Genomic DNA, 71884 nt, shown 5'->3' on the forward strand with positions numbered 1-71884 from the left:
CAGCGACGTCGGCAATGACGACGAGTCCTTCCACACCAAGACTCGTCACGTCCTCAGGAGGCTGCAGTCCGGCCATTACGATGGCCCTTTTGCTCGAGGCATTTACAAGTGCCCCTTCTGCAACAGGAAGCTCCGCGCCACCGACTTCAACTCCCTGGTGAACCATGCTGAATCCATTGGCAGATGTGGCGCTAGAGTTGGAAGGACCGTGAACGTGCATGCGTACATGGCCAAACACAAAGCACTTGGGATTCACCTGCGCAACCTCCAAGCGAGTCACACGCGCTACCTGGAGGCGTTGAACGTGCCTACTGCACTCTCTGTATGTGACTGCTCTATCTGTAGAGCAGCTTAATTTCATGTAAAATGTAGCTTATGTTGGATCTATCGGTACTACTTTTGGATCTGTCCTGAATATATCTATGCTATGTTGGTTGCTGTATGCAGCTTATCCTATATTTTTTCTCTGGATTTGTGCCCTAGATTTCCTACCTTATTGGGTAAAAACGAAGGCATAAAGAAATGAATGGCGTTAAAAAACAGAAGGAGAAGCTGCTCTAGATTTGCTACCAATTTGGGCTATCAAATATGAATGAGATCGAGCGATAGAGAGGAAAAAGGTACATTGAAAACTGCTAATCTGGGCGAAAGAGACAGAAACCACTCGTGCCCCCGTCCCGGACCCACACGGCTCCACACGCTACGGCCCCACACGCTACGGCCACACCAACACGGCCTCGTCCTGTCCCACGCGGTCCCTTCCTACCAGCCCCACACGACGCGGTCCCACACGACGCGACCCCACAAACGACACGACCCCACTCGTCAGCACGGAACGGTCAACTTAACGGATTCCTTCCGTCCGAGCTCCTTCTGCGGTTCAGACAAGGGCTTGGGGAAAACTGAGGAAAAACTAAGGAGCTGGGGAAAACTGAGTACAACTAAGGACCTGAGGGCATGAAAATAGAAATCCCTAAGATTTATAATAACTTATCCATCGTACATGGAGTAATGTCATAATTTAAACAACTCATTGTTTTCATTTGACCAGAGCAAAATAACAATTATTAAGTTCTTTATTATAAATTCTAAGGACTAGATAGAATGCCAACAATGAACATAATAACACTTTATTTTTGTTCCAGGCGTGCATTCCTATCATATTCCTTGTCAGTCACTTAGGCCATTGAATTCTTGTATTGCGTTGTTTTTGTATGACACTTCATACCAACCAATATAGTACTAATACCCAAGAATTTCATAGTGTGACCTAACTAGGAATACAATCATAACATGTATATCATTTATATACACCTGAGCTAGACTTTCTAGTCTTTTCTTCTCTTTTTGCCAAAATATCTTTTGCAGTTTCTCTTTTAGCTTTCCTCATTATTCAGAAAAACACTTCAACATCAATAACTTCTAGGTTTGTTGGTCTAATACCAATAACCTTGAGGTTCTTATTTTGAAGTTAATCATCATATGACAAGTGTTCCAGATTTCACTATTAGTAACTTTGTAATACGATGAACAATTTCACTCATAATTTTATCCATTAATTCATGACAACTTTCTGAGACCATGTCTGTACATGCTAGGCTCATAAAGTTTAAACCTTGGTATTTGCATGTGCAAATCTAGCTTGCACCCGTTGTATGCACACGTAGAATCTATCACACCCGATCATCACATGATGCTTCGAAACGACGAGTCTTAGCAACGGTGCATATTAAGGATGGTCACTTCATGGATATGCGAATATCGTTAGTGCCCCAATAGTTGGAGGATTGTGACGCCTTGCGTCTTCAACCTTCGTACATTCCCATAAAACTTATGAGTTCATGTAGTCTCACCAAATTATATTCTATCATCTTGCAATAAGGTCTTAGATATCTCATATATCTCATACCTTGATTATTTCTGAAAACTAAATTTTCAGCTCCTTACTTTTCAAACAAATTTGAACTTCAAGTTTGACGGAGACAAGATAACTTTAGGTACTAATTGAAACCATAGCTCTTTGAATCAACAATGTGAGGTTTACTAAAAGTTTGCAATAGGACTTAATCAATTCTTGATTCTTTAACAATACGGTACCAATCCGTAAAGTTTCTTGTCAGATTTTAACAGTATTTCTATCTCAATTACAAGACTAGCGCATGGTAGAAAACGGATGCCAATACTACAAAATTAATTCAAAATACTACTCAGACTATGTTTATGATAATTAGTTCATGTTTTAATCTAATTACTAATGAACTCCCACTTAATACAACATCCCCCATAGTTGTTAAGTGGTACACGATCCAAATCCACTACACCAAAACCGATCATCACGTGAGATGATGTAGCTTCAATAGTGAACATCAAAATGTTGATCATATCATCCATATGACTCGTGTTCAACCTTTCGGTTTCCGTTGTCCCGAGGCCATGTCTGTACATGCTAGGCTCGTCAAGCAAACCCAAGTATTCCGCGTGTGCAACATGGCTTACACCCGTTGTATGTGAACGTTGAGTCTATCACATCCGATCATCACGAGATGCTTCGAAACGACGAACTGTACAACGGTGCATACTAGGGGAGAACACTTCATTATCTTGATATTAATGTGAGGGATCATCTTATAATGCTACCGTCGCGATCTAAGCAAAATAAGATGCTTAAAAGGATTAACATCACATGCAGTTCATATGTGATATGATATGGCCCTTTTGTCTTTGCGCCTTCGATCTTCATCTCTAAAGCACGGACATGATCTCCATCATCAACGGGCATGATCTCCATCATCGTCGGCGTAGCGTCAAGGTTCATGGCGCCGTCTTCATGGTTGTTCACCTCATGTAGCAACTATTACAACTACTTTGAAATACTACTCAACATGAAATTAAAGACAACCATAAGGCTCCTGCCGGTTGCCACAATACAATAATGATCATCTCATACATATTTATCATCACATTATGGCCATATCACATCACCAAACCCTGCAAAAACAAGTTAGACGTCTCTAATTTGGTTTGCATATTTTACGTGGTTTAGTGTTTTCGAGTAAGATCTAATCTACCTATGAACATGAACCACAACGGTGATACTAGTGTTGTCAATAGAAGAGTAAATTGAATCTTCACTATAGTAGGAGAGACAGACACCCGCAAAGCCTCTTATGCAATACAAGTTGCATGTCGAACGAGGAACAAGTCTCATGAACGCGGTCATGTAAAGTTAGTCCGAGCCGCTTCATCCTACTATGCCACAAAGATGCAAAGTACTCAAACTAAAGATAACAAGAGCATCAACGCCCACAAAACCATTGTGTTCTACTCGTGCAACCATCTATGCATAGACACGGCTCTGATACCACTGTAGGATAACGTTGCATAGAAAACAAAAATTTTCCTACCGCGAACACGCAATCCAAGCCAAGATGCAATCTAGAAGATGGTAGCAACGAGGGGGGTATCGAGTCTCACCCTTGAAGAGATTCCAAAGCCTACAAGATGAGGCTCTTGTTGCTGCGGTAGACGTTCACTTGCCGCTTGCAAAAGCGCGTAGAAGATCTTGATCACGATCGCTTCCGGCGCCACGAACGGGCAGCACCTCCGTACTCGGTCACACGTTCGGTTGTTGATGAAGACGACGTCCACCTCCCCGTTCCAGCGGGCAGCGGAAGTAGTAGCTCCTCTTGAATCCGACAGCACGACGGCGTGGTGTCGGTGGTGGTGGAGAAATCCGGCGGAGCTTCGCTTAAGCGTGCGGGATGTGGTGGAGGAGAGAGACCGCTAGGGTTTGGGGAGAGAGGGGGGGTTGGGCGCCGGCCCTCTAAGGGGTGCGGCCAAGGCTGAGGCTTGAAGTGATCAGCCCCCCTCTCCTATGCCCCTCATTTTATAGGTGGAAGCACCAAGAGTTCTAGTCCAAATCTTCGAATAAGACCCCAACACTAAAACCTCCCATATGTGGGAAACCTACTCAAGGAGGGAGTCCTACCCAAGGTGGGACTCCCACCTTTCCTTGAGGTGGGTTGGCCGGCCACCCTAGGGGAGTCCACCTTGGACTCCTCCCCTTTAGGGTTGGCTGGTCATGCAAGGTGGAGTCCCTCCGGGACTCTACTTTCCATGGTGATTTCTTCCGGACTTTTCTAGAACCTTCTAGAACCTGCCATAAATGCACCGGATCATTTCCAAACTTGGAATATGACTTCCTATATATGAACCTTATTCTCCGGACCATTCCGGAACTCCTCGTGATGTCCAGGATCTCATCCGGGACTCCGAACAAATATTCGAACTCCATTCCATATTCAAGTTCTACCATTTCAACATCCAACTTTAAGTGTGTCACCCTACGGTTCGTGAACTATGCGGACATGGTTGAGTACTCACTCCGACCAATAACCAATAGCGGGATCTGGAGATCCATAATGGCTCCCACATATTCAACGATGACTTTAGTGATCGAATGAACCATTCACATACGATACCAATTCCCTTTGTCACGCGATATTTTACTTGTCTGAGGTTTGATCTTCGGTATCACTCTATACCTTGTTCAACCTCGTCTCCTGACAAGTACTCTTTACTCGTACCGTGGTATGTGGTCTCTTATGAACTTATTCATATGCTTGCAAGACATTAGACGACATTCCACCGAGAGGGCCCAGAGTATATCTATCCGTCATCGGGATGGACAAATCCCACTGTTGATCCATATGCCTCAACTCATACTTTTCGGATACTTAATCCCACCTTTATAACCACCCATTTACGCACTGGCGTTTGATGTAATCAAAGTACCTTTCCGGTATAAGTGATTTACATGATCTCATGGTCATAAGGACTAGGTAACTATGTATCGAAAGCTTATAGCAAATAACTTAATGACGAGATCTTATGCTATGCTTAATTGGGTGTGTCCATTACATCATTCATACAATGATATAACCTTGTTATTAATAACATCCAATGTTCATGATTATGAAACTAATCATCCATTAATGAACAAGCTAGTTAAGAGGCATACTAGGGACTCTTTGTTTGTCTACATATCACACATGTACTAATGTTTCGATTAATACAATTATAGCATGATATATAAACATTTATCATAAACATAAAGATATAAATAATAACCACTTTATTATTGCCTCTAGGGCATATCTCCTTCAATGATAACTAGGACCACTCCTGACGTCAAGCGTTGGCCTGTGGATTAGATAGTCCAATACTACTACGCTTCCGCTGTGTAATGTGTTCGTTGATCATTAGATCAACTATTTGTGTAATATTGGATCATGTGATCTATATTTGTAAGACGACTATGGTTTGTAATGAATGATGACTTATGATATCAACTGTTATGTCTCGCAACAACAATCTTCCTGGGATTGCGGTGTATGGCATAATAGGCATCTGGACTTAAGAATCCGGGTGTTGACACACCCCTAGTGCTTATATGAGGGTGGGGAACCGGGATATCGGGAGAGCGGAAAGGTGGAGGAACGGAAGAGTAGCTAACACCTTAACTTGCTCTAGGAGAGACCTTGGGAGTGTTAACTTGTTTAAGTGATCACCATCCAATAGGTTAGCTAGAAGAGGGTAAGCCCGAATCATCTCCCTTTTCTAACACACCCTTGTCCCTTTCCTCTATGACCGGGATGACGGGAGGAACCGACGGCATAAGCCAGGAAAGAATTAACTTTATACTTTCCATTTGAGCTTCCATGGAGGACCTCAAAGATGTTTCCATCGACTTGAGATCTTCCATAGAGACCGGCTTCACGGCCCCTTCCGTACCATCATCGTCTGGCATACTCTTAGGCGGTTAAGCCCGAAATAAGAGCCGAGGCTCTGATACCAATTGAAAGGATCGTATGCCGCACCTAGAGGGGGGGTTGAATAGGTGCTAACCAATTTTTTAGTTCTTTTTCAATTTAGGATTGACACAAAGGTAAATTCTCTAGATATGCAACTATGTGAATTTACCTATATCACAATGTCAACTACTAAGCAATATATAGCTAGACAATATATAGGGGAGATAATATGGATAGAGGTAACCGGGAGTGGAGCACGCGGAGACACATAGATGATTCCCGTAGTTCCTTCCTTTTGAGGGGAAGTACGTCTACGTTTGGAGGAGTGTGGTCGCCACGAAGGCCAGACCAACGCCACGAAGGCTTCACTCAGGTCTCCTCTGAGCAACGCCACAAAGTCCTAGCCCACTTCCACTAAGGGATTTCCTCGAGGTGGAAATCGGGCCTTTACAAGGTTCTTGGGACACACATCCACAACCGAATTGGAGGCTCCCAATATGTGTAACAACACAAGAACAACAAGAACAAATCAACCACAAACAACTAGGGTTTCCAAAGAGGAACACTAGCAAAGGGGCCCTCAAGCATATGAGGGGGAAATACAAATCGCTTCGATGAAGATGTAGATCGGGATCTTCTGGTTCGATTCTCCAAAGATCAAGAGCTTTGGATGGTTGGAGGAGGAGATCTTGTGATTCTTGTGTTTCTTGAGGTGGCTCCAATGGTGGATGAACTTGGCAGGATTTGAGCAACTTGAGGAAGAGGAAGAAGGGGGAATAAATACGAGAATTGCGATGGAGCACACAGGGACTCAGCCCCCCCCGAATCTCACCCTCCCCACACCATCAAGAGCCGTCCATTACTTGTATCCCAACGTAATTATGGCTGTGTATTTGTAGCACAAAAATCATTTTTTAATTGTATTTCAAGAGCCATTAATACCATTTAAGGTCCAACAATCAATGGGCATTTATGATGAATTAAGTGTTATAAATGTTGCACCGTCCATTTGTGGTGTCATCAAGAATTAATTAGTTGTAATTTTATTATCCTACTAATCCATCTTATTTATTATTAGATCTCATACATGGAAAACAGAGTATTTTTTGCGTAAATCTAGACACCCTTAGAATAAATTTTAGTTGTAATCTTGTTAACTTAGTAATACATCTTGTTCGATCATTTGCTTTTAAGTCTGGGAAGGGAAAAGAAAATCTTTTCGATTATTTCAAACGTCTTGTGAATGTAAAACCGATAAATTTATAATGACTTTGTTCAATCATATCAGCATTTTGAAATCACAAACCGGTAATTAAGAATGACACTGTGAGAAGACACAATAAAACCGTGCTGCTGTCTACTTCACAAAAGTCAAAGTGTCAGAGGACCATAAAATTTTTAAATGCTAGTTATTGTTCTAGCATTTATTCTCCTCTTAGCTTGCAATTTATTCCCTCCATTAAATGCGTACAGCTCCCGTATTTCCTTTGTATAGCTGTGTTTTTAAATTAATTAACTTATTTTCCACTACTTTGTCCACGGATCTTAATGCTCCAACCAACGGTCAAGATACGCGGGGCGCTGGCGGCTATGAGCCAAAAATTCACGTCCGAATAAATACCCCCTTCCAAAATGAGCCGTTGGAGGATATTTGGGGGAGGATAATCCGACCTAAGTAAGGGCCGGATTATCCGTCCACCCCGGATTATCCGGCCCTCTAGAAAAGTCCGGCCAAATATCCGTCATGGATCAAGGGGAGTACTGAGAGCCTCGCCGAAAAGTCCTGGCCTGGTAATATTTTCCTCCTTCCTTTTCTCATGTTTCTCCACTCAAATTCAACCACATATATATATATATATATATATATATATATATATATATATATATATATATATATAGAGCCCAACTATTCTCGAACCCCCCTTAAGAGTGGTTCTAGAATAGTTATTCTCGAACCCCTAGTTTCTAACCCGAATCAACTCGTGCATCTCCTTCCTTGTGAACTCCCCACGACCCCAACCATCTTCTCTATCTGCTGGCACCGCGCCGGTCCCCAATTCCCGCCCCGCCTTCTTCCCGGCGGCAGGGCCGAATCCCCGCCCAGCCTTCTTCCCCGCCCAGCCTTCTTCCCGGCGGCAGGGCCGAATCCCCGCCCAGCCTTCTTCCCGGCGGCTGGGCCAAATCCCCGCCTAGCCTTCTTCCCGGCCGCCGCGCGCCGCCGCCCACCTTCCACCCCTCGCGCGGCCTCCGGCCATGTCCGCGGTACTCCACCGGCGTCCAACCAGCCTCGATTGCCTCCTAGTCCTCGCTATCCCCAAGTTCATGCGAGGTCGAGACGCATCAACGGCGTAGCCTTCCATCCCTCGCCGCTGGCTGCCCCCTGCACGCGACCCTGGTGTCGGCCGCCGGCTCGCGGGTGTGCCTCAGCACAGAGAGGCTCCTCTTCGCGCCCCTCCCCGCTGCCGGATCTTATGCTTGGCGCACCGCCGGTCGACGCCCCTCCTTTGCCTAGATCCGCCCTGGGCTGGGCGGCGCACCATGGGGAACTCTGCTTAAGTATCAGCCACGCTCGGTGGTCAGCGAGTGAGCACATGCTCACGTTTCTAGCCCGGCCGTCAGGCACCACCGCTCCCGCACTTGCCGCCCGTCAACCAATCTCGTGGATACTACCTCCTACGCCTATTGTGTCTGTCGCTGCTGCGCTGACCTTCCACTCCCGGCCGCACGCGCATGGATTGTGGAGAGCCACGATGCTGCTTGGCTCTAACTGCACTACAGCGGCCGCTGATGCGAGCTGCAGTTTCCATTCATGTAAGTGCAGTCATGCTATTTACCATTACGCAATATCTCTCACTTTTTTTTTTGTAAAAAAGGTTGTCTCCAGGACCATCGACAATAACACTTGTAGATTCAGAGAAGTGCATAATAGCACAGTTGAAAGTTCATAAAAAAATGTGACAGGTTCAGCTAAGAGAGACTGCACTTGTAGATTCAGAGAGACTGCACTTGTAGATTCAGAGAGACTGCACTTACGTAGTTTTCTCTATTTTTTTAGTCTTGTCTTGGTTTGGAAATGCGCTTGGATCGTGTGAGTTTCCAGGGAGTTTCAGCTTGTATTTGTCTTCTGAATATAACTGTGTTTGTGAAACAACAAAGAATTACTCTACTATACAGCTTTCCTTGTTGGCCGATGGCTTTTCTAAATCCAAGCTAGTTTGCTGCAGGCTCATGCTTGCTTGCTTGTTGGTCAGCTCAGGCCATGGGTTATAAACAAAAGATCGAAGAGCTGCTCAAGTTTAGTTCATTTTATAGTGTAGTTCACTTCTCATGCGGACCATGTGGTTGAACCATGTGCACCTTTATTCTGACAAATTGTTGGTTATGTGAACAAGTTTTATTGGTCGGTTCAGACATTTCGTTTTGGTTAACACAGAAGTGCACTTCGTCTCACACATAAAAAGCACTTTTTTCTGGACGTTTATCAACTGTTGCCGGAATATATATTTTTTGAGAAGCTCGCTGAAACTCAACTGGAAGTTTGATTTAGCCACACGGGATGTTAATTTTTTTCTTGCAGTTCATTCGAAAAAAGAAATACAAATAACCAAAAATGGTTCCAAATCATGAGGTTCTGGAAGTTTGGTTTCTTTTGTTTATTAAAGTCTGGGTTTAAATTTGTCGAGAAGTGCACTACGTCTGTCGTTGGAGTTCATTTTTATTAGGAGTGTATTTGTTTGGCAAGTTAATTTGTGTTTCAAAAAATATGTTTATCTTGGGATGTGCACTTTGTTTGTCACTGAGATTTCATATACTTTTACATATGAGTTCATTTTATTAGACGAATTCGGGTTGTACACTTTATTTATTTCAGAGAATTCTTAAACTTTGATTTCAGGGAAGTTCTATTTGTACATATGTGAGCTCCAATTTTTATGGCCAAGATAATTTGAAAGTTCACCTCAACTTCTTTCGGAAGCTCACTTGGTTCACAATATCCGCTGCTGGAGTTTAGCGGAGCCTGCTGCTGGCGATGGAGTGAACTTCACAAGTTCATCTCTCAACGGTGCTTGTCTGCTTGTTGCTGGTAAGAGGCCCTCCTCCTAGGCTTAGCGGGACGGGCGTAGGATGGGTGAAGTTCACTTCTTCTAATCCTTATAGTTCACTTCTCCTTAGTATCGTTTGTGACCAAGTGGCCATGGCGCAGCTCACTCTAGACCATGGCAGCAGTTCACAATCTGTGAATTTGTTCCCTACAAGTGTTTCCTTCTATGTCTACAAAAACGAATTATGCTTGAAAAAATAAATTCCACCAAAATTTTCTCCTAATTTACAAAAAATGGCTTTGCAATAACGCCGGAAGTTCACTCTTTGATTAAAACTGGTTCAATACCAGCATAACAAAAGTTCCTGCGCGGAAAAATAACCTTTATAAAATTGCATGTCCGGAGGTCCACTTGTTTACGACCTGGAAGCTCACACAATTCACTCTCCACTTTGCTTCTTGTTCTGCACCTAAGAAACACTCTTCATGGTGATCGTTTATTCGTTTGCACTTTAGGCATGACTGGAAGCTTAATCTTTTCTTATCTGAAGTTCACTTTCTCCCTACCGCGAAGTTTGGTACATGTACATGGGAATTACAGCTAATTAAAAAGCAATGTGGTTCGGAGGTTCACCTTTTTATTTTCTAAAAGTTCAATTCCTTCATTAGGGGAAGCTCACTTGTTTTCATCATGTGTTGAAACTCAAAAATATCTCGTTAATCAACTTTTATAACAATGCTGCTCTGCGATTGTATATCTAGCATTTATGCTATTCCATTTTTTTTATATATCACTACAATGAGCTCTAGGTGATGAACTATATCTTTTGTATGGCAGGACCTTTGAGGCTCCTGATGGCAAGCATGTTTGGAACTTACCAGTAAAAAAATGTATGAAAATGAAGACACTTGCATTTGGTATGCACTCCCAAACAATTACCTATGATATTTCCTTTTAAATGATCTATGCTGATGCTGCAGTCCGTTCTAGTTTATTTCCTTGTATTACTCCCACGTTGTGGTACAATTCATCATTGTTCATTTTATTCGGTTGGATGCTGCTGCTGATGTGTTGGTGACACTTAGTAAATGTACGTTGCACAATTTCCACAATTTCACTACATGTTTCGACATCAAAATCATACTCATACATTGATATTGCTGATTTGTGAGTGGAACACGTATCAAATGAGAGTATATTACTTTATCTTAAAGATGTGACTGAATTGTAATTTGGAGAGGTAGCAGTCTTGTTTAATTAAGCTGTACTCTTTTGTCATACACATGCAGCTTGAAGGCAAAGAAATGGGATGCAAGAAAGTTTCTTGCTTTTTCTGTAGCCAGCGTGAATGTTCAGTTCACCTAATTCGGTGAAGTTCACTCCTCCCAAGTGCTTCAGTTCAGATTTTTCCAGCTAGATGGGGCTTGTGAAGTATGTGCACGAGCAGGGACTTGTGAAGTATATGTGCACGAGCAGATGGTGGTGATGCTGTTGTATTCATAGTACACCTTCGATTGCTTAGAGGATAGGTAATACATATATGTTCTCGATGTGTGGGTGATAGAAAAATAGTAGTTCACTTCACCAGATTGTAAGTTAATGCTTTATTTTGGGGAAGTCGCCCCAAAATCTACTGGCAGTTCACTTTGTGTAATTGGCCAAAAGTTAACTGTATAGCCGCCTACAGCAGTTCACAGTGTAAACTTTAAATCGTGTGAATTGCACTGATGTTTCTGTTGGTGTGTACTTTCTATTAATTTTTAGAATGTAAGTTCGCTTGTCTAACTCATGCACATAAACATAAAATTGTGAAGTTCACTTTTTACTTAAAATGTAAGTTCGCTTGTCCACAGATGCACATAAGCATAAAATAGTGAAGTTCACCATCAACCGCGTGAGAAGTTAATATTTAATATGCGGTGAACTTTTACACAGCGACTCGAAGTTCACTAACAAAACTTCATGAAGTTCACTTCTATGAACCGGGACATTTTAAGTACTTTGTTTTTCTGGGCGGAAATCATACACATAGAAATCGTTGGTAAGGCCTTTCGTTGCACAAATCGACCAGCACCACATGGAATTAGCAGTGATATAACTCTATTAATACTCCAACATGCGGCTATGCCAAACCTAATCAATTTAGATGAGCCAATTTCAAATCGCACGAGTGTCGGCGTTATCTTTGATTTTGCATATTTCTGAAATTAAACTTAAACCGTTGAGAATTTGAAAAAAGATTGAACATAAAAAAGTTGCGCCTGAGCTATATCTTTCCAACGCCATATCATTTGTAATATTCCGACAAGTGGTTCAAAATTAAACTCCAAAATACTGTACGAAAAAACTAAGAAGCTCGGAAACAAAATCACGTATTTTCAAAACTGCTCTTAAACCGTGATTAATTTAGAAAAATGTTGTACATGACAAATGTGCGCCTAGTCATCAGCTTTCCAACGGTATATCGTACGCATCATTTCGACCAACCGTTTGAAAAATACACCTAAATTACTGTATGAAAACGGAGTAATCCGCGAAAACATAGTTTGGTGTATTTAAAATTGTTTTCGAACCATAGAGAATTTGGAAAAACATTGAACATGAAAAAGTTGCGAAATTTTCATACGAATCCAACGGTATATAACACGCGTCATTCCGATTAGTGGTTTGAAAATAAACATAAAAATACTGTCCGCCTAAACATACAATTTTGAAGTTCCGCCACGAAGTTCACTTAGAAAATGGCACGAAGTTCACAAGTGGTTCGAGAATAGTTATTCTCGAACCGGTTCGAGAATAGCAGACCTATATATATATATATATATATATATATATATATATATATATATATATATATATATATATATATATATATATATATATATTATGCACTATCTCAACCGAAAATGGTGAATGGAACCTGGGTGCGCGCGCACCCATTTACGAAAAGTTCAAAAAAATGCTATTTAAAAGTTTTCAAAAAATGTGAAGTAAATTTTTGCATGTAGATATTATGTTGATACTTACTCATGTGTGTTTTCACGGAAAAATACCATTGTGTGTGACCTACACAAAAATGACAAAATGCAAATTCCTCCTGTGAATAGTACAAATTCCTGTTCACTATTCTCATTTGGACATTTTGTCATTTTTATACAGGCCACACACAATGGTATTTTTTCGTGAAAACTCACACGAGTAAGTATCAACATAATATGTACATGCAAAATTTTACTTCACATTTTTTGGAAACTTTTAAATAGCATTTTTTTTAACTTTTCGTAAATGGGTGCGCGCGTACCCAGGTTCCAATCCTCCGGGTCGCTATCTCAACACACATTAGTGTTTCACATATATTGTTATCACATATATTCTTTCATGGGGTTTGCGAGTTTTCTCGCCGACAGAGCGGGCCCGTCTTTGTTTTTCTCTCGTCCGAACTCCCCGAGCGCATCCCGGGAGGCCGGGGATGACCTGGGCTCTCCAGATGGATTTAGACCCTTTTCCGAGGAAAAACGAGGAACCGTGGACGCGGCTGGCCCGAATAACGCCATCCGAATGAAAAAAAGGGTGCCGAAGACCTCATCTGGGAGGGCTGGAGGTGCTCTAAGTAGCATGGTGTTACATCCAAATTTCGACATCTCAGACAAATTTCATGAGATGGAGCGAGTAATTGAATAATTGAACTATCATATATACATTTATTTTATATAAATAAAAACTGACGCAACACAGACCTTTCCTAACGTATTTTGCGGGAAAAAGGACAGCGTGCTCTAGAATTCTTTAGTCGATTTTAAGTTCTTATTTATGATAATACTAAGAGTAGCTGAACAAGCCGTGCATCAAGTGGCTCCCCTAGAAAAAAAGTTGTGCAACATCTGGCGCAAGAATACTTAAGAGCAGCCAGACATGCTCGCCATCCTGGATTGGATCACGTCGAACGAACACCTTGGCACCATCAACCACTATTTCACTCTCTCTCTCTCTCCCTCTCCCTCTCTCTCTCTAGTACATCTTGTATCTCAAATAAATTTGCATCAGTGTATTTTCTACAATTGTAAACGAATTTGGAGTAACAGAGACAAATCTAAGAGCATCTCCAACAGGCGCGCTATATCGCGGCGCGCTAAAACTAAGAATTTACGCGCGGTAAACAGATAGCGCGCGCTGTGCTAATTTTTCCTCCGCCGGACGCGCTAATATGCAGCGGGTGTGCGGGCTGAAAAAATGGTCCTCCGCCAGGCGCGGCAAAATACAGCGCGCGCGGGCGCGGAAAACAGATTTCTAGACTATTTTGCATTCACAAAGATCAAATAAACACACATAATTCATGAAACAAATGACACAAAGTGCAACAACATCACATAGTTCAACAACGACACACAAAATGACGTAGTTCAACAATGACACACGACATATGATTCAAATGGACAAAGTGGAACACATAATGCATATCACAAATGCATATCACACTTCCGCATTTTCCAAGTCAACACCTTCTTCTTCCTCCTCGTCATCTTGGGTTGAAGGAGGAATAGTAGCATTCATGGAAGACACGAAGCCTCCCGGTGGTGCTCCCATACTCCCATACACACCACTCACCGAGCCTCCCATGGTCCCTCCAAACACTCCTCCATAGCTTGGTCCTCCCATGCCGGTCATGCCTCCATAGCCTCCCATGTCGGCCATGCCTCCCATGCCGGCCATGGGTATGCTTCACATGCCGGCCATGCCTCCCATGGTGGGCATGGGCATGCTTCCCATGCCGGCCATGCCTCCCATGCCTCCCATGGTGGGCATGGGCATGCTTCCCATGCCGGCCATGCCTCCCATGCCTCTCGGCTGGGTCGGCGGAAGAGGAGGAGGAGGAGGCGCCTGGTTCAGCACCGGAGGAGGAGGCTGCCGGCGGGGGACGGGCGCCTTCGCTTTCTTCGGCGGCGCGACGGCGGCGGGACTGAGGTGCGGCCGTTTGTTCGACGACGCCTTCCCCTTCCTCGGCGCGGGCCGCGCGTTGCCAGCGCCCTGCGCGGCCATCTGCGCCGCGGCAGCGCCTGCGTGCAGTGCCCCGCGCAGCGGGACGAAGAGCACGCGCGCAGCATCCGTTGGGTTGCCCCCGTCGGCACCGCCGCTAGGGTTTGGCGGTGGCGCGGCGGAAGTGGCGGTGGCAGAGGGTGGGACAAAGTAGGGAGGGGTCGGTGGGTTGCCGGAGGGGTCGCCCATCGTCGGGATCACCGGCGGCGCGCGGAGACGACGGATTGGGCGCTCGGGGCAGCGACGAGGAAGAGGAAGTTTCAGCGCGGGGGATTTTTCGCGCTTGGACGAGCGTTGCCGCGCGCTGTAGCCGACGCGCCAGATATGCCGCTCCGGTTTGTGCAAAACGCCGCGGCTCTAAATTTTTTACAGCGCCGCGCCGTTTACCGCGCCTGCTGGAGCGCCACATTCCCTCCCGCGCGCGCTATATCGGACGTTTTTATGCCGCGCGGCCTATATAGCGCGCCTGTTGGAGATGCTCTAAGAGAGAACCTAACTGTAACATCCGGATTTTTTTTCTATGAGCTGGTTTTTTTTTTATATATACCGGATGCTGCATCGAAATAAAATAAAGGAGTATTTTATTTGGAGTTCTTAAATTTGATTCTGTCGAATTGGTTTTCTGTGGTTAATTTGCCAATTCGCTCTTATCTGATTGTTTACAAAATAAAATCACATTGGAGTTGATTCTTTGGCCAAGCACTTGTACGTGCATGCATGCCATACTTGGCTGCACTAGCACGACGTGTTGTCCTTCCCTATTCCCTACGTATGCACATCGCAGTATTCTGTACCCTGACCCTTCTCTCTTCTGTTCCGAGCTAGGTAATCAGTACAAGCTGCACCTATCGATCCTTAGCCTGGTCTTTTTTTTCCCTTATCGTTCGAGCGACACGCCCCGCACCAGCCAACTAGCCCCTCAACCCAGCCGAGCAAACAGGCGCTTGCTCGTTCTCGCGCGCCGGGAGTCCGTGTACAACACGTATAGCGCCGGTGACGTGGGAACAATCTTTCCGATTCTCCCGGTACGATACCGCCTCTCCCAGCTGCCTATAAAGCCTCAGACCTGCGCCCCTGGCTCTTCTTTTCCACCCCACGCCGCCACCCAAAAGCCCTAGGGTTTAGATCGATCCAATTTTGCCGAGACCTGCGACGCCGCCGCCGAACGCTGCTCACGTTCCCGGCGATTCAGGGCACTAGAGGCGGAGCTGCTGCGCCAGGAGGATCACCGGGACGAGGGGAGTTCATCCACGGAACCAGAAGGACGAATCTCTGCTCACCGGCGTCACCCTCGGCACCAACGTCAACTCTGGCCACCGACTTCAACCACGGACTGCGACGAGCTCGGTGAGAACCAGCAGAAATCCTTACACACACGCGCTACACATCTATATGCCTACCTCCTAGACATGGTTTCCAGCCTTAGTTTTACAGTTTGTCGAGTCGCCGGTGAACCGAATGCCATCTGGTGGCATGGTCAGGTTAGGCCGCCAAGAACACGTTATCTGATCTTGAGCCCAATCTAGGAAACGTTTCATGTGACTCCAGTAAACCGGTAGTGCTGTTAGTGATACTAGGAAGGTTTTACGCGGCGACACGCCGCGCCCGTGGCGATACAAATGCTTGCAGGGAAATGTGTGATAGTGTTTGCCTCCAGAGAGAAGAAGATTGTTTCACTTAACAAAAGTTGTAAATAAAATGTAGGCAAAAAAAGGACAGAGGCAACCCTCAAAGCTTATTCTTCAACATGTAGAATTGCTCATCTGTGCAAAATTCAGAACAATGAATTCATGCCGTCTAAATTGATGAAAGTGACATGGTACTGACCAAGTTGATACCGACTATAAAGAGAAACACAGAGAAAAAAAAGAACACGAATGTTATAAATCACGTTACCATTTGATCCTGACAACTGGTACAGAACACAACGGCATCCATCTGTTTCGCAGAATGTACGGATGCACATAGATTACCAAAATGTACATGTAAATTTTTTTATTAAAATTTATTAACATTTAGAAATATATTTTTGGGTGGAAAGAGCATAATCACGTAGGAGTCGAATTAAAATATGCACTTATGTTGCACCTGGAGAAAATAATATTCTACGTCTTAGCCTGCACGCCCTGAGGACATACCCCATCGACTCCACATTCTCTGTTTCAATATGGAGGCGGCGATCCATCCGTGTCGCTACTTATCCTTCTTAATTCCAACCCTTGCCAGGTCCAGATGGCCACCTGATCAAAACGTGTCTACATGAGGTCAACCGCGGGGTTGGGGCGGGGAGCTGAATTAACTCTCTTAATAGATAATTTTGAGTAAACTTCTAGGAAACCTTTTTTTAGGGAACTAGGAAACTATTTAAGTATTGGACAGATCACTTAATTAGTCCACCGGGAAAGAATTCGGATACTTAAGTCGGGAGAATTTCAGTAATTGTTTGTGGAGCCTCCAATCAAGGAACATACATCGATTTTTATCAATAATAAAACATGGAAATTTTGTTGTCGAAATACGATACATGTCACCAGCGTACGGCGAAGGCATTTTGCTTGAACAGAACCATATACAGATCGTTATTAAAGTTTGATATTAAGTGAATTTTACGTTCTTTACTGCCATTTATTTAGGTACTAACTACTAATGGTTACTCAATTTCACGGTGATTCAAGCTACAACTTTTGTGTACCGGTGATATTACAAAATTCTTATTCTTATTAGTTTAATATTACCTTTTGTGCCCAATTTATATAACAAAATTAAGGTTAATTTTTAAAGACACTTTTTTGTAAGTTGATATTATGGCACTTGTTTACACTTGCACTTGCAAACGGTATCCTTCATCCACATCTTAAGCTAATCATACTGAAAAGCTGCCACTTGCTGAATCTTCGTGTGGATTATATAACTGTAATATTATATGTTCATGTTTTTGACTTGGATGGATAACAAAATCCCGTAGCAACCCATGGAAGTTCCGCAAGATGGCGATGAACCAATTTGGATGACCGGAACAAAGGGAAATCTTTTCAGATGTGGGTTGCAATAACAGTACTTAGATTCAATCAGATCCGCTTCTTTTGTGGTGCATGTTCTCAATTTTTGTTTCTAGATTGGTCATGCTCTTTAGCTACGTTGCTACTCCATATGTCATCCTGGTTTATACCTCCAGTCAATCACTTCATGATTTAGCAGATGGCTGTTTATAATTAGAGAAAAATGTGACCATCGTTGACGACAGCACAAAGGAAAAGTTTCATCGTAGATCATTCACTGAAGCTTTTAAATTTTTTCTCCCAGTGCAACGCACGGGCACTTCAACCCAGCCGAGCAAACAGGCGCTTGCTCGTTCTCGCGCGCCGGGAGTCCGTGTACAACACGTATAGCGCCGTGACGTGGGAACAATCTTTCCGATTCTCCCGGTACGATACCGCCTCTCCCAGCTGCCTATAAGAGCATCCCCACTCGTTGGCGCTCCCCACGCCTAAATTCGGCGAAATTTTCGTCCGGATTGGAGGAAGATTTGGCGTGGGGAGTAGTAGTTTCCCAGCCGCGTGCCCAGGCGAAGTCGACGATGCGAATTTAAAAAACGGAAACTTGACAAACTACGGCTAAAAACGGGTGAATATAGACTAAATTTAATGATATTTATTATATAACGGGCGGAGTTCATACATAGAGGCCGAATTCGACTATATTTCGAATTCGGCTAGGGGAATTCAAATGCTAATTTTAAAACACGGCGCTCTACATGCCGAAATGGCGGTAGAACACCGTGTAGTCGCCGCCGTCGTCGTCGGAGCCGTCGTCGTTGACCTTCGGCTGCGCGGCCTGGCTGCTGCTGCCCTGGCCGGCGTCTCCCCACCCCGGGGATGGCTTGTACCATTCGTCGTCGGAGGACTCGAGGTCGACGACGGGGACAGCGACGCCGGATGGAGGTGTCGCAGGACGGCGGTAGCGCGCGACATCGTCGTTGGCGGTTGGAGCGGCGCGGGCGGCGAGTTGGCGTGCGGCGGCCAGGTCCAGCAGCCGCCGCTGCTGCTCCGCCTCCTCGCGCTCCCAGTCGCGCCTGGCCCAGTCCAGTGCGGCGTCGTCCGCGCGCTTCTCCTCCTCCATGTCCTTCAGCGACCTGGCGATCGCCGCCGCCATCGCGGCGTCCTCCGCGCGCTTCGCCTCCTCCTCAGCGAGCTGGTTTGCGGCGGCCTCTTTCTTCGTCTTCTTCCGGCCGCTCTGCGGCGCGGAAGGCTGGTCGCGGATGACGAGGGCGCCGCTGCTGCGCCCTCTGGTCGGCGGCGGAGAAGGCGACGTCGCCTCCTCCCTCTTCACCGGCGTCGAAGGCGACGTCACCTCCTCCCTCTTCACCGGCGCCAAGGATGACCTCGGCGCCGATCCGGAAGACGACGAGCTAGCAGCCATGCGCCGTGGCTGCCAGACGTTTCCCCGGCGGCGGCTCGCCGATGCCCTTGATGGAGGGGGCATCGTGAGCACCGGGAAGTTGCCGCCCTCGATGTGCTCGAGGACGGCCTCGAGTGTCCGGCCCGGCGCGCTCCACCAACGTCGGCGGCCTGCGGCGTTGTTGCGCGGAGGCGGCGGGCCGTCGTAGGAGGCGAGCTCCCGCTCCCACCGCCGCAGGAAGTACGAGTTCCACGCCGTGTAGTTGTCGGGGTGGTGGCGTGGCTCGGCGCGCTCCTCATCCGTCAAGGTCATCCGCGCCTCCTCGATGGCGACGTCGAGGGCGTGGCCATGAGGCGGCGGCGGGATTGGTACGCCGCCAGCACTAAGCCGCCACCCGCCGCCGGGAGGCCTCGTGTCCGGCGGGCAGGGGTACCCCGCCTGGTGGAGGAGGTGCCCCTCCCACGCGTGGAGCGACCGGCGGGGGAAGCCGTTGTTGGCTGCGCCGTCGTCGTCGTAGAACGCCATCGGGAGAGTAGAGGGAGAGTGGAGGGAGAGTGGAGCACGGGGTACGCCTCGCGGCGAGCGGAGCGGCGTATATAGGCGCGGCTGGCGCGGGGGATTAATGCCGCGTGGAATGCGCCGCGTCCGCGGCGAGCTGACCGGCGGCAGCCTTTAGTGCGCGCGGAAGACGATGCGTGCGCGGAAGACGACGACATTAACTCGCCGCGTGGCCGGCGAATGCAGACCGGCGGCAGGCTTTTACAGCGCGCGGAAGACGATGCGATGAGGACGACGATCGGTTTCTCTCGCCGACAAGTTGGGGCCACCAGACGCGCGGGAAGTTTCCTCGGTATTTCCCGCGCTTTCGTTTTGTCCGGAGTCCCCGAGCGCTCCCCGGGGGGCCGGGGATGGCGTGGGTCTCGCCGAATGAATTTAGGCCCAAATCCGGACGAAAACGAGGAACCGGGGGCGCGACTGGGTCGAATTACGCCGTCCGGATGGAAAAAAGGCTCGCCGGGGGCCTCGTCGGGGGGACGAGTGGAGATGCTCTAAAGCCTCAGGCCTGCGCCCCTGGCTCTTCTTTTCCACCCCACGCCGCCACCCAAAAGCCCTAGGGTTTAGATCGATCCAATCTTGCCGAGACCTGCGACGCCGCCGCCGAACGCCGCTCACGTTCCCGGCGATTCAGGGCACTAGAGGCGGAGCTGCTGCGCCAGGAGGATCACCGGGACGAGGGGAGTTCATCCACGGAACCAGAAGGACGAATCTCTGCTCACCGGCGTCACCCTCGGCACCAACGTCAACTCTGGCCACCGACTTCAACCACGGACTGCGACGAGCTCGGTGAGAACCAGCAAATCCTTACACACACGCGCTACACATCTATATGCCTACCTCCTAGACATGGTTTCCAGCCTTAGTTTTACAGTTTGTCGAGTCACCGGTGAACCGAATGCCATCTGGTTGCATGGTCAGGTTAGGCCGCCAAGAACACGTTATCTGATCTTGAGCCCAATCTAGGAAACGTTTCATGTGACTCCAGTAAACCGGTAGTGCTGTTAGTGATACTAGGAAGGTTTTACGCGGCGACACGCCGCGCCCGTGGCGATACAAATGCTTGCAGGGAAATGTGTGATAGTGTTTGCCTCCAGAGAGAAGAAGATTGTTTCACTTAACAAAAGTTGTAAATAAAATGTAGGCAAAAAAAGGACAGAGGCAACCCTCAAAGCTTATTCTTCAACATGTAGAATTGCTCATCTGTGCAAAATTCAGAACAATGAATTCATGCCGTCTAAATTGATGAAAGTGACATGGTACTGACCAAGTTGATACCGACTATAAAGAGAAACACAGAGAAAAAAAAAGAACACGAATGTTATAAATCACGTTACCATTTGATCCTGACAACTGGTACAGAACACATAAAACTTATTACAACCCAATCTTAAACAGAATGTGATTCGTACGATAGTGTATCAACTTGTACGGATACATCAAATACTGAACCGATGCAGCTCCCCTTTTTGGAGACTTGAGCTATATCTGTGGCATTCAGTGGTAACATTTTCAATGCATTGGGCAGCTGGTATGACCAGCATGCATGCAGCCCACTTATATTCCGTTGCAAAGTTTCAAGGCATTATCATTTGCTGTTATATTGTGTCTTCACAAACGCAAATGGATTGGGTATATACTTGATCACTGACATCGGTCTTAGATTGCGAGGGTAGGCCCTTTATCCCAAGCTGAATAATCTGAGTAACCGCCAACTAAAATGTATTATGTGTCACTTTCTCAGTCTAGTTTCCCCGTTATGATACGAATTTCTTGCGGAATATGCAGCAGATATGCACTGTCACTTAGTAGATTTACTCGAACATGGACGTCAGATTTTCGTCAATAAGCTTGCACACATGCTATAAGTATGTAAAGTATCAGTCTTGGGGGCAAGACACAGCCAAATAGTACTTTGAATGCAAGATTGGAGCAATATAAACCAAATCAAACAGGGCCAAGAGCATATCGAAAGCAAAGCAAGATATTAATCTTGTTGAATAAAGTAGTTGACTCGACATGGTACATACCTCATACAATAAGTTGGCGCAAACAAACTTCACGCACAAATACTACAGAAGTTAGAAATCTGCAAAAAGAAAAACCGTGGTTGCCCCGCTCCCGTCGCTCCCCCCCGTGGGGCGACCGGGGCGCCCCCGCCTCCTCCACCTCTAGCGCCGCTCCTCCCCCTTCCCCTCCGCCGCCGCCGGGCAAAGCCCGGGCGGTGCTGGCGGCGGCGGCTTTCCCCTTCCCACCGCGCGCCTGCAAGGCCCGACGGGGCGGTACGTGCCCTGGCCGTGGTGAGGCTCGCCGAGCGGCTCGCCGGCGCAGCTCCGGCCGTGGGGCCGCGAGGCTGACGGCCGCGGCGGGGAAGGGTCCTCGTGCGCGCCGCTGCTCCGTCCGCCGGCGGCGTGGACGCCCAGGGTTTGCTCGTGGCAGTGGGATCCGGGCTTGTGGGCCCGGATCCGGGCTCGCAGGGCCTGGCCGGCTCCTCTCGCTGCTGGTGGCCTTGCCCGCTGGTGGTTGCCAGCGCCTCAGCCATGGCTGGTCCTGTTGTAGTTCCGTCAGGCCCGGGTCCGGCGACCTTAATGTCCATTGACGTCGGAGTCCCAGGTTCTCGGGGGCTCTCCGGCGGTTTTGGTGTAGCTTGGGGGCTATGTCCTGGTTGGCTTTGTGGGATGGGTCCCTGGGCCGCCGCTTGCTCGCCGGCTTGGCAGCTTGCCCAGTACTGCAGCTGCCCCCGGCGGCTAAAGTCTGGTTTTTTTCCTTCCGATCAGTTTGGTCGTGCCTGTGCAGGTGTTGACGCCCTGGGGATGGTGGGGTCGTTGGGTTGCCGCCGACCTAGCGTCGTCGACGTCTAGATCTGGGCCTGGCCGAGCATTGCCAGCCAGTTGGCGTACACCTTGCGGTTGAGTCTAGTTGGGGCTAGTTCAGGTTTCGACTTTGGTTGGGGGCGCGACAGTGATTTCTGCTCTGTCTGCTCTACGTCCTCGCGATGGCGTCCGGAACATTGATCGGGTTTTGGACCTCGGCGAAAGCTGCACATGGCTGTGGCCTGTGCCGGTGACGGCGACACCTGCGGGTGTCGTTCCCTTGTTGAAGGCGTCCTGATGATGTCTCTCCTGATCGTAGTGATGGGCTCCATCCCTCCGTCTCAGCCTTCTATTCTTGGGGGCCTCGCTTTGGGCATGCCTCTCTGGAAGTGTCTTGTGGATCACCCTGTGATCTCCCGCTGGTGTCGCAGCCATCTCGCAGCGTCGGCCTGGCTACTTTTACACGGTTTGCTGCGGTAGCTGATGTCCTCCCTAGCGCCTTGGGGGGCTTTGCTAGGTCGGCGTCTGGTCGTGGTCTTGCCGGTGTGCTTATCCCAACGCCAGGGGAAGATGTTGTGTTCTTGGTCTGGACCTAGCCCGAGCTCCAGGGGTGGTAGCTCTCGGGTCTGGGTGAAAACTTTGCAGGACCTTTGTCTCTGCCGGCGACGATGACGCATACTTGCGCCATTCACCTTCTTGGAGGCGGCGCCGCAAGACCCCTCCCTCCTTTGGATCCTCAAGCTCTGCCAGGTGGCCGGCCCGTTGTTGAAGTTCCCCGTGGATTGCAGTCTTGGTGCGGTGGAGGTTTGTTGGTGTGGACATGGCCGCGATTGCTCCGGTGCTGCAGAAGACAAGGCTCCCTCTTCATGGATCAAGTTGACGCTTCAGCGGGCTTGATGTTATATGTGTTGTCTTTTGTTTGGGTTTCGGTTTGCGCTTGGCGCGTGTGTGTTGTAACTTCTGGTGTACTTCCTAGCCGGTTGATGGCTTCGTTAATTCAAAGCCGGGCTCATTTCGAGCCTTCCGTCTAAAAAAATCTGCAAAAATTAATATGACATTGCATTAATTCTGCAATAAATATATAGAAATGGTCGATGAAATATAATAAGTGATGTTGCTTAAAGTTATCAAATACCATAGGAGCACGACAGAGCAACATGAAATTAATCAGAAAACGAAGAGAAGAGTTGAGGTTTGTTCGGTTCGTCAACATAGAAGTTAGCACCGTTGGATCGATGAATGTTACTTCCACTGTGCTATAACATAAAGCCCACCATCACAGATCAATACTGAATGTGTAAAGGGAACCTGAACAAAGAAGGCATCATATTGTTCTTCCATAAAGAACTGATGACCTAAAATGTGAAAGAGAGCGGTCAGTGGGGTTAAGTTGTCCAGGCATGTAAGAATGTTTCAGTTCACTTGTCATCAGAAAGTAAAAAACCAGATATACCATGTAATCAACCCGCCTTAATATGAAAAATAAGGTGTGAGTAGACTCGAATTGAAGCAAGAGAGAGGAAGCAGATCTCGGGCAATACCTGGCCCGATGCTTTGTCTTACTCCATATCAGTGATATCACATACGGATCTACCTCGTTGTCACAGCAGATATGCCCTATTCATAAAACGAAAATCTCTAAAATTCAGAGGGAGAACATAATCAGGAAAAGGGAAGCACGCGGAAGAAAAAAAAAAGAGACAAAGGTGGAGCTCACCTGGCGTCGTGGTTGTCTCCGTCGCCGTCGGCCGGCCCGCTGTCGAGGTCGTGGCCGTGGTCGATGCAGCACATCTGCTTCTCTACGCGTCTGGTGTTACTTGCTTGCAAGCCCCCCATGCGCCGATGCTGCGGGCAGGTCGTCTTGTACCGGTAACCACGCCATCTCTCCGGCCGTTCGCAAGGTCTACTCTGGCGGCCGCGCCGCCGCTCTGACCGTTCGCATGCTCCAGCTGTGAAAATAGAGGGCGTGAGAGAGAAGTGTTGGAGACCTGGGAGGCACGGTAAGCGAGTAGGGACTGGGGGGAAGGGTGGACCGGTGGAGTCTGACGTGGTGCTCGTTTTGCCGCTGTAAACTGCAGAGCGCCATTGGCACGCCCGCATCCTCCTCAATGAAATCCAATCTGAAGACCTAGACATGGCTGCGGGTGGAGCTCTCCTGGTAAAGATGCCGATGGAAACATGAATAGAGATGAGGGTAAGCCAAGGAGGTGGGGAAAGGCATGGAAGAGGAGGCCTCCGGGGTCCTCCACCGCGGCACCCGCGCAACACCACCTGCCGCCGCCTACCTCTGAAGTCTGACCCCGCCGGCCGGCTCCAAACATTCTCGGTCGTATGTAGCTCCTCTGCATCCGTAGAAACCAGCAGCCCAAGCGGCGTCTCCGAAGGCAGGATATGGGGTGGGACTGCCGAGGAAATTGACCAAAGGCAGTCGGCGTGGGGATAGAAATAGAATGATAAAAATACAAAAAGGATAAGACAAAGGATATGAACGGAAAGAAGATCGTGGGCAACTCGTACACGGCTGTCACCACCTGTTTTGACTGAAATCTGCTGGAATGATCAGCATTACCCATCGCCCTTCTAACAGTAAAAACTGTCCACGCGTTAAGACTTAATTGGATAAAATGCAACCGTGAACAGTGTCCAATTCCAAAGCTCTGAGGTTTCAGCAAATGGGTTCAACTTTTATATATAGTACTAGGAAGATGTGGCGCGGCGTCACGCCGCGCCCGTGAGGGGACAACACAGATGGCTAATCGGTTAATAGTACTGTTGGAGATTACATGATGCCTACAATAGTATCATTGTCTAAAGTTACTGCAGAAAAGAGCAGGATATTAATAGTATTTTTCGAAATAAAAAAGGTGGTGGATAGTAGATTTATTGTGAAATAATAGAAAAACACAAAAATAAATTGTATTGCTGATTAGTAACGCTCAAAAATTACCGAAAGATAGTTACCTAAGGAAGTTACAGCTAGAAAAGTGTGGAATAATTGCTGCCAAATAATCTAGAAGCTCACTAATTACGGTAGGAGAAGTACTCACTATCGAAGAGATATCGACAAAAAATTACAGCTGGGAAATTATGTCAAAAAATTACTATCAAAGAATATGAAAGTACGACGGGCGATTTGTTGTCGATGAAATAATCACCGGCGAACAATTACCTAGGGTAACCACCATCGGGAAAAACACGACCGAAAAGTTGTGCCGAACACTTACCATCGAGACATAAAAAAGGGAAGTTAAATACTAACACAGACGAAGGGTAACTACGGTCGGAAAATTATGGTCAAAAAGGTGTGTTGGAGGAATACTATTGCCAACTGATGACGAATTATGGTCGTAAAACTACATACCCTCGAAAAAGTATGAAATTATAATTACAGTCGGAAATGTAAGGTTGAAAAGTTCAGCGGAGAAATGGTTGTTGGAAGATTGAAAAACGAAATATAAAAAAAGTGTTGTCACGAGCATAGAAAAATTACCATGACAAATTACGGTCTAAAAGTTGCGTTGAGGAATCGTCATCCAAAGATAAGAAAAGGTATTTTTAAAAATGACTGCCGTGGGAGCAAAGTACGTTCTTGACTAACACATGAATAGGAATCCACCACGAGCTGATCGGATGATCATGGATAGCAGTAAGATGAATTGGATTCCGTCTTTTTTTTTTGTCTGAACTCAATTATACATAGCGTGGCGACGGCATCAACACTGGCGTTACGAATTGAGGTGACATTCTAAGCTGATGATGCCTCTTACGGTCCAAAATTTTGATGAGTGTCGATCACAAAGTTTTATTTAAATCGGGGACGATGTCTCGTTTACTCATCTATATCTAATATGTATACAAATAGTATACTTGCAACCCTAAAAAAAATAGTATACTTGCAGTAAGAAATCTCAGTTTGAATTAATTGTTAAAATGTAAGTAGACCGTAAGAACTAAATGAAAAAGATTCAAAAGTAGATGAACTCTAATATCTGGATGATTCCAGAGGGAAAAAGGTTTTTAGTATATAAATATTATAGTAGCAATTAAATAATTAATCTGAGCTTATGTTTGTAGAAATCTTGTCGTAGAATTCAAAGCATAACATAGAAAATACTGGCTTTTTCTCAACTTCAAAGTATTTTATGTGAACCTTGTCCATTGCTAATCCTTTAATTAAAAATTTGGGTTAATACAACTTATATTTTTGTGTGATGCTTCCTTCAGTGAAAATTTAGAAAAAATATTTGCGACTAATAAAGTGGATATTGTGTCCAATGAATTTGTATGCATCTGGAAACCTATGCCTCGTCTAGTTATGATGGTAGTCAAAATGTCACTGATTTGGAAAAAAAGTTTATCAACAGTTTATAATTTCCCTAGGTTTCTTCTGTGGACTTTACGTAATTAATTCTTTTTTTTGCGAATGGAACTTGTATTACTCAAAAATTCAGAATTGCAATCTGAGAAGCAAATATAAACCATCAGGGCTAAAGCTAAGCGACACAACCGTATGGGAGTATCTCTTTTGGGAGCATGTTCATTTTTTAAATCTTATTCTGCAATGGTGTTTTCTTGTTTGTCTGTACCTTAGGCTCTAGGCATGAATGTGCCGACTACCGTCTTGGCAAACCCATCCTCTTGTTTCTCACCTTCTTTTCATTCCTCTCCCAGCTGAGAGAAAACCCATTGTCTTCTCCCTCCAAATCCAATCCAAGAACAAATCATCCAGCTCTGCATGTTATACCATTGATTTCACCATCCCTCATGCATTCCTTCAATCCAAGAAATTTTAACATGCACAACCGTTGGATCTTCTTCGTTGCAGGTATCCATCTAGTGTGAGTTCATCCTTTTCACACTATGGTGTACCATGTGATCTTCTGCTCCTAACCTCCCCTATGCGATCGATTTGACTTTCGCGCAGCTCTGAGGGAGATCGGGGCTCTTCTTTCCCGACTCTGTTGAGGCTGTTTGGTGATCATGCAGAACCACCAGGGTGATACAGCGCGACCTGGCCACCGTCCTTGCTTCCTTCAAGTGAAGCTCAAGCTCCAGACAACATCTCCGTGTGTCAAGCCTTGCTGCAGCTACAACTGTCTTCATTGACACGAGCTTGTAGGATTCTGGCTAGCGAGCAGCGGCCCAAGACCCTGCTCCTCGCTGCCTTCCTCCCTGATGATCTCAAAGCATTCAAGCAACTTCATTCACCCACGTTTTTGGTGAGTGCCTCAAACTGAAGATGAATGCCATGAATGCATTTGCATGTAGTTCAGTTTAATCTCCAGGCCTAACACTGAATTTTTCAGTTAGTGTCGAGGCAAACGTCACTTCAGTTTTTCTCTCCTAGGAATGCCCCTCCGTAGTTGTCAGCTATGTAAAAGTTCAGGGGTCAAAATCTGTTTGGGAGCTTTAGGTTTTGAGTTGTAATCCCACATAGTTCCAGAATAATTAGAGACTTCAAACTAAAAGAATCAAAGGTAATTCCTACTATGAGGTCCCAACTAATAAGAGTGCACAATGTGTTAAGCCTGGCAAGCAACAACTTCATTAACATACCAAGAATCCTTACATGGAGAAAGTTGAGGTTTCTAGATAAGAGAGACACACGATAATTATAGCACGACATTTGCACAAACAAAGTGTGTCATTACAAAATAGTCCAGTACAGAAGTTCAAATTTTTTTTGGACTACAGTGCAGACTACCTATGATCGACAGGGAAGCCTAGAGTCTCAGCATTGCCATTACAAAAATAATCAGACCACTTTACTGTATCACAAAAACTCCAGGAACCATAGGTAATAGCTGCTAATGGTATTTTCAGCTTTGATCGCTTTCCTTTCAGAATTTACTTCTCCGATAACCCATTAAGCCGCATAAAGATTGTTGCGATCTGTGATTTCTTTCTTCGGTTGATCCGTCAGGATGCTTTCCAGCAGCTTTTTTAAGTTCTTGGGAACCTGGGATGAATTTGGCGAAGCTCATTTGTGAAGGAAAATATGTCAATATTATCATCTGAACTGAACTTGTGAAAAGATAACGCAAAAACTAAGGTACATAGTGCAACAATACAAATCAGAATCTCCTTTTAAGATAAATTAAAAATCAACATAATCAGTGGAAAGTTAAGCAATCATGAGATGCTAACCATGCTTACTTTGGGCAGAACAACTATAAACCCATTATATAATATTTTCTCATATAGAAGAGGTGCATATCGTGGTGTAAGCAAATGGCGGATTTATCTCAAAAGCTATCTATTTCAATATTGAAACCATGTGTCATCCTATTGTCATTGACTTCAAAAAAGTTAACATATATATTCTGGAGCACCAGGAAGATGGCTCAGTTAAGAAGAACATTTTATTCATTGTTCCATCTATGTTGTTCTGCCATAGAAGTTTTTCCGTTCTACGAAAGCATAGAAAGTAGAAATCATTAGTTATGGGGAACCTAAAATGCAGTGCCTAACTATTTTCCTCTACAGCAGAAGAATTGTAAGTTCTAGATTTTCTTTCCAATGGTTTAAGTTTAACTCTCCAATCCGGTAGCTGTAGGAACCTAAAATGTACTACCTAAGTATTCTCCTCAACAACATGTAAGATCTAGAGTTTCTTTCCAGTGTTTAAATCTCTAATCTGGTACCTATAGGAACTTAAAATGTACTACCCAGCTATTTTTCTCTACACCGGAAGAAAGGTCTCCTAAAATTTCTGGTTACGGGTATTTAGCTGCAGGTATCAACAATTGCGGAAATCCTTATAAGTGCAGGATAGGGACATGAAACTGTCACATATGTAGTAGTGCTTAGCTCTCTATGTAAAATCCTACATCACATTATCAAAGAAGGCAGGCAGGGTTCACTAACCACTATCCTATAAATCTCCATGATGCACAACTCATGAGGAGAGTAAAAATCAAACACACTTGCAACATCTGTACTGAACCGATGAGGGTTCTCTGCTTCTGACTGGATGGTGACTCACTGAATACACACTCAACGTGTTGGTACTGCTCAGAGTGCGTGCTCAGAGTGCGCAGAGAAGCTGACATTGGTAACATCTCTGCACATCTTGTGTAGGTGCTTGCATATCGTTTAATCTCCTTCTTTCATGTTCCATAATCTGAAGAAAAAAAAGCGGTGGAAAAAAAATCATCCCATCTGTTTTCTAATATTTGAGGAAGTAATTTTCAAAACCACTCTTTGAACCAATATAGTCTATTTTTTAGGCAACTGGAGGAAAATCTGTCAAATGATCATTTACATCAGAGAAATTAATATTTAAGTAAATTTTTAATTTCTATTCCGAAGCTTGACCACGCAACTCTGTATTCTCTCTAAAAACAACAGCTCTGGACTCTATGTTGAAAACTCCTAGACTAAAACAAAATTGTTCAGCTAACACTGTTCTCACATGCCCTATTAGACAGAAGGCACTAATTAAACATCATTCATTTAGACATTTCATATTAACCACTCAATAAAGAGCAGGTAATACCTTTTGAAGGTACATACTAAAGAAAATACGAAGCACAATGATACCTTTTTTCGAAATGGAGCACGATGATACCTGAAAGAGAAACGAATCTTCTTGGCCTCCAGGTCATCCCTAGTGTATTGTCACATGAGCTCCAACACCTAAATGCACAGAAAAATAATCATCAAAGATAATGATATCACCAAAGCCCAGCAGATATCTCTCAATCAACGACCTGGCATGTCCAGTAGATTAGAGTTATTGAATAAATTCGACTATAAATACTTTATGACAAATCAGACGGAAACTAAAACACAAAGTAAAAAATGAGAAGAAATAGAGAGAGAGAGCGGGGGTGGGTGGGGGGGCAAGTAAAAGAAGAGAAGAAATGAAGAGAGAAAGCGGATGATGCGTATTGTCCAGAACACTTGCACCTATTTAGTTGCCTCATCTATATATTCGTTTATCTATGCTACCTATGAACAACACTGGAATCTTTTGTGCACTTATAATACCAAAGTGGGTGTATGGTGTATAGAAATCTGGGAGAACCAAAATAGGTTTTCTTTCATTAATTACAGAAAAAGCACTATAATTTAAGTCAAATGGCTCATTTGAAATATATAGATCTTACACTATAATTTAAGATCCCAATAGAAATGTGGATATACAAACCAACCGATAGAAGTGTAATGGCGGGTGGCATGTACATTTGTTCCCAACCTCACCTCTGCTTGTGCTTTAAGTAGGATCTTTCTGTGTTTACCCTGGTTGTATCATTGGGAAAATTCCACATGGACTGAACAAATTTCAGTACAACAAAACTCCAATGTAGACTTTATCAGCTATTCATTTCTCTCATCAAAGGGATCTGCCAAAGACAGAAATCATGTTTTCAAGTATTATGTAGCAGGAACAAAATTGCACTGTTAATTAATAACTGAACAATAGTATAGTTGAAAAAACCAAAGGTGGGTGCGATCAATCATTGTCTGAAAGGTTGAGAGGGGATGGATCACCTGGCCACGGAGTACCTGCTCTAGTGGTTGCCGCAATAGCTGTCAGGGTGATGCAAAACATCGCCGTGGCCTTGGAGTCTCCGAAAAGATCTTGTAGTTGTCCCCCTCGCAGGCTGTTTTCCATTTAACTCTACCCCAAGAGGAGCGTCAGCCTGCATGATAATGCGCGAGCGATCCTATTTAGGCTGGAAGTAACAATCAGGATGATAGCTTGGGAGAAACTAATAGGAAATCTGAAACCTTCTCCAGCAGTATGGCAGGGGAACACCACCGTTTCGTCAGAGACAGCTTGGAGGCAGAGTGAGAATGCCAATGAGCAGGCAAAATTCAAAAGGTCACTGGTGTCCATGTGCTCTTTATACAACAATCTATACCAAATATAAAAGATCAGAAAATAAAATTCTGATTGTACGAAATCAAAAGTGATTGGACTCGCTAGCAGTACCATATGATATATGTACCCAAAAATTCTAACAGAAGCTCCTCTTCATGAGGAATAACATAGAAAATACTGGCTTTTTCTCAACTTCAAAGTATTTTATGTGAACCTTGTCCATTGCTAATCCTTTAATTAAAAATTTGGGTTAATACAACTTATATTTTTGTGTGATGCTTCCTTCAGTGAAAATTTAGAAAAAATATTTGCGACTAATAAAGTGGATATTGTGTCCAATGAATTTGTATGCATCTGGAAACCTATGCCTCGTCTAGTTATGATGGTAGTCAAAATGTCACTGATTTGGAAAACATCAATCTCGCATCTCTCCGTCCACGCGATACAACAGCTTCTGTGCCTGGAGCTTGGTGCAAGAATTCGGATGAGGAGGACAACAATATTTTGAAATTACAGCAACATACTAACAAAATGATCATGATTACGCATCAAACAAAGGCATATGCGACATTCTCGATAATTTTTGCTTCCAAGTTGCATATGTACCTGTCCCTAATGACGTTGATAAAGGAGCAGCCCGGTGGTGGTGATGGCCCATGGGATATGCTAAAAGTTGAATTGATACACCTCTAAATCTTGCAAGGATTGTTGGAGCATTATTCAATCAAGAAAAAAATCCTCACAAACATACCATCAAATAGTTGGCACGCATCAACCTGGTGAGAGAGAGAAAGTAGGAGGCGCTGCAGTAACATGCACGGGGTCGGAGTTCCCCGCAGTCAGTCGTGCCTGGTCGCGCACCGAGGGAAGGGAGAGCAGGCGTATCCAGGACGGCGATGGGAGCACATCGGCGACGGCCAAGACATCGAGGAAAACCCGGCTTAGGCCTCGACTGCCGGTGAGGACGGAAGCGCCAACGATGGCAGGAGATACCCCGCTCAGGCCGCGTCCGCGGTGACCGATGAGGTCGGCAAAGACGTGGGAGGCAGCGTCGAAGCCACGCCCAGTCCTCCAGTCCCGAGGGTACTGCTGACCGCCGGCGGAAAAAGGGAGGTGGGGTTACCGGTCTTTGTGGCCGGCGGAAAAGCAGGGAGATGGGCTGCTGGTCTGCGCGCCACCGGTATGGCGAGGAGGCGCTGGAGGAGGACGGGGAAGGTGGAGGAGCGCGCGCGGGGGGGGGGGGGGGGGGGGGGGGCGTGGAGGAGCTCGGATAGCGGGAGGGTGACGCGGTGGGGATTGGAGAGAGAACATTGCTTTGACTTTGACTGCCACCAATTCGTTCGCGAGAATTCCATCGTGGAAAGAGGAAGATGGACACCGCTTAACTATCTCCTGTTTTACCGGTTGGACTGAAACAACCGGGAACCAGCAAGGCAAAGAAGTCCGTAGAAACCGGAAAACATCGGGAAAAAAAGGAAACTGACATAGAACAGCCGGTAACTGCCGATTTTTACGCCAAAAATAATTAGAGCAGTGTAGAAACCGTCCGTATCTACAGGAAAAAAAGGAGACGCGTCAAAGCATGATTGGAGGAATCGCTAGAGGAACAGTTCCAAAATCGTTCTCCTTTCAGCATATGGGTTCAACTTTTATATAGGTTATAATATATTTACTAGGAAAAATGCCCGTGCGTTGCACCGGGAAAAATTTACACGTTCAACCCATTAGAATGGCTGAAGTTCCACCGCCATCACCGAGGGTGGCCATTGTGTGGCACTAATGATAATACATCGTTGTGTGCACCGACGGTGTGCCGTTGTGTATGTCACACCGATGTGATCAATCCAAAGGCGACCAGCTTGGCCAACACACATGACAAAAATCATTGAACCTCACCAATCAAGAAATGATCAACATGAAAGGAAATAACATCGGGAATACATGCAAAATAAGTTTTCGTTGGCACGATGTTGGCGTTGGATTAGGATAGACTTAGTTGTTATATTATTATTTTTTTCATCCCATGACATCATGGTATCATTGCATTGTATGTTTCTGGGATGCTATTGCTAAACCCTAAAAAATATTTGCAAACTTTGTTTTGCAATTTTATTCTAGCGTTTATAAATCTTTTTCCCATTTTCATATTTTATATAAAATGAAAAATATACTTCCTCTGATCCTAAAAACATGACACTTAATATGGATATGAGGGAGCAATATTCTTTTGATATGTTAAAAATAAAAAAAGTTCCCAAATTTTCGAAAATGGTTGCATTTAAAAATCACAAAAATCAAAGGTTATACTTTCATATGTTTATATTTGTGTCTCGATACCTCTCGATTCGCGCGCAAGCCCAACCTCCCCTCTCTCGCCATATCCCTCCTCCCACTGCCACCCTACCGCTCCATGGCGCCAGTTTGAGCTATGCGATACCGCCCAGTTCCTCCCGATGTGCCACACGTCACGTGATTCCTCTTGTTCCTCTCTTCCTCGGCTCCATCGTCTCGGTCGTCGCTCGCCACGCCACCACCAGCTCCACTACTATTGGCCTTCCCATGCTTTGTTGGTAACAAATGGCCTTGAACCGGCCCATCCGAGAGTTAAAAACCTATACGCCGCGCCGCACAACGTCGCGAGCGCTTGGGCTAGGCGCACTTAGGGGCTTTATTGTTTCCGTGCGTACGATTTTTTCTCTGGTGTGATCCGATTTTGTTCGTGGTCCGGTATTTGTTTCTTTCGTTTCTTCCGCCTTTTCGTTTTGATTTTTGTTTAAAATGTTTAGATTTTTAAAAGTAGAAATTTTGGAAAAAAAAGTCATTTTCAAAAATTGTCTATATTTTCAAAATGTTCATACTAAACACTATTTGGATTTTAAAAAAATCTAAAAACATTCAAATTTGTTTAGATTTTGAATTTCGCTCAAATTTTTAATTTTGTTCGAATTTTGAATTTGTCGGAAATTGAATTTGAAGGTTTTTTATTTTTTATTTTGAATTTGTTCCAAAAATTGTATTTTGAAAACAGTTCAAACCAGCAGAACAATTCAAAAATAGAGAGCCAGCGTCAAGAAACAGATAAGACGCCTGCGTCAAGCCCCTTGGCTGGCCACCAGCACCTCCTTCGGCCCAAGTCAGACCACGATCACACATTCGCATTCCCCAAGTCAGACCACGATCACACATTCGCATTCCCGTGTCTGTTTAATAAACACACCCCTGCCTCCAAACTGTAAACGCGATCAAGTCCAGCACATCCGCTCCTTCCTCAATCCTTCCTTCTCAAGGAGAGCGCTTTCCGGCCACCACCACATCCGTCCTTCTCTGCTTCTCCGAGCAGCCGGGCGTCGCCACCCCCCTTCCAGCTACTCCATCCAAGCCGCAGTTCCGTCCCCGACCTGGACCTCATCCCCCCGCGCTCCCTCGTGCTCCGCTCTGATTTTGTTTCTATAATTTTCCATCTCTCGCCGTCCTTTGCTTCCGCGATCGCTCATTGCCTTAATTTCCTTCTTAATCCAATCTTGGTGAGGCGGCTTGTTGATTTGAGGAAAGTTGATGTATATAAACTGGCCGATTTCGTTATGATAGAGCGAGGTGGGACTATTAAACACAAAATATTTTGGCATGTCAGGGCTAATGCAGTATTTGGACGGGGCCATTTGGATTAGACGGGATGAACATGCCTTGCGGCCCATTGATTGATGCATCTACGGGCCTCTCGAGGAAGAACGGCCAGCGCGGCTCAGGAGGGAGGAATAGCTCAGCGATAGAAAAAGAATCAGCGAACCGGTACATGACAATTGATGTATTATATTATGCTCAAGAGTGCCCGTGCGTTGCACCGGGAGAAACAAATACTCACCTCTCCTCTTGGTGATCATCGTTGATGTTTGTCATGTTTCTCCTATTAATGTCGAATATATATAATCACTTATAAGAGTTCATTGATGCACGCGTCACCTTTATATAGATGTTATTAATATATGAATCCAAATGAATTTACATCTAGGATTTATTTTTATTAACCGGCAATGAGGAATATCGCTACTTTTACCTGGCTACTCCATCTTCTTCCGTTGACCGACGCCATCACCTCGATTCCAATCTCCGACTGGCATTTCTCCTTCCCCGATCTGGCGTTTTCCGTGACGTCTCTCTTCCTTCGTCCTTCCTCCCGTGGGGCGCTCCCTCGGCAGCCGCACGCCGCCCTCCTTCGCGGCCTCGCCTCCCTGCACGAGCTCTGGCCACGCCATGGCCGCCGCACGAAGCTCGCACCAAACCTTGGCTTCCCTCCCGAAACTGCAGTCGACCTCCGCTCCACCTCGTCGCGCGCAGAGATGAGCCCGCCGCCAACGAATTTGTGTGTACCTGTCTGGTGCAAGAGATGTGTGTCCCGTTTCATGGTCTGCGCATTCTCCGCTCTGGTGGTCGGCGAGGGACCAACCGGCGGCGGGAGGCGCGCAGAAAGGGCGCTAGCGGCGGGGGCCTGGACGGAGTGTCTCTGGTGGCGGGAGGCTTGCGGACGGTGGGGGGCTATCCGAAGGCGGGAGGCGCGCAGAAGGAGCACCAGCAGGCGATGCGCGCGGTTCAGGCAGAGCAGTTCTCTACTTCTCTGCTCTCGGCTGGAGGAAGAAAAGAAGAAAAGGAAAACGAATCGGTACATGGTAATTTGATGTATTATGTGGTTTGGTGGGAGGGCAAAACGGTCCAAAAAAAACGTTGACGAAAATTTTGGCAGAAACCTTAGCTCCTTTATTATTAGGTATAGATACCCGACGTTTAACAATCTATTTCTTGAAAAGTGAGGTCAACTCGTTGTATCGCAATGAGCTAGCCTACCCGTGCGTGTAGTGCTGCTAGCTTTGCTTGTCTAAGTTGAACTCGGCGCATCGCCATCTGCCGGCTTGCATATGCTAGTTAGTAATTGCAAATCAATTACAACTGCCTACCTATAGTTTTATTCAGTAGAATTAGAGGATTTCTCTGTATTGTTTTGCACTTCTCTACACATGCTTAGCTATTGTGTAATTGCTAGATTTAATTACTGTCTTTCCCGTGTGTCGTATCTAGTGCTAATTAGCTAGTTTGATTATTATCAGTAGATCATATTAAGTTGTGTTTGTAAAGCTTAATTGGTACAGTATGCTCACTCTACTTACTATCAATTATACTCTTACCGGGTAGGTTAATTCAACAAGTAATTCTTTTGTTGCTCAGCATATCGCTGTTAGCTGCTACACTTATGCCATGCTATTTATCAACATTCACCTTACTTGGTTAATTTATGCCTGTTGGATTTTAGATATTGCTCCCATCGCATGTGCAATTTATTTCAATATGGGTCATTTATCTACGTATGAGTATGACTAGTAGCATGTAGTTTGTTTGCACATTGCATTTCAAATCTATGCTATCTATGCACGATTCGCTTAATATGTTTTCTAAAATATTTCGTTACCCGATATAGAGCGATCATCATGCGTTGTACTCTAGTTAACCCAAATCCTGTACGAGTCATTCCAGCCTCGTTCTTGTACTATTTATGCCGCACCATCGACACATGTTATTTATTTGGATCTTTCTATTTGGATTTTAGTGGTGTTTATTCGAAATCGGTATTTATTGTGGTTCATCGTTATGACGAGTAGGGAGTGACGGGAACGGGTCGAATCAAGACTACGAAGGAGGGTTTTTCGACAACAACGAAGGCATGCCCTCTCATCATATTTATCCCAGTTTTACAACTTGCATGTTATTTTATGTTTTACAAATATATGCTATTTTATTCCAGTAGCTAGCGTGTCGATTGACACACCAACTTGATCTGCTTGTCGCCTTTTACTTGATACCCTGAGTAGTGATTATATATAATCCTGATAGAGTAGAATGCTTAGCCATGCTAAATACTCATTAGGAAACTTCATGTTGCCTCTTCGGAGCAATTGATCGACCTACGGGTCAAAATACCCCTTTGAAAGTTGTTGAGCTCGTTGAGCTGGGCTAGTTAGCCATTGTTGTTTCCTCTACTCTATGCTACTCTGGGTGAAACTTACCATCTAAACATGGCGCGGGCGACAGCTGGATCAGTTGTTGAAGGAGCGATTGGCTGCCCTTCATTTGTTGGAGGGGGCAATCCGTCGTTCGTGCCGCATAAGGATCCTAACAAGTCTTGGATTTGAAGATTGTGACAACCATACAACCACATGCTATATGGGCACTGGCTTGGTTGAGTATGTTAGTCAGTCTTAGGTGTCGATGTCGCCGTACCGCTGATGAGGTGTCTGCCTACGGGGGAACCTTCGGCACAGATGGGGGGACCGGTTTGGGGACGTACTCTCAGTTCCGTGCGCCATACCCGGTGGGCATGTCACATCTTTGGGGGATCTAGCTAAAAGACCTCGTCACAAACTCCCTATTGCTATGCTAGCGACGGCTGGTTGCAACAAGGCGAGATTGTGACATGTGGTGAAAGTGTACCACCTCTGCAGAGTTAAACCTATTCGAATAGTCGTGTCCACGGTCATGGACGACACATGAATCCTTCTTGACATACAGGAACCTGTTTTGCTATTTCCCTCTTTGCCTCCATCTTTTCCTTGGAATCTGAATCCCATTATATATGTGAGTTGTCATGGACAGTCACACTGATGAGAAATATTACACTGAATATAAAACATGTTTTCGTCTAAAACTGCTTTTATCAAATCTAGTGTTGTATTGCAAATAAAACTGGCTTTTCTGCAAAAGAACCATATAGCCTTTCTTTGAAGCCTCATGTAGATTTAGTAGGTTTGCACGAGGGGGCATGTTGAGTACGAAATGTACTCATGGCAAAACTTTTGTTGATATTCAGAGTACTATGAAGATGGTGAAGACTATGGCGACTACGACGACACTGAGGAGTGAGGCCTCGTGGACTACATCGACTGCCTGTGGCTGAGATGGAGTTACTTCGCATTTTATTATCCGCTGTGTTTTCTGGTTGTAATAAATGTCACAAGACATTTCACTTTGTGGCTCAAACTTTGTAATAAGTACTTTTTGCACGTTCTGCAATGATATTTATTTCGCTGTGTCGTCAAGTTAATCCTGGATTGACGAGTAACACAGGGGGGTCGGAATGTTAAGTTCCGGTTCTCACAGAAGTGCTATCAGAGCCGACGTCGACCTAGTCACGTGGCCTTGGTTAGAATGGAAAAACTTTTATAACAATTTGAAGAAAAACAATTATTTAATTATGAAAGTCCTCGTAGTCTAATTCCTGACTATTGTTATTCCTTGTCTTACCTTGTTCACCATTTGTTCTTAAAATTCTTCCCTAACCACTTCTTTTGTATACAATATCCTATCTAGACGAAAGCCATCTCAAGAACGCATGGATTCAAGAGTCATATATCAAATACTTCATACTTCAATACCCAGTCGAGAGAAGACGAACCATATAGGATGAGTTGAATAGAATCCTTTTAGATATGTACTACGTATGTTAGGGGATTTTGCTTGAGTATTGACTACATCTGTTTGGTTATTTCATGTAGTCATACTAAACCATGTTTTACAAAGTAATTTGATTGAAGTTTATTTGGATATTCCATGTTTGGTTACAGATTTGGTTATGGGTTAGTTTCCTTTTCCCTCTTATCTATCCTAACTTGGAACAACGACACAGGATGAATGCAAATCGGGGTCGTGGTCGCGGAGGACGCGGACGTGGTCGCGCGCCAGCGTTTCAGGAGGACTTCGTCGAGGGTGAAGTTCACGACACGGACACTGACACCGAGAATGAGGGACCAGAGTAGCCGCCACCATCGCCACCGGTTAACATTGCGCAAGTGATGCTGATGCAGACACAGCTACTGCAGCAGATGGCCGCCACTCTGGCGAATCAGAATCAGAACCAAAACCAGAATCAGAATCCTCCTCCACCGCAGTCCAAGCTTGCAAAGTTCATGAGGACAAAGCCACCCACCTTTGCGGGATCAGCAGACCCTATTGAGGCAGATGATTGGCTGAAGGATATTCGCCGGAAGCTCAACCCGGTGAGTGTTAACGCTCAAGACCGTGTGAAGTATGCTGCGCACCAACTCCAGGGTGTGGCCGCGGATTGGTGGGAGAACTATTGTGAGGCGCATGATGATGCCGAGGGGATCACATGGAATGAGTTTGCTGAATCATTTCGCACTGCACACATTCCAGCTGGTCTTATGGAACTGAAGAGGGATGAATTTCGAGCTCTGGTTCAGGGGAAGATGACAGTCTCTGAGTACTGGGACCGTTTCACCCAGTTATCTCGCTATGGAAGGGCGGATATTTCCACTGAGGCAGATAAGATTTCTAAGTTTCTGAGGGGCCTGAACCTAGGTCTGAAGGATAGGTTGGTGTCTCATGATTTTGCCAACTTCCAGAGTTTGGTTAACAAGGCTATTCTTCAGGAGAATTCAAAGAACGAACTTGATGAACACCGCAAGCGCAAGGCACCGCAGAGTCAGTATGGGGCAGGGAGCTCACGCCAGAAGAGCAATAACAACCCAGGATACCGTGGATCAGGTGCAAAGCCAACGAAGCCTAATCACAATGCTTCGTATGGTGCCTATCATACTCCGAGAGCTGAAGTCGGAAGGAACCATGCCAACACCGCTGGGAAGACATGCTACAACTATGGCGAAGAGGGTCACTTTGTTGTTGCATGCCCGGGCAAGAAGAACACCGGGGCGATGCCAGTGAAGTTCAACTTAGGGTCCGCCGCCAAGACACCAGCAGCGGGACGTGGAAGAGGCGTACTACCTACCCCGGGAGGCGCACATCATGCCTCAGGACAGCAAGGACGTGGCCAAGTCAACCATGTCACGGCGGAACAGGCGCATGAAGCTTCAGATGTTGTCCTTGGTATGTTTCCAGTCAACTCATGTTATGGTTCAGTACTTTCTGATTCTGGAGCTTCCCATTCATTCGTTTCCAAGAAATTTGTTGAAAAACATCATTTGAAAACTGAGGGTATGAGTCGGGAGATGGCAGTACAATCACCTGGGGGAATTCTTACTACGGGTTTAAAATGTCCTAAGGTGATCATAACGATCGAAGGGGTAGAGTTTCTAGCAGACCTCATAGTGTTAGACTCTAAAGGGTTAGATGTTATTCTGGGCATGAACTGATTAGTAAAACACAAAGCTATGATAGACTGTGGCCTTGGAGCAGTATCGCTGACTAGTAAGAATGGAACTGTGGTGGATTACCAACCCAAGTCAGCACCTCATACCGCAGCGGAAAGTATTCTGAACAGCTTGAAGGAGATGGTTGTCTCAGATGTTAGAGTGGTTAAGGAATACCCAGATGTTTTCCCGGATGAATTACCCGGTCTGCCACCAGACCGTGAGATAGAGTTTGCCATCGAGTTAGTCCCGGGCACTGCTCCTATTGCCAAGAGACCATATAGGATGCCGGCAAATGAACTAGCTGAAATGAAGAAGCAAATCGAGGAGCTTTTAGAGAAGGTATATGTTAGACCGAGCACCTCGCCTTGGGGAGCACCGGTGTTGTTTGTTAAGAAGAAAGATGGTACCATGCGAATGTGCGTCGATTACCGTGCCCTAAACGAAGTGACCATCAAGAATAAATACCCTTTGCCTAGGATTGATGATCTGTTTGATCAATTGAAGGGAGCTTCTGTCTTCTCTAAGATAGACCTCAGGTCGGGATACCATCAGTTGAAGATCCGACCCGAAGACATACCTAAGATAGCCTTTGTCACTCGGTATGGTCTCTACGAATTTCTGGTGATGTCCTTTGGACTCACGAATGCACCGGCCTACTTCATGAATCTCATGAATAAAGTGTTCATGAATTGCTTGGATAAGTTTGTCGTAGTGTTCATTGATGATGTGTTGATTTACTCTCGTAATGAGGAGGATCATGAAAAGAACCTTCGGATTGTTCTGGAAAGGCTTAGAGAACATCAACTTTATGCCAAGTTCAGCAAGTGTGAGTTTTGGCTGAAGCAAGTGGATTTCCTTGGTCATGTCATCTCGGCGGAAGGAGTAGCAGTGGATCCAGCTAAAGTGGAATCAGTACTTAGTTGGAAACAACCGAAAAATGTGTCAGAGATACGCAGTTTCCTTGGTCTTGCAGGATATTACCGTCGATTCATAGAGGATTTCTCGCGGATTGCAAGACCGATGACACAACTGATCAAGAAAGATAAAAAGTTTGAGTGGACACCAGCATGTGAAACGAGTTTTCAAGAACTCAAGAGGAGATTGACATCGGCTCCGGTGCTAATACTGCCGGATATTCGGAAGGATTTTGAAGTTTATTGTGACGCTTCTAAACAAGGATTGGGTTGTGTGCTCATGCAACAAGGCAAGGTTGTGGCCTATGCATCGAGACAATTACGCCCTCATGAAGTGAACTATCCTACCCACGACTTAGAGTTGGCTGCCGTAGTTCATGCCTTAAAGATATGGAGGCACTACCTTATTGGCAATCGTTGTGAAATATATACGGATCATAAGAGTTTGAAATATATTTTCACTCAACCGGACTTGAATCTGAGGCAAAGGAGATGGCTGGAGTTGATTAAAGACTACAATATTGGCGTAAATTACCACCCTGGTAAAGCTAATGTCGTGGCTGATGCGTTGAGCAGAAAGGTTTATTGCAATAACCTCATGATTCAAGAAGCTCAGCCAGAATTGCATGAAGAGTTTAGAAAGTTGAACTTGAATGTGAGTCTCGCTGAAAACGAGGAGGTATTAGAAGTCAAGTTCACTTTAGAGGATCAAGTTAGAGAAGCCCAGAAAAATAACACGGGATCGAAGAGATTCGAGCAAAAATCAAGTCAGGAGAAGCGCCTGAATACAAGCAGGATGAAAGTGGAAGCATTTGGTTTCGAGATCGCTTGTTGGTACCAGACCAAAAGGAACTCAAGGATGCAATCATGAAAGAGGCACATGACACATCATATTCCATACACCCGGGAAGCACAAAGATGTATCACGATCTCCGAGATAGTTTCTGGTGGTCTAGCATGAAGCGAGAGATTGCAGAGTATGTATCTAGGTGTGATGTATGCCGTAGAGTCAAGGCAGAGCATCAGAAGCCTGCGGGGCTGCTTCAACCACTCAAAGTTCCTGAGTGGAAATGGGAAGAAATCGGGATGGACTTCATTACAGGACGCCCGAGGACGACAGCAGGATATGATTCTATCTGGGTCATCGTGGATAGATTAACCAAGTCAGCTCACTTTATTCCGGTGAAGACCACTTTTAAGGGGGAGAAATTGGCCGAATTATACATGGCCAGAATTGTTTGCCTACATGGAGTCCCCAAAAAGATTGTGTCTGATCGAGGTACTCAATTTACCTCGAGGTTTTGGAAGAAGATACACGAAGTCTTGGGCACGCAGTTGAATTTTAGTACCGCCTACCATCCGCAGACTGATGGACAAACTGAGCGAGTGAACCAGATTTTGGAAGACATGCTTCGGGCATGTGCTCTAACCTGTCAGCGCACATGGGACAAGAGTTTGCCGTATGCAGAATTCTCTTACAACAATAGTTTTCAAGCGAGCCTACAAATGTCCCCATTTGAAGCTTTGTATGGACGGAAGTGCTGCACCCCACTTAACTGGCATGAGGTGGGAGAGAAACAAGTATTTGGACCCGATACTCTAGAGGAGGCAGATAAGCAGGTAAAGATGATTCGGGAAAGGCTACGGGCCGCCCAATCTAGGCAGAAGGTATATGCGGATAGACGCCGTCACGAGTTATCATTTGAGAAGGGTGACGAGGTGTACTTGAAAGTATCTCCACTTCGCGGGATGCGACGTTTTGGACTAAAGGGAAAGTTGGCACCTCGATACATTGGACCGTTCACGATCACCGCCCGGCGTGGCGAGGTTGCTTATGAGTTAGCACTACCCGAGAAGCTATCGAAAGTGCATAATGTGTTTCACGTGTCCCCGCTAAAGAAATGTTTTTATAAGCCGGAAGAAGAGGCTCGGAAAACCTCGCTGGATTCCATAGAAGTTCAAGATGACTTGACTTATGAAGAGTACCCCGTTAAAATTCTTGATGAACAATTGAGGACAACTAGGAGGAATGTGATCAAGTTCTGCAAAGTTCAATGGAGCAACCACAGTGAGGAAGAAGCGACATGGGAGCGGAAAGATGCCCTCCGGGAGGAGTTTCCAAATCTTTTCTCTTAGGTCGAATCTCGGGGTCGAGATTCCTTGTAAGGGGGGTAGAATTGTAACATCCGGATTTTTTTTATGAGCTGGTTTTTTTTTTATATATACCGGATGCTGCATCGAAATAAAATAAAGGAGTATTTTATTTGGAGTTCTTAAATTTGATTCTGTCGAATTGGTTTTCTGTGGTTAATTTGCCAATTCGCTCTTATCTGATTGTTTACAAAATAAAATCACATTGGAGTTGATTCTTTGGCCAAGCACTTGTACGTGCATGCATGCCATACTTGGCTGCACTAGCACGACGTGTTGTCCTTCCCTATTCCCTACGTACGCACATCGCAGTATTCTGTACCCTGACCCTTCTCTCTTCTGTTCCGAGCTAGGTAATCAGTACAAGCTGCACCTATCGATCCTTAGCCTGGTCTTTTTTTTCCCTTATCGTTCGAGCGACACGCCCCGCACCAGCCAACTAGCCCCTCAACCCAGCCGAGTAAACAGGCGCTTGCTCGTTCTCGCGCGCCGGGAGTCCGTGTACAACACGTATAGCGCCGTGACGTGGGAACAATCTTTCCGATTCTCCCGGTACGATACCGCCTCTCCCAGCTGCCTATAAAGCCTCAGGCCTGCGCCCCTGGCTCTTCTTTTCCACCCCACGCCGCCACCCAAAAGCCCTAGGGTTTAGATCGATCCAATCTTGCCGAGACCTGCGACGCCGCCGCCGAACGCCGCTCACGTTCCCGGCGATTCAGTGCACTAGAGGCGGAGCTGCTGCGCCAGGAGGATCACCGGGACGAGGGGAGTTCATCCACGAAACCAGAAGGACGAATCTCTGCTCACCGGCGTCACCCTCGGCACCAACGTCAACTCTGGCCACCGACTTCAACCACGGACTGCGACGAGCTCGGTGAGAACCAGCAGAAATCCTTACACACACGCGCTACACATCTATATGCCTACCTCCTAGACATGGTTTCCAGCCTTAATTTTACAGTTTGTCGAGTCACCGGTGAACCGAATGCCATCTGGTGGCATGGTCAGGTTAGGCCGCCAAGAACACGTTATCTGATCTTGAGCCCAATCTAGGAAACGTTTCATGTGTCTCCAGTAAACCGGTAGTGCTGTTAGTGATATTTATACCCGACGTTTAACAATCTATTTCTTGAAAAGTGAGGTCAACTCGTTGTATCACAATGAGCTAGCCTACCCGTGCGTGTAGTGCTGCTAGCTTTGCTTGTCTAAGTTGAACTCGGTGCATCGCCATCTGCCGGCTTGCATATGCTAGTTAGTAATTGCAAATCAATTACAACTGCTTAGCTATAGTTTTATTCAGTAGAATGAGGATTTCTCTGTATTGTTTTGCACTTCTCTACACATGCTTAGCTATTGTGTAATTGCTAGATTTAATTACTGTCTTTCCCGTGTGTCGTATCTAGTGCTAATTAGCTAGTTTGATTATTATCAGTAGATCATATCAAGTTGTGTTTGTAAAGCTTAATTGGTACAGTATGCTCACTCTACTTACTATCAATTATACTGTTGCTTGTTACTTACCGGGTAGGTTAATTCAACAAGTAATTCTTTTGTTGCTCAGCATATCGCTGTTAGCTGCTACACTTATGCCATGCTATTTATCAACATTCACCTTACTTGGTTAATTTATGCCTGTTGGATTTTAGATATTGCTCCCATCGCATGTGCAATTTATTTCAATCTGGGTCATTTATCTACGTATGAGTATGACTAGTAGCATGTAGTTTGTTTGCACATTGCATTTCAAATCTATGCTATCTATGCACGATTCGCTTAATATGTTTTCTAAAATATTTCGTTACCCGATATAGAGCGATCACCATGCGTTGTACTCTAGTTAACCCAAATCCCGTACGAGTCATTCCAGCCTCGTTCTTGTACTATTTATGCCGCACCATCGACACATGTTATTTATTTGGATCTTTCTATTTGGATTTTATTGGTGTTTATTCGAAATCGGTAGTTATTGTGGTTCATCGTTATGACGAGTAGGGAGTGACGGGAACGGGTCGAATCAAGACTACGAAGGAGGGTTTTTTGACAACAACGAAGGCATGCCCTCTCATCATATTTATCCCAGTTTTACAACTTGCATGTTATTTTATGTTTTACAAATATATGCTATTTTACACTGAGGATAGTAGGCTCGAAGTGATGCGCTTAGTTCGACTAAATACACCCCAAGGAGAGAGATCCGGAGATGAATGCCCACGAGTGACATTCGATTCACGAGTTTGATTTTGGGAATTATGGCACCTATGTGGAAAATAAATTTCGAGAATGAGATCTTTATTTGATACTGAACAACTTTCATGTTGGAGTTGAAGAGAAAAGAGATTAAGTGGAACCGGGACATGAGAAGTGGCTGCGATGGCCGTTCAGTGGCCGTGCATGTGTATGTGGGGAGGTCGAGAAAGTCATTCACCACTCAGTAGGCTGGTCTGGTCGACGCGGCCCAATAGCAAAAGGGAAAACAAATAAATAGAAAAGGATACATGGGCCATGGAAAAAATTTGGTTCAAAAAAAAAACAAGAGAGGCAGACAACCCACCATGGCTACTCATGGCTGGCCAGCTGGATCGGGCCATGCTGGCCGGATCATTTTTTTCTCCTTACCTTTTTTATGATTAAGCCATTAGCTCAAATACATCTCAAATAATATCAGAAAGATTTATAAATCTCAAAATTAAAAAAATGGGTCATGTGACATGCCGATTGAGTGCCATCGGCTCTCAATTGCACCGGACGAGCAGCTAGGATAATGTGTTGTGCTCCCGTGGAACTATCGTCGTTTGTAGGCCTAGGCGTGCCTTTCTTTCCCGTGGAATTGCCGTCGGAAGAGGGCATGATTTCGAGGGAATTAATTAGCAGCGTGACACATGGAACAGGGGTTGTTGGACAAAAGGAGAAACGCGGAGGGTTCAACAAAAGGAGGAGTGAGACGCTGTTGAGTGTAACACGGATCCTTACTCCTTTTTTCTAGATAGTTAAGAACTTAAGATTTGTACTTACTCTATGTGCTATTGTATAAATATACACAAAATGGGAGAGATTTGCAAGACGAATGCAACAATATCATGTATATTTTTTTTAATATATATAATTTTAAAATATGTATATTAGTGGTGAAAGTTGTACATCAACTATGCGTGGGAAAACCTACCTTAGGCTCTTTGGAAGGAAGTACAAGCCGCTATCGTTGGGCACTGACACTGTCTTTGCGAAATTGCGATGCCAAGCAATTGCACCAGCTTGTAATACTCCCTCCGTTTTATAGGAAGTGGCATCTTAGTTTTCCATACGCTAACTTTACCACTAATTTCTTTACTATTATATTGGAGTTGGTCGTAGGTCGTACAACGCGTTTGATGAAGGAGATTCGGAGCATCTTGTCCATCAAATCTGCATCTGAAGGTACTGGTAGGTTGTAGTACTCTTGGTTTAGCTAATTACGAGTCTCTGCCACCGATAAGTGAAAATAGTTGACCCCGGAAAGAGCCAGCAACACTCGAGCCCGACCCATCCATGGAAAATAATTCCCCTGACCTACTCGCCTGAAACCCTAGCACATAGTTCTGCCGTCGCCGCTTCCATCTCCCTCACTCGGCTTGTCCCAGCCGTCCTCCCGCCTCCATACCTCCGACGCTTGGATCTTCACCATCGGTGGTGTCGCGCCAGGAGAAAGACGATGGCAGCGAGAAGAAGGGTCGACGCGGTCTCAAAGCATCGCCGATGCGCACTACCACTTCCCTGGCGAAAGGGGGCCTGTCCAGTGCTGGTGACGCCGGCAACGGTTCGGTGGTCCAAGTGGCGTCAGCGTCGGCAACGGATCTGTGGTCCGAGTGGCGGCAGCAACTGATCCAGTAGGCCGACGGCGCGCACGTGAAAAGGGGCAGCGAACTGGCTCCGCCGGCATCCTTGCATGGCAGAACGCTTGGCTTGGAGGTGCGGGATCCGGGTTCACCAGATGACATAATGGCGAAGTAGCAGCAGGAGCGGTCAGAGCTGAAGAAACGGGAAGTGGTGTGATGTCGTATGTCCCGGCGTCAATCGGGTAGCGAAGGTGCAAAGGTATAGTTGGAGGAAGAGGTCTGCTCCGCTCCTTGCTATGCTCTCCACGCTGCTGCTGCATGCTATTTGTGTTTGATTGGTCGATCTTGCAGGTGATGGAGGTGGTTCTGGAGGGGAACATCATAGCATCAGGGAGGTGTTTGCAAGGTACACGGTGTAGTTCGCCGTCTGCAACCTTCTGCTTGTATCCTTTTCCTTCAGTTGGGTCAGTAGCTGGGTTAGTAAGTAATAGAAACTTGTGTATCCATTACGTCTCAAGTTCAGTATTAGAGTGAGTAAACCTGATGCATACACACAAGTTCTCATGCTTTCTTTAGGTCCATGTCATCATGCATTTATAGAGCTTGAAACAATTCAAAATGGTCTGATGTGTTCTGGAAAGTTGGATGCAACCCTTCAAACGGTTGGATGTGTTTGTTGTGTTTTGCAAAGTAACTAAGTACTTTTGACTTAAAGAACTTGTTCTTGATGCGTTGAAGCGGCAACACATTCTCTGTTTTATTTTTATATTGAAGAAACATGAGGTTTACTCGCTGATGCAATGACCCAGGGGTGAAATGATTGATAGCACAGTAAAACTACCAAAACCAACAACAAGATCATCAGGGGCACATATTGTTGCTAAAAAAAATTCAGCACATGTGCTGACATGCCACCTAGAACAGAGGACAAGCAAAAGCCTTTCTCACTAATAAAAATTTGATCTCCCTCTCTAGCAAGCCTTTCACACATTAGTTTCTGCATTCATGCCTCATGCAAGATGCTAATAATCATGGTCTAGAGGTTGCATCCCTCCTGTCTGATAATGATCTGTTATGAATCTGTTGTTCTAGATTTGTGCAATGTTTTTCAGATTTATGATTACTGGTCTTTATTGGATCGAACTAATGACTCTATGCCATTAGGCATACCGTTTTCTCCTGTCAGTTCATGAATTACATCTTCTTGTGCTTAGTTATGTATTACTTAATTTTTTTATTCATCAATGATTTGGCAGGGAAAAGATAAGGGAGTAGGCATTTGTTTGATAAATCTCCAACAACAGTTTTGAATTGAATAGTTATCATGTTACCCAGGTTTGGCTACAACTCTTGATTACCCATAACTGGCTTTTATTTCTTACTTCTGGTCATACCATGTACTTAAACACCTTCTTATCTGCAATTGCTTGGGAGATGAGATTTAATTATGATAAGCTTCTGGCACTCTGACCTTTTGATCTGTGTACTTAGTTTTTCTTGCCCTCGGACCAAGTAAATTAATACTCCGTATTTAATTAACACAAACTTTTATTAGTACATGAGAATAAAGTTTCATTGCAAATGATTCAACTCCAACCAGGCAGCCAGTAGTTTGGCATGTTCATGTCTTGCTCTTTCCGTAATAATCGAGTCATAGATTTTGTATTCCCACTGATGCTAGCAAAATGACTACATATCATCCTCCTTTACTGATGTTGCAACTGATAGCGCACTTCGTGTAATGCCCCCCTCATAAATTGTAAGTATATGATATGGAAACTTTTGCTTACATCTATTTATTTTAGCATCCAATACTTCTGTAGCTTATAATCACTTCTGTAGCTTATAATCAGTATTCAGCAAATGGATTTTGTTCCAGGAAACCAACAGTCAATTGCATCTCTTTTTTTAGTGTTAGGCATACATGTTTATGGCTAGAGCTAACTTATGCAAAACAGCATAAGTTAGACTAGGTGAAATCATTCTAGGATCTAATCGATCATCTTAGTGATCCCAGGATTTTTTTTGTAGATAAATCTGTAGTGTTTATTCTTATTAGATTTTGTGGTTTGTAATGTTACATTTGCAGTATGGTTTGTTGTTCACTTGTGTTTCCATGATGAAGGCACAAATGCATCTAATGGTTCAAAATGAATCCATCAGAATGTTATCCTTCTTAGTGCCGTCGGACACCCACGTTATGCTGTTGGTGTTGCCTCCATTGTGATGCTTGGTCATCCCCACAATTCGCTCTGTTTCTTTGGGGATCCAAGATGGAGCGAGGTCATCGCTGAATACCGCGAATTCCGCTTGTGATGGTGCATCTAGAGAGCTCAACGAGGTTGCCAGGCCATCCGGTACTACGGAAAGGTAAGGATATGCTACTTCTTTATTTTCTCCTTCCTTTCCCTCGCATTTAACCATTTTTTTTTGTTAATATGGGGATGGGAGAAAATAAGGAGGTCTTGATTCAAAGATATCAAATGCTCTTTGGTTGCCTATCCTTTGGTGCTTGCAGCGCGTGATGCCTTCACTTTCTTTTGCAGCCTGCTACATGCTAAATTTCAACATAAAGGGTTTGCTTTATGGGAAGGTTCTCATACGCCCAGACCTGCCTCTCCCTCGCACAGGAAAGCCAATCGCTGATGTGCCTTTGACTATTGATGTCGTGCCATGACCTGTGAAACCAGTCGAGACGGATTCCCCATTCGTGAAACAGACACTTTGTGCTTTCATGATTACCGGTTTCATGGAAGAAGTCTCACGTGCACAACTAGAGTATGCTAGGTGCGCTGGTAAGGGATGCTCTTGCATCAAGACATGAAGAAATTTGGTTCAGCGTGTGGTGCTTGAAGATTGGAGAACATCCTAAATACTCTTCAGGCTGAGATTTTAGTTGCTGCCAATTGGGCTCAGTTAGCAGCTTTTGATGGATTCAGATCTGTTAACTGATTCCCTGGTCTAAAAGAAAGAATGGTGGTGATATTGATTGATCGGGTGCTTGCATGTCTATGGCAGAACTCAAGTATTTCCTGAGTCAAAACTTTGATTTTTGTTCCTTTAGTTGGCAAAGAGAACTTCAAATAACAGAGTAGCAAATGTCGTGGCAAGGTTGGGCTGCTTCTTAAATTTGTATAGACGTTCATGTGGACAATGTAATGCCTGGTCTATTTGAGCTTATGGTGAGCGATATGGCTCTGTCCATGAGCAATGCAATATATGTGCATTTTTCCTCACAAAAATAGTACTTCCCCTGTCTATACATCATGCATCTAAATTTGTCCAAATTTGAAACATCCTTTTATGAATGGAGGGAGTATGCATTTGTTTTTGATTGTCTGAGATGTAAAAGAGAAAAAAGTATCCATATTATACCTTCTAGAGGCGTCGGGCCTTCTTACTAGAATATCTTTTGGATATATGGGACGTGCTTGAGGATCTGAGGTTGCGGCCTGATGCACGATGACGACGAGAAGGTGTGCAAGCTGGGCGATCTGGTTCATACGATGTTGCAGGAGGGTTTGTCAGGGTTCTGGTGTTGTTTGCCCAGACTTATTTGTTTGCGCGCAGGAGACGAACACACTAGACTCCCGGAGCGTTCCAACGATTACAATATGTTGTCGACGAACACACTAGACTCCTGGAGCATATCAACGATTACAATATGTTGTCATTATTTTCTTTTGCTGGTGTATAAGATACTGCTGAGCATACATTTTATAGAGCCAATGTGAATTCTATATTCTTGTCGATATATTTTCTACAAAGGAACCAAATAGCTATGCTTGCAAATTTATTTAGAAATGAATATTTCGTACTGATATTGGATAAACTATTTCCCTTAAGTTCAAATCCGAAGTGTTTGGTCAAAAGTCCCTAAGGACAATCTAAATTGAGTAGATGTTTGTGGAGCATCAAAATGTACTTCCTCCCTTCCTTTCTATAGTGCCTATTGTATTTTGGCACGGAATATTAGCGCAAGCCATTTTTTTCACACAAAACCCCCTAGCCACCTTAGAGATAAAATGGGAAACTGAAATCAGATCTCAGAAAATAATCATGTTTCCATAACAGATCGCGTCATGTACTCCCTCTCTCTCGCTATTCTTTCCATAATCAGATTGGTTTCCACATTTTCTGGACGGGAATAGATTTGTTTCCAGATTTTCTGGACGGGAATAGATTGGTTTCCAGATTTTCTGGATGGGACAGATTCGTTCCCAGATTTTCTGGACGGGGACAGATCGGTGGAAGGGGTTCTTTGCAAAAAAAACATAGCTTTACTCTTATATTCAGAAACAAAAGCGAAAAAACAATAGGCATTATAGAAAGGAACTGATGGAGTATATTAAAGTGGTGCCTTAATTGTATATAATGCATATAACCGGGAATTATCAAATACGTTATATTTACATGTGGCTGCTGAAAAACTTGCACGACATGTTGTACGATGAAAAAATTTAATAACCCGTAGCAACGCACGGGCATTCTACTAGTGATTAATAATATATGTGTTATCAGTGGCGTAGCCACATAATGAGCCATGTTGTCAATTGACTACACATGTTTTTGGTAAATCCTTTGTATGTTGATATAAATTATGCAAATAATATTTAAAATAAATTACAATACATATATTTGACATCACAGATTCAAAATGACAAAACATACTTCAAGTTCTGGCTCCGCTGTTATATGCTATAAAAAATACCATTGAAAAGTTTATTTGAATATAAGCTCAATGGTATAACTTTTGAGACATAAAATTTGTAAGCATATAAATTTACGGTGAAACCTAATAAACCTCAAAAAAGGGATGAGGGGGTATCGTTTTGAGGAAAATGATGGAGCGCGCGCCAAGCAATTGCCGCGTTGGGGTTCCAGCAGGCCCCGCCCCATGGCGTCTGCCATGTTACATGGACCTTTGCTTCTCGTCTCCATCTGCAATGCAGCCCCACTTGCCATTAACAAAAAAGGGTATCCTAGCAAAAGAAATGGCAATGCCGCGAGAAGAAAAATGGCCCGACTGCCATTCCTTCCTCTTAGAAATAGTTAGCTTTACATCTAGGCTAAGTAGTAAGTTAGCTTTCTTATTAGGCTAACCATTAGCAGTTAGACTGCGTTGTCCAAACGTTGTTTCTTCTCAAAAGTCGTCATGCCTGTTCCAACAGGCACAATCATTGTAACCGCATATGTATGCAACTGTTGGGAACATATAAATACCCAACTTCTTGATCAATACAATCAATTGATTCTCTCAATCATTTTATTCTCAAACACGTTATCAGCACTTTGTCTCTGCCGAGAGCATCAGGCCAAGAAAAGAACAGAAGAGAAAGGGAGAAGAGAAGAAGAGCAGCACGGCTCGACGGCCCGGCGGCATTGGCACAGACTCTCCGGCGGGACGCATGGCCAGGCCGCTCCCGACGGAGGTCCTCAGCCCCGACGCGGCCACGGCCTCTTCAGCGCGGCTCCTCCCTGCAACGTGAAGAACGGCCTGCGCGGCGCCCCCAGCATGTGCAATGAGTACCGGGCGCGGCCAATCCATGAACGGCGGTGGCGGTGACGGCCCACGGCCGGCACGCGTACCAGCGTCCTTCGACGCGCGACGCGCTCGTTTCGACAACGAGGCCGCCGATGCGGAGACGTGCTAAGCACGCGCGGCGGCCCTCGTCTCCGACGCTGCTCCTCGCGGCCTGGATGCATGTGCGCCGACGACCATCGACCGGACTCCTTCCGGCTTCAGGCACGACTTACAGCGGAGCGGCGTTGTTTACTTGTTTCCCTGTAGTATCTAAAGGTATAATTGTTGCACCCCCATGGGGCATGGAGAGGCCATCCACGATATGCCACCAGGCGCGCAAGGGCTGGGCGAGCGCCTCGCTTCTCCTTCCACGCTTAGGCCACGTGTCGATGCGAGATTGGCTAAGCTAAAGGAGAAAAAGAAAAGAATCGGAAGGAGAGGGGAAAAGGTGCCCACCACGATCCAAACCCTACCCATTCTGGCCTTCTCCTCTTCTCCCTCGCGCCTCCATCCCAGCCGCCACCACGCGAGCCTCTCCTCCCCACGGCGCCGCTGGTCCTGCTCCGGCTCCTCCCGCAGGAGGAGATGAACTGGAAGATCGCCTCCCACTCCCGCGTCCCTCCCCCTTCCTCTCTCGCGGCGCACCTCCCACTTCCTCCCAATCCCCTCCGCGGGAGCGCAGCTCGGGCGCGCGGAGCAGGGCCGCCGGTGGAGGCCGCAGCCCCCAAGGTATGTTGGGCACGAGCGCCGCCTCCCGCCGTCTCCATCGCCGGCCGGTAGCAGCACCGACCTTGGGCTCGAGCGCTGGCTCCATTCGGCTCGGGCGCACGGAGCAGGGCCGCCGGTGGAGGCCGCTGCTCCCAAGGTATGTTGGGCGCGAGCGCCGCCTCCTGCCGTCTCCATCACCGGCCGGTAGCAGCACCGACCTTGGGCTCGAGCGCCGCCTCGATTCGTCACCATGCCCGGCTGGGAGCAGCGCCGGTGAGCCCCACCTCCCCTTGTCGCCATGGCTTGCCGGTAGCCGCGCCGGCCTTGGGAGCGAGCGGCGACGGGCGGCTGAGGTCCCCATCACCGTCGCCATGATCCAAATCAAGCCCTCTGTATGTTTGGATCAGAGGATCGATGGGATATTCAACATGGCTCACAACGATTGTTCAGGTTTGTACCCAAAATCCCCTCCTTCTATTTTCTGCTTGATTTGTGACTGAGATTCGAGGGCTAATGTTCTTCCCCTTAGTTCATTAGGATTGGTTTGATCTATATACATGCAAGAGTTTGAGTCACTCCTTTAGATTATGCAGCAACAGTGCCAGACTCTTGGCTTTGGTTTGCATATGGGGCCATTAACATTTTATTTAGTTGAAAATTTCATGGTTTGTTTTGGTCTACAAGTTGTGATTACTTCATTTCAAACCTTCTGGTTTCGTTGCAGAATCTATAATGAATTAACCAGGTATTTTGTGGGCTCGGTTGATTCCTTAACCAGTCAATATTTGTCGCCTGATGTGTTTGTAGCAGCCAACACGCTTCCCTTCCACTTCCCCAGGTAACCTTCTCTTCATTTCCTCTCTCTTTTCTTGTTTGTGCAAATTCATTTTTACATGTGGCTGCAAGGCGTTTGATGGAAATCCTAGCAGGCTGCAATAGAAGATTAATCCATCAAGGAGGAGCAGCTTTGAAGCGCCTTGGCCTACCCTACTTGTTGTTCACTGGTGCGCTCCTGCATGAGGTGCCTGCGGTGGTACGCTCTCTCATGTTTGTTGCCTTCTGTAGCATTTTCCTCCATTTTTAATGTTGATAGGTTTTGCAGCAAGGTTTAGGCCACCAGACATGTTGTTTACGGCTCGATCCATCGCAATGGACCTCAAGGAAAACTTCTCGACCCACAGGTTCCTCTCTCTCTATATATATATATATCATGTTGGTAGGCTTCTGTAGCATTTTCCTCTATTTTTAATGTTGATAGGTTTTGCAGCAAGGTTCAGGCCACCAGACATCTGCCAATGGATGTACAACGAGGTTGTACAACGACAAGAACTGAGAAGGTGAGGTGAGGCACCTGGCATGATGGAACAAACCGAAGGTATACTGTTAACATAAGAACATAGCTGATAAATTTGATACTTGAGCCGTAACTACTCAAACATTGACCTTTTTAGTGTTTTCTTTTCCTTTTTAGGTTCATTATCAGACATGTACATGCCTGGTGTTGCATAATGCATCCCATGCTTTGCTTGATCCGTTGTTATGTTACTCATGTTCTAAGCCAAATGTTTATTTAGATTTGTTCTAAGCCAAAAGTGCTTCTATTATTGTCCCTCTTGTTAAATTTTATCGGTTTGAATGTATAACTGAGTGGTAATTAATTGCAAGGTGATAGCATTATGATAAAACTGAATTTGGAATAAATATTTTGTGTCACTTTAAATGTACAACAATTTAGAATAAATTTCTTCTTGCAACAATGGTTAGAATAACTGAATTACGGTAAAGTCGATAATGTGTCCTTTGAATGTTGTACTAAGAATCTGCATATAGAAAGCAGAACACGCAAAGAAACTGCCCATATTTTAATTGGCGATTTTGAAGGAAATATCTGCTGTTTGACGGCTGAAACCGTTGCGCTTAGCCATTACATCACTGTAAACTGAATCATATCTAGCCCGATCGTAGCCCATTAGCTTGCATATATACTAGCTTTATACCATACAATACTTTTTCTTCATATATTATATTTAGTGTTAGCTTTGGCAATTTTTGCAGCCGTTGCCGAGCTTCTTGATAATGCAAATAACAAGGTAACCACTGAGGCTTAATTAGCATCAATATATTTGCCTATAGTCCGGTTCCTTTCACTAATAATGTTTTTATTCAAAAGGTAGTGATAATGGATTTGTTCTTTGTTGGTGCATATATATATATTTTTTAGATGCTTCAGACATGTTATTTCTACCTGAGTACATATAAATTTCAGTATGCTCATAAATCATTTGAAGCTCTAAGCTTGTGTGAGCTCCAATGAAATTGATTGGCCGGCCAAAGGCCACAGTGGGCCTGTACAGTTATGGATGGATGGCGACCGAGGCTGAAGCGGCACTGGAGATGGAGGATCTCCTCCATAGCGCCGTTTCATCGGGATTTGGCGGCCGGCCAGAGGCCATGATGACCCTGTACAGCGACGGGCAGGCGGCGGCCGAGGCTGGAGGCGACGCTGAAGAAGGAGGATCTCCTCAACAACTTCGTTTCATCCGAATCAAGCTCAACTGCAAAGGTAAGATCCCGATCTGCCCCATTGCTGCATCTAGATCTAAAAACACAAGCTTTCATCTTGCTCGTGGCCGTGCTTGTGATGGTGTAGAAAAGGAGAAGACCCCGACCACTCTAGGAACTTAGCCTGGAAGCTCTAAGCTACTGATTTATGCTCATCCTTTTTGTATCCAGTCAATGAAAGTATATAACTTATTGGTCCATGCCAATAAGACATTTGAAGCTCTAAGCTTGTTTGAGCTCCAATGAAATTTCTGCTGGTGTTGTGTGTGTAGTGTTGAGTACATTCTGAATATGTAATCTCTTTATATGCTTCATCTATAAAGATGCGATTTTTTTCAACGCATGCAGGTTGATGCAAGTTTTGCCAAGAACACTGTCAGTTTAGCGGTTTTAATTATACAAGCAATGGGCTCATTTCTTGCTACTGGAGGTAAAAGTGAAAGGTAGTTCATTGTTATTATTGTCTGAATTTTTTTGTTTGAACTGATGTGTCTCGGTGACACAAAATATCACATTTGGCCTCTGAAAAATAGCACACAGTTTCTGTAATGACCTTGGTTTGAATTAACAGAAGTGTGCAACTACATCAATGTGTACATGTTATCTAAATAAAGTGACATGCTATTAAGATTTTGTCTCAGTCAGTTTGGATGGAAGCCTAGACTTCTAGGTAAATCTTAATCTTGCAGGTGTTTCTGCTATTGAGATTACAGATGTAGTCTATTATGCTTCCAGAAGCTTCATTACTGTTTTTTTAGAGAATGCTGCAAATAGTTACTGTTTTGATTCTCGATTCTCTTGAATACGTATGAGATGTGACTATATAGGCACATTAGTTAAGTAATCCCAACAAGCGTGTATCTCTCTTTTGTTCACTAATTGTTTACTCTTGATATTTAGTCTGTTGTGTTGCTTTGTTGCTGCACCATGAAATTGAGTCAGGTGCTCACAAATGGAGCCATGAAAAGGTAACATGAGTTATAATATTTTCTATTTTTTTATCTCTATTTGTGTTGGATAACTTCGAAAAAATTTCTTAACTTTTCTACTGTTGTTATTGGTTGCGTTTATATGTGCTTTACGGGAAGAGATGCCTCCTTTTCTGCTTGGATCATTAACCTACACCGCCTAGGTCATCCTCTTGTTGGAGAAGTTGTTTAGTTAATATCAAGTTGATCATAATAGTAGTTTATTGTTCCAGATGGTACATTGGTAGTTAGGAACATTGCTAGATGAGGATAGTGTTATATACCCTGATGAATTTTTTGTCCGCATTACAAAATAAAGAAGTTTTTCGGGAATGCTCTGCTTGATTGCATTTGGATTTGCCTATGGTTGATTTTTCCACATGGTACATTGCTAGATAGGCATTTGATAAACAAGAGCGGTGTTATCTGCTCTAGCGGAATTTCTTTTTCGCTGCACATAGAAAGCAACAATTTATTTAATCAATATCAAGTTGATCAAAGAGGGTAGTGTTTTATCTGTTGGGAGAGCCCTGTTTTAGGAGTTGCCTCCTCAGATTGGGTTTGAAGAGGTTGGTTCAGCTAAAAGGTAGCTTCTATTCTTACTGGGAACAATCTCCAATGTATAGTTATAACTATACATCGTGGGATTTTATGCTGATTGCAGTTTTTTGTTATACATTTATCGGCAAGGTTGATGTCATAGAAAGCTGCGGCAACTGTGGCAAACGGTCAGACAAAGAAGAGGTCGTAGATCAATAGGTATAACATCAAAATGATTTATTTTCGTAATTTTTATGCTTTGATTGCCTTCTAAATATTTTTATTTTCCTGAAATTATCTGAAGTTTCAGATGACTTGCATAGTTGCCTGTGAAATATACTGCTGCACTTAACTACTTGACTTGACTGTTTAATAAATTGACTCTCTCAGTCATGGTACTTGCTTGTGTAAGCTACCAGTGATAAATTACGTGAGTAATTCATGGAGAAATATATTTGCGAGGGATTTTCTGAGAAATAGATCAGGTAATGTCTCAGATTTTAAGCCCATGATCGTGTTAAGATTTTGACTATTGTCTAGGATTTGTGTGCCATTTTTTTGGCAAGGGATGGTTCAAAAGTTGTGTATTTGCCATAACCTGTCATATTCCAGATGAAGCCTTAGCTTCCGGGACATATATATTATGCTGCTAAATAGAAGATGACCTCATTTATATAGACTAGAACTGCAATTGTCAATTGTTAATCGTTCTTCATGGAATCCCTTGATCTTATATCTAAATTTAGAAGGGTCTTAATATTTGTAACGTCTTGTGATTTGTCTCAGTGGATTTTACTTTATCAATGCCCTTTCATTGAATACGCAGTAAGACCAAAAATGAGAAGTTGGTTTTATTTTCTCCTAAATATGGTTGTCTTAATTGGCTTCATGCACATCATGTAGATAATTAGCCATCTATCTTCCCTTTATCGCAGCCTGGAGGGGACCTTAGGTCGGCACTTAAGATGGCTCGGCTCACCTTGTTTTTATACCAAAGACCTGGAGAAAAGGGGATAGCTTAATTCTAAATTTGAAGATGAGCTTGGGTAGCGGGTGCAGAACCTGAATTTGAAGATGCGCAATGCTATTTCTCGATTGCAATGGCAAAGTAACTACTTTTGTTTGCATTGCAATTACATCTTAGGTAGTTTTTCCAACCTCCTTACTAAACCTTCCGTTGGTATTCATTGCTGAAACCAATTTCTATTCAGTGCTGCTCCAATCCATCTTCATACAGTACTCAAATAACAAGCATAAAATCAATGTGGTATTGCGGTTTTCTTTTGTTTCAGATAAAGTAAGTGTTCTATAGGGGAAGGATTATTTTTCTGCTTCACTGTCCAGGGACTAGCTAAGATGTCTCAAAAGTCATCTGAGTTCATCCAATTAGTTAGTTTTTATATCTTAACTGAAATAGAATTTTCGGATTTTTTTCCTTTTGATTTTCCTTGGTGTCTAACTTGATGAGCTAGAGAAACAAATTTGTTGTTGATTTACGAATTTCTCTTTGATTTACCAAAAAAAAAACTAACTTGGTTTTCATTGCTGTCTAACTTGATGAGTTGGAGAAAATCACAAACAATTGCTTAAGAAATATATGCTGCCTAACTTTGTGTCATCGATTTTCACTGTTTCATCACATTTATATGCTCCGTTACGAATCACTGGACCTAGGTATGTGTTCACGGATTTGATCTTCATGTGTTAGTTCATTTATATGAGAAGTTACTTTGTTCAGTCTAAATACCATCTCGCATTTTGTGCAGAGATGGCAAGACTGTTATCATCTGATCAGTCAGGAGAGTGTTGCTCTAGGAATCGCCGCTTCGGATTGGGTCTTAAGGCATGCTTCAGTTGGGACCTCCGTTTGAGTTTGAAGAGGTATTTTTTTTTACACATTATACGGTCCTGCAGGAGCTATGAAACGAGATGGTAATATAAATTTAGAAGCTTTTGTATAATCTACAGTTATCACTTGGCAGGCCAATAAATATCACTTTGGAAATTTGGTCTTCAGTGGAGCAACCAAATATGAAGCAAAGATTAAGGAGAAAGCAAGGACAATAAAAGCCACTTTTATGTAACAAAAGCCACTTGTGTATAAGATGAATAGTTGGTTGTATATAAGTTCTTCTCAAATAATGATTTCGTAGCCTCCATTACTCTGTAAGCTTAATAGAAAGTTTTGACATAATGTTTGTCAGTGCAAAAGACGGGGCCAGAACTTCATAGTAAGAAAGCATAAGGTGTAGATCTTATGCCTTTTACTATATGTTGGTGGCACGCTGGCACTGAGATGAGGCCACTGATCTCCTTAGCATTTTGCATCTATTTGTATATTGATATGTTTGTTTTTTGCTGCAATTCCCAAACTATGCAATGGTTCCACCTGTGTATGTGTTTATGAGATTGCCGACCTACTTGGTATACTGTTTGCTATTTTTTTTGTAGTTCTGTGTGATTTATCCTAATTCCATTCTATAAATATAGTTTGGTGAAACATAAGAAATGTATTACCATGTAGCCAGTTAGTTTTGATTGTCGTTATACATAATATAAATTGACATGAGCTTCACGGAATCATGCAATTTTTATCACCATTACATAGAACGTATATTGACATAAACTTCACGGGATCGTGCGCCAAGGCGCACATCTAAATCTAGTTGATGTGAACGAATCGATTAATTCCTGCTGCTACCACGCATAGGATACAAGGATAAGAAACCTTATCTCTTTCTGTTTGTTGCACTTTAGTCCCCTGATCAATTTATATTATAAGCATAGACACTGCTTTCACTGTTAGGGCCTCGGGCTTAACATGCTTTACTTGTTAGTCCTCAGTTTTTTTTTTCATGCTGCTTTGTTTTAATCCCTATAGCTACATTTAAATGTATGCCCACGCCATCAGGCTCACAATTTGTGCCATAAAAGGCCTTATTTCTTTGATTTGATGAATGTTATATATTTTCTACATACATTATAACATGCAATTCTGGTAAAAAGTTTTGCAGGTGATTTTTTTATAAAAAAAATCTTGCAAATTTCTCATTGAAATTTGAGATAAAATTGCCAATATAATATGTGACTATCTTAAATTTTATTTGGGAATCACAAGGGAATGACATCTTCTGTGAAAGGTGCGGAATTTCCATTACCAAGAGATGTACTTATTTGTCATTTTGACAATAAATTATCTCCTAAGTGCTATTTTCAATATAGAGTCAAAGTATAACACAACGTAATAGGATAAGGCGTCTACTGACGCAGTATCAGACTATCTTTCCTACTACCGAGATATGTACTTTATAAATATGGAGATAACTACAATGTGTTAACTTAGAATTTGAGATCAACACACACATATGACATGAAAGCATTAGCTTAACATTCAAGTTGTTCCTCTAGAGCATACTTGTTTATCAAATATATTTTACTATCACAGTAAAACGAATTCATACATGATCATCACATGCTTCATTTTATATTGGTATTACATAAAATTATGGAACCTGCATCATAAAACTATTGTCATGTCTTATGACTATCAAGACAATGTCCATCATACATAACAATGATACAATTTTCTCACTAAAATAATATAGGTTCTACATCATATGGTGATAATCATATTCACCAGTAATAACCAATGTCAAAATGCATATTTATTGTTTGCCGGTGAATTCAGCATCTCCCAACACTTTGGGGGTGAAGTCCAAAGCATTAATATAAGTATCATTTAATGTCTCAACATTCATTATGATCATTAAGGAGTCTCCTCGACCATTAATATATTGCGTCGAAGCATTTTCAGCAATTTTAATTTACTATCATAGTAAATATGTTGCATGATAATATCATGCAGGACATGGCTAGAATATCCATCAATGGAATTTATTAAACTCACATCATATGAGAGAAATTGAGTAAATATAGATTTCCCCGTAAATCTCCATCAAGGAGATGTATGATGTATAAACACAATGTTAATAGTTTCTCAAACACTTTTGAGTACTTCTAGTACATTGTAGTTTTTCTTTCTTTCTTTCTCGTGTCTACAAAATCAACTCCAAGTTGATATTTGTTGATCACATAGTTGATATGAAGATATGATTTAAAACCTCAAAATCATTTTACATTTTTTTTATGATAATACAATAAATTATCATATTTATTTCAGGATAATACTATATCATATCTTCATATGAAGACTCATGTGATACACCCTACGGGTGATATACCAAAACTTGAAATTCAAATGGTACTCATAGTACTAGTGATCTCAATGGTCAGAACCACGGGATAACAATGTAAACTGGAGGTAAAATGACAAGGAGAAAAATAATGGATATATTAAAGGGATAAGATAACTCTCAAGTTTATCAAAAAATGTTATTGTATGAATCATTGTACATATGAAATCCCAATTCCCAAGGCTTTTGGTTGGGTTATTCCACAAGTTGATCATCTACGAGTTAAACGAGATAATTTTGAAGCTCACTTCAAGAAACACCAGAATATAACCTAGTTAAGGATTGTACTTATAATCTTCATCATTAAGAAAACATAAGTCTACTCCGGTTGGAGCTACACTCCTTTGCAATAATAGTTTTATTGCGGAATGAAATTCCCAAGACATTTTGGAAAACCTCGTTTAGTCTCATAACTATTCCAATATGTCATTTAGCCAATAATCATACTACTAAATGTGGTATGTTTTCCATTAATATCATGTTTCTCATACATGAAATTTCAATGTATGAACCAAATTCATACTAAACTTTGTTGCGTACAAACTAATTTTTCGGATCTTGATGAATTTAAGATTTGTCATAATGGCCTTGGTTACCCATTATAGGGATTATGCGAAAACTTAGTGAAATTTTGTTGGTCACAATTTACAAGTTGCGAAATTCTCAAATCATCATATTTTATGCGCACCTAATGTGCCATGAGGATTTTTTTTCTATGTCTCTCACACTCCAGTCAAATTTCTTGAACTTTTTCAAGAAGATACTTGTGGACTATTCAATAACTATCTGGGTGATATAAGTATTTCATGGTATTCATAGATACATCTAGTTGATGGTCTTATGTGGGTCTCTAATCTCCACAAACCCATGATATTACTAAATTAATTTCTCAAATTAAGAGAAAATTATCATAATATATATTGGTTTGACCAATTTAATTATCTTCTTCATGAGAATTTATGATTTTACTAAGTACCTAAGTGTACATACCCAGAATAGTGTAACTAAATTCTTTGTCAAAAGAATTAAACTAATTAAATGACCACTCCAACAAAATTTGATACACCAACATATTGTTGGACACCTGCGGTTTTACACGCCGTAGATCTATTCCAGATCACAACAGCTGCTTATCATACTGCTTCCCCTTGCAGTAAGTACGTGGAAATCAAACAAGTATTTCCCATCTGCGATAATTCGGTTATATACCGATATCACCACCCCAACGTACATCATGGGCCCTCACATCAATTTGGGATCTATGTGATAAATAACTAAGGTATAATTTTCTAATATCCGTCAAATACCTTAAACCCTAACAAGGGAGTTATTGATAGCCCGTACGTTGATTGCATTTACATAAGAATATTTTTTGGCATTAGGGGGAGATTAGTACCACAAAGAATGCCGATAAATAAATAATAAATGTCATAGAGTTTCAGTCCTTATATTCACGTACTTGAAAATCTGAACGATAAGTTCAGTCATAAATTTGCAACACATTGCAAATCTGCCACATACATTTACTCGTGACAAAAATGTCACAACATCATATTATGCATGCAACCAATGTGCCAAAAGAGTAAAGGTACCTAATGTAACCACTTTCCTCCGAAATGAGAGTAAAAGGGGGAGCAAATTGGCCACATGAGATAGAAATTCTCACATGCTTCCGCGGAACAGAGGAAATTATATCCTCAACAAGTAAATGTAGTTCAACCTCAAGTTGAATATATAACACATAGTGGATGCTCATCATCCAAACCCAACACAAATGTGCACATAATTTTAAGTGTTGGGACATCGAAACACTTTGACTCCATTGTTATGGGATATCATGAGGAGTTGAAATATTTTAATCACATTTCCACAAATCTTATCGATTCAATAGAATCATACAACAAAGACTACATTTTGTCGACAAATATTTAATTCTTAAAATTGCTAAAACCTTTAGAGCCCTGAACCAAAGTCCATGGCAGAGTGCCTAATGCACTCATATATTGGTTCAACTAGAAGGATGCAATTGAATAAGAATAGCACTCGCTCAATAAGGGAGGTATTTACCATCGTAATACCTATTCCTCATAAGCACCTTCCCTCTGGAAGGTAAATGACTTTTTGTTAACAACAACAAAAAACAATGAGGTGGTGAAAAAGTGAGGCTTGTAGCGCAAGGGTTCACGCAGAGACCCGACATCAATTATATATGATGTAACATACCCTATTGGTATAAGTGGAATTATGTTTCGATACTAATATTATTGGCAATTATAAATAAACTATCCATGTAGCTCATGGATGTAGTGATTACATAATCATATGTGTCACTCAATTTGGATATCTATATTAAAGTCCTTAAGACTTATAAATCTAAATTAAAAATTAAATCGCAACATATGTGTAATAATACAAAAGTCACTCTATGATTTAAAATAGTCAAACACAAATTGTGTGGTACAATTGACTATAAGAGCTCCTTCTTATAAAGGATTACTCGTATAATAATGATTGCTTATATGTAGTCATAAATAAAATCCTAATTGGATTCTACATGACCTTTGTATATATCGATGCTTTTATCATCAAAGTCTATAATATACATGAAAGGTCCTTGCAATCTTATCAAGACAAAGATTTAGATTGACCCAAGTACTAACCAAGTTTATAACTTGAGTATATTCCTTCGGAATAGATATCTATCAGTCTTACATGTCCATAAAATTTTGGAGAAAATACATATGGATAAATCAAATCAAAGATACATATGGTCACACTATCCCTAACAGGGATACAAATTCATTCATACATTGTAGTAGTGATGAAGTGATATTGGACCTCTTGTTCCATATCTCAATACAAACAACATCACGAGTGTGAATGTTTTGTTGTCAACTTCTTTAAAGTGAAAACCCCAACTAAAAGGTTGGTGTAAGTAATATCCTCCGATATACTTAAGGCACAACAATCTTGATTAACTCTCTTAGTAATATCAAGATTTGACCATTGTGTAATCTACGTTGGCTATAATTACCCGATCCCGAAAATGCCATATCATAGACTGAATTCAATGAAAGAGCCTTCTAAACTAAGAATACAAAATAGACTCTAACAGGTTCATATAATGAATGACCACATTCAAGATCATGTGGTTAAGATTCAACAGAATCTCCCACCATTATCTATCAGATAATACCACTTGTATTGCTCAAATGCATAAGGGTTAAATTAATATCCTTCAAACTAGGGAGATAAACGCTTTGCAAACATATCATGTGAAAATCTAACAGATTTATTCACAGTGTTTTACATATTTCCATATTCATGAATTTAAGTTCATGGATTGGTGTGAGAGAAATTTAGATTTGCAAAGTTCAGGGGGAGAAAACTCCCAAATTATAACCCGTTAATGATCATTAGATCATATATATTGTACTCTTTTTCCCTTAATGAGTTTTCCCTAATGGTTTGTCATAAAAGGTTTTTAACGAGATGATATAAATACAAGGGTTTAGATATGCCACATTGTTTTCTCCTTATATTTTTCCCATTGGGTTTTAAAGGAGTTTTCGGTGGCACATCATATTGCACTCTCTGCAATATGTATGTCGTACCTCCTATTTTCCCCGCTGGGGTTTTTAAAGGAAGTACACAAAACATATTTATTATTCTCCAAACTCATTCGTGAGGTTTTTCCCTTCTATAAGGTTTTCCTCATATGAGTTCTCAAGGAGACGATAATCTTTATATGTTGTATAATTTCTCCTCATTTTTCCCAAAGAGTTTAAAGGAGTTTTAACGACATATCAAATACAACTCTCCTCATATTTTTCCCACAGGGTTTTTTGGAGAGAGATTCTAAAGATATCAAGATCAAGGACTATCAAGATCATACATGGACTTTCTAGCACTCAAGTATATATGAAGAATTTCAAGATGATGAAATCAACATAGGACATCCTTTTCCAAGGGGGAGTGTTAGAAATAGTTAGCTTTACATCTAGGCTAAGTAGTAAGTTAGCTTTCTTATTAGGCTAACCATTAGCAGTTAGATTGGGTTGTCCAAACGCTGTTTCTTCTCAAAAGCCGTCATGCCTGTTCCAACAGGCACAATTATTGTAACCGCATATGTATGCAACTGTTGGGGACATATAAATACCCAACTCCTTGATCAATACAATCAATTGATTCTCTCAATCATTTTATTCTCAAACACTTCCCACCGAAGCAAGCAGATCTCACGAGGAAGATGCTCCGTCAGCTCCCCCACGTGCTGTTCGCGCCACGCACGGTACACGACGTCGCCGACTCGCGGGACAGGAAATTCCACGCAGGATCGGAAGGTCAACAGCGCGGCAGAGTATATACTTGAGCAGTACTGTATACTGATGCAGAAATTAACGAGCTGCCAATTATTCTGGATGTAATTAACGTATAGTTAACGAGTGAAATGCAGCAACAGTCCCAGAAGTCATCGGTCATGTCTAAGACGGCCCTGGAACTCAGAAAATGTACCGCCGCAGTCCTGAAAGTTGTTCCTGATGTCTACATACGGTCCTCAATACGTATAGCAATGATGTGGCAGCACAGTGGACCCACGACAACGCACCAGGGTGGACCCACGACGGCCATGCGCCCGGTCAAACTATTCTAATCGGCGCAAATACGGATAGTAAGCACGAACTTGGTTGGTGATTGAAGGAGAGGATATCAGCATGTTCCAGTAGCAGCAGGAGGAGGACGTGCGATCATCCGCGAACGTCGTCGCCGGCGTCCATGCCGTACTTGCCGATAACTTCTGGAACTGCGTGCAGCTTATCAGCCTGCTGTAGCAGTCTCCAAGGTGGCGGCAGCAGGCTTCGACCGCGCCAACCTCTTCCTGGAGCACATTGTTGAGATACATATCCTTATATATCCGGATGTGTATCTTCTGTAGTTATGTATAGCGATACATATCTTTCTATTTATTATTGGCCCGCCTCCTTCCTTGTATAGTCGAGGACGTGGCCTATATATGTAACGCCATATGCACCCAATCAATACATTGTGAGTTGCATCCCTCTCTACATGGTATCAGACACCTATCGTTCCTAACCTAGCCGCCGCGCCCCTCTCTCTCCCCGCGCGCCGCCCCACCCTCCAACCCTAGCGCCGCCGCCCTTGTGCCGCCGCTGCGTGTGCTCCTCCTCACGCCGCGCCGCCGCCGCACCTGCAGCCGCCGCCGCACCTCCCTCCCCAACCCCGCGCCGTCGCCGTCCCCCGCGCGCGCGTCGTCATGTCGTCGGTCTCCAACGGCAGCAACCCCTTCGCCTACAACCCATGGACGGGGGTCCTCTCCGCCTACAGCATGTCGGTGCCGCGCCCGCCGACTCACCAGGCGCACTTCACCGCGACACCTCCCTACGCCTCGGCCTTCACCGCCACGCCGCCGTCCTACGCCCCGGCCTACCACGCCGCGCCCGCACCTGGCTCTTATGCCGGTGGCGGCAACTGGTTTATGGACACGGGCGCCTCGTCTCACATGGCCGCTCACCCGGGTAACCTTTCCCATTCTTTTCCCACTTCCACCGAGTCTCGCATCATTGTCGGTAACGGCGCCGGTCTTCCTATTTCTCACATTGGTTCTGCTAATTTTCCTTCTACTTCTAAACCACTGTCTCTTAATAATGTCCTTCTGTCTCCCCAGCTTATTCAGAATTTAGTCTTTGTTAAAACTCTTTCTCGTGACAACTCTGTGACTGTTGAATTTGACGCGTTTGGTTTTTCTGTTAAGGACGCCCGCACCTGGATGGTCCTCCATCGATGTGAGAGCCCCGACGATTTGTATCCAGTGATGTCGCCTTCCACCCCCGGCGCCGCACCTCGTGCTCTCTCCGCAGGCGTTGATCTTTGGCATGCTCGTCTTGGACATCCCAATGCCAACACGCTTCACCAAATAATGAGGGGTTTTTCGTTTTCCTCTACTAAACAGTCTTCACATAGTTGTGAAGCATGTCGTCTTGGTAAACACGTTCGTCTTCCTTTTAGTCAGTCTTCCACCGTTGCGTCTTTTCCTTTTGAGTTAATTCATAGTGATGTATGGACCTCTCCAATCCCGAGTAATTCTGGTCTTCTTTATTACCTAGTTATTCTTGATGATTTTTCTCATTTTGTGTGGACATTTCCCCTCCGTAAAAAGTCCGATGTCGCCACCACTCTCACAGCCTTCTACGCCTATGTTTCCACCCAGTTCGGTCGCCCCATCCACGCCCTACAAACTGACAATGGAAAAGAGTTTGACAATGTCGCCGTCCGCACCCTACTCTCCTCTCACGGCACTATTTTCCGTCTAACATGTCCATACACGTCCCAACAAAACGGCCGCGCTGAGCGTATCCTCCGCACCCTCAATGACTGCGTCCGCACACTCCTATTCCACAGCCATGTTCCCCCCACCTTTTGGCCTGACGCCTTAGCCACCGCCACCCTCCTTGTCAACCTTCGTCCGTGTCGTCCCCGCTGGAACTATGCACCTCATCACCTCCTTTACGGTTCCCCTCCATCCTACGACGGTCTTCGGATTTTCGGTTGTCGTTGTTATCCTAGTATCGCCGCCACCACTCCTCATAAACTCGCCCCTCGTTCCGTTCCGTGTGTTTTCCTCGGCTACCCGGCTAACACCAAAGGCTACCGCTGCTATGATCCGGTTTCTCACCGTGTCATCACCTCCCGGCACGTGTACTTTGATGAGCATTGCTTTCCTTTTGCACAAAGACAGGTGGTCGCCACTCCTTCGACTACTGATGGTCCCCGGCGTCGACCCCCTGCAGGTCCGCCGGCTGCAGTGCCCTCGAGCTCGGACTCGGGCACTGCCTCGTCGTTCTCCGCCGCGCCCTTGAGCTCTGGCTCGGGCGCTTGATACGTCTCCGACGTATCGATAATTTCTTATGATCCATGCCATATTATTGATGATACCTACATGTTTTATGCACACTTTATGTCATATTCGTGCATTTTCTGGAACTAACCTATTAACGAGATGCCGAAGAGCCAGTTGCTGTTTTCTGCTGTTTTTGGTTTCAGAAATCCTAGTAACGAAATATTCTCGGAATCGGACGAAATCAACGCCCAGGTTCCTATTTTTCCCGGAACCATCCAGAACACCCGAGAGCCGCCAGAGGGAAGCCCTGGGGGCCCCACACCACACCCTGGCGCGGCCAGAGGGGGGGCCGCGCCGCCCTATGGTGTGGTGGCCCCAGGCCCCCTCCGAGGCTGCCCTTCCGCCTATTTAAAGCCTCCGTCGCGAAAACCCTATTACGTTGGACGAAACCCACAGAAACCTTCCAGAGCCGCCGCCATCGCGAAGCCAAGATCTGGGGGACAGGAGTCTCTGTTCCGGCACCCTGCCGGAGCGGGGAAGTGCCCCCGGAAGGCTTCTCCATCGACACCGCTGCCATCTCCACCGCCATCTTCATCACCGCTGCTGTCTCCCATGAGGAGGGAGTAGTTCTCCATCGAGGCTCGGGGCTGTACCGGTAGCTATGTGGTTCATCTCTCTCCTATGTGCTTCAATACAATAATCTCATGAGCTGCCTTACATGATTGAGATTCATATGATGATGCTTGTAATCTAGATGTCATTGTGCTAGTCAAGTGAATTTTACTTATGTGATTTCCGGAGACTCCTTGTCCCACGTGTGTAAAGGTGACAGTGTGTGCACCGTGTGGGTCTCTTAGGCTATATTTCACAGAATACTTATTCACTGTTATGAATGGCGTAGTGAAGTGCTTATTTATATCTCTTTATGATTGCAATGTGTTTTGTATCACAATTTATCTATGTGCTACTCTAGTGATGTTATTAAAGTAGTTCTATTCCTCCTGCACGGTGTAATGGTGACAGTGTGTGCATCCGTGTTAGTACTTGGCGTATGCTATGATCATGATCTCTTGTAGATTATGAAGTTAACTATTGCTATGATAGTATTGATGTGATCTATTCCTCCTACATAGTGTGAAGGTGACAGTGTGCATGCTGTGTTAGTACTTGGTTTAGTCGTGTCGATCTTTCATGCACTCTAAGGTTATTTAAATATGAACATTGAATTGTGGAGCTTGTTAACTCCGGCATTGAGGGTTCGTGTAATCCTACGCAATGTGTTCATCATCCAACAAAAGAGTGTAGAGTATGCATTTATCTATTCTGTTATGTGATCAAAGTTGAGAGTGTCCACTAGTGAAAGTCTATTCCCTAGGCCTTGTTCCTAAATACTGCTATCGCTGCTTGTTTATCGTTTCTTTGCGTTACTCGCTACCATATTACCACCATCAACTACACGCCAAATAGCTATTTTTCTGGCGCCGTTACTACTGCTCATATTCATTCATACCACCTGTATTTCACTATCTCTTCGCCGAACTAGTGCACCTATTAGGTGTGTTGGGGACACAAGAGACTTCTTGCTTTGTGGTTGCAGGGTTGCATGAGAGGGATATCTTTGACCTCTTCCTCCCTGAGTTCGATAAACCTTTGGGTGATCCACTTAAGGGAAACTTGCTGCTGTTCTACAAACCTCTGCTCTTGGAGGCCCAACACTGTCTACAAGAATAGAAGCTCCCGTAGACATCAAGCACTTTTCTGGCGCCGTTGCCGGGGAGGAAAGGTAAAAGGTACTCACACTCCGGATCTCGGCTACTAAGCTATTTTCGCCGTTGTAAGTACTCGAAGCTATTTCCTTTAGATCCTGCAATTGCATCTTTTTGTTTCTTGTTTACACTAGTTTGGCATAATGGACAACAATGAGCTTCTTATTCTATTTCCTGATTTAAGACATGGATGGTTTGATGCGAAAATTAAAAAACCCATGGAACATATTAGCATGAATACTTTGAATACCATTGTTGCTAATGATATGGAAAATTCTAAGCTTGGGGAAGCTGGTTTTGATGAGCATGATCTTTTTAGTCCCCCAAGCATTGAGGAGAAAATTTACTTTGATGATACTATGCCTCCGATATTTGATGATGAGAATAATAATGATAGCTACTTTGTTGAATTTGCTCCTACTACAATTAATAAGAATAACTATGCTTATGTTGGGAGTAGTACTAATTTTATGCATGAGACTCATGATAAGAATGCTTTATGTGATAGTTATATTGTTGAGTTTTCTCATGATGCTACTGGATATTATTATGAGAGAGGAAAATATGGTTGTAGAAATTTTCATGTTACTAAAATGCCTCTCTATGTGCTGAAATTTTTGAAGCTACACTTGTTTTATCTTCCTATGCTTGCCACTTTGCTCTTCATGAACTTGTTTATTTACAAGATTCCTATGCATAGGAAGCATGTTAGACTTAAATTTGTTTTGAATTTGCTTCTTGATGCTCTCTTTTGCTTCAAATACTATTTCTTGCGAGTGCATCATTAAAACTGTTGAGCCCATCTTAACGGCTATAAAGAAAGAACTTCTTGGGAGATAACCCATGTGTTATTTTGCTACAGTACTTTGTTTTATATTTGTGTCTTGGAAGTTGTTTACTACTGTAGCAACCTCTCCTTATCTTAGTTTTGTGTTTTGTTGTGCCAAGTAAAGTTTTTGATAGTAAAGTAAGTACTAGATTTGGATTACTGCGCAGTTCCAGATTTCTTTGCTGTCACGAATCTGGGTCTACCTCCCTGTAGGTAGCTCAGAAAATTAAGCCAATTTACGTGCATGATCCTCAGATATGTACGCAACTTTCATTCAATTTGGGCATTTTCATTTGAGCAAGTCTGGTGCCCTAATAAAATCCATCTTTAAGGACTGTTCTGTTTTGACAGATTCTGCAT

At 44.0% G+C, this 71884-nt stretch overlaps 2 protein-coding genes and 3 long non-coding RNA genes across 58 annotated transcripts; 3 read left to right on the forward strand and 2 right to left on the reverse strand.

The window, feature by feature from the left end:
• Positions 1-22304: 22304 nt before the first annotated feature.
• On the reverse strand, positions 22305-25114 carry LOC127306077 (uncharacterized). Of its 3 annotated transcripts, none has more exons than XR_007854380.2 (5): positions 24942-25114; positions 24374-24811; positions 24198-24273; positions 23792-24011; positions 22305-23693 (listed from the first exon to the last, which is right to left on the reverse strand). It is a non-coding gene; the product is annotated as an uncharacterized lncRNA (long non-coding RNA). The 3 variants fall into 3 exon arrangements; XR_007854379.1 differs by lacking the exon at positions 22305-23693 and having other exon boundaries at positions 23699-24011; positions 24374-24605; positions 24690-24811; positions 24942-25113; XR_007854378.1 differs by lacking the exon at positions 22305-23693 and having other exon boundaries at positions 23699-24011; positions 24942-25113.
• A 3064-nt stretch (positions 25115-28178) lies between these two features.
• On the reverse strand, positions 28179-32735 carry LOC127306075 (uncharacterized). Of its 7 annotated transcripts, XR_007854376.2 has the most exons (8): positions 32238-32733; positions 32093-32152; positions 31393-31520; positions 31153-31304; positions 30862-31004; positions 30227-30294; positions 29524-29779; positions 28179-28615 (listed from the first exon to the last, which is right to left on the reverse strand). It is a non-coding gene; the product is annotated as an uncharacterized lncRNA (long non-coding RNA). The 7 variants fall into 7 exon arrangements; XR_007854373.2 differs by having other exon boundaries at positions 31393-32152; positions 32238-32735; XR_007854377.2 differs by lacking the exon at positions 32093-32152 and having other exon boundaries at positions 32238-32732.
• Positions 32736-34632: 1897 nt separating this feature from the next.
• LOC127306078 (uncharacterized) lies at positions 34633-35430 on the forward strand. The gene is made up of 2 exons (XR_007854382.1): positions 34633-35010; positions 35118-35430. It is a non-coding gene; the product is annotated as an uncharacterized lncRNA (long non-coding RNA).
• Positions 35431-39321: 3891 nt separating this feature from the next.
• LOC139832625 (uncharacterized) lies at positions 39322-40638 on the forward strand. The gene has a single exon (XM_071822423.1). It carries the CDS (start codon positions 39322-39324, stop codon positions 40636-40638), a length of 1317 nt encoding a protein of 438 aa, XP_071678524.1.
• Positions 40639-53313: 12675 nt separating this feature from the next.
• LOC127306079 (uncharacterized) lies at positions 53314-60205 on the forward strand. 46 transcript variants are annotated; one of them, XR_011747637.1, is made up of 10 exons: positions 53325-54197; positions 54472-54585; positions 54677-54780; positions 54850-54928; positions 55015-55122; positions 55803-56310; positions 56658-57863; positions 57968-58036; positions 58208-59698; positions 59800-60205. XR_011747637.1 is itself a non-coding variant. In XM_071822864.1 (9 exons), exons 5-8 carry the CDS (start codon positions 55104-55106, stop codon positions 56660-56662), a joined length of 288 nt encoding a protein of 95 aa, XP_071678965.1. In that variant the 5' UTR covers positions 53328-54197; positions 54472-54585; positions 54677-54780; positions 54850-54928; positions 55015-55103; the 3' UTR covers positions 56663-59698; positions 59800-60205. The 46 variants fall into 46 exon arrangements, 3 of the variants coding, with proteins under 3 accessions (XP_071678964.1, XP_071678963.1, XP_071678965.1); XR_011747640.1 differs by having other exon boundaries at positions 56658-57277; XR_011747635.1 differs by having other exon boundaries at positions 53326-54197; positions 56658-58036; positions 58208-58302; positions 58753-59698.
• Positions 60206-71884: the final 11679 nt, after the last annotated feature.

This window comes from Lolium perenne, chromosome 6, assembly GCF_019359855.2.
Source record: "Lolium perenne isolate Kyuss_39 chromosome 6, Kyuss_2.0, whole genome shotgun sequence".
In the NCBI taxonomy this organism is placed as follows: domain Eukaryota; kingdom Viridiplantae; phylum Streptophyta; class Magnoliopsida; order Poales; family Poaceae; genus Lolium; species Lolium perenne.

What these genes read in the sequence shown, in the direction of transcription:
- LOC139832625 (XM_071822423.1), top strand. Translation starts at nt 39,322, where the DNA reads ATGCTGATGCAGACACAGCTACTGCAGCAGATGGCCGCCACTCTGGCG.
- LOC127306079 (XM_071822863.1), top strand. An exon ending in TTGATAATGCAAATAACAAG is followed by an intron (nt 55,838 to 56,081) that starts GTAACCACTGAG and finishes GGCCGGCCAAAG; the next exon opens with GCCACAGTGGGCCTGTACAG. An exon ending in AATCAAGCTCAACTGCAAAG is followed by an intron (nt 56,311 to 56,397) that starts GTAAGATCCCGA and finishes GTGATGGTGTAG; the next exon opens with AAAAGGAGAAGACCCCGACC.